The 72,089-nt window shown below is 37.1% G+C and overlaps 1 non-coding gene across 1 annotated transcript; it reads right to left on the bottom strand.

Annotated features, from left to right (window-relative positions):
* Window positions 1–33,127: 33,127 nt before the first annotated feature.
* Window positions 33,128–33,200, bottom strand: Trnav-cac (transfer RNA valine (anticodon CAC)). Its single transcript has one exon. It is a non-coding gene; the product is annotated as a tRNA-Val (tRNA).
* Between the last annotated feature and the right edge of the window lie 38,889 nt (window positions 33,201–72,089).

Here is a 72,089-nt window from a genome sequence, read left to right as displayed (position 1 = left end):
TAGGAACAGTAGAATACTGCATAACACTGGAATCTGAACATTTCCTCCAACTTATACAACAAACACTTTGCTGGCTGAGCCATCTCTGTAGACACTGCATTTATGTTCATCAAGTGCTCTGAATGATCCCTGTCATCACTAGGGAATGGCTTGAATGTCTTTTCATGTGTGCTTTGGATAAAAATCTAAATACTTTTATGTGTAGTGAAATACTAAGTCCTTATTAATTACTTTAGCTTATTAATTATTACTTATTAATTACTTATTAATTACTTTAGCATTCAGATACTTCATTTATGTGGTGTTAGTATTTTTTCTAGGTGTTTATGAAAAGTAAGCAAGGAAGTGGAGATATGAGAGGAAAGACTGAGAGTCTGAGATTAAACATTACTGCTGGGGGTTGGCAGCAGAGAACTGTTTATGGAGAAGAGCATTGGGTGTGAAGGAACCAGGTGTCTGCTCTGTGGGCTAGGTTGCCACTATAAAGTCATCAATTTAGAAGTTAGAATCTAGAGTTAGAAAATATACTGAAAAGGAATGATGCTTTTCTGAAATAATTATGTGTGAACTGAATTAAGAAACTATTTTGAACTATTCTACCCACACTGACTATTTCTATATATACGATTTTACATAATTCAATGTAGTAAGAACATAATTCAGGAATTGTCTGAATACAACTGGAGTTTTGATGAACACAGCATTTGCTGGTCACTAGTACAGTTAGTCATGTATGTATGACATCCCCACTGTCTTACAGGACTAGGCTTGCATTTTCTTGTTTGAATGGTATATCAGCCTAGATTCTTGGGGGAAAGGCATATACATTCAGAAGTTATTGTTTAATAAAAAAATCAAAGCTAAGTTGTGAAAGAGCTTATGGAATCCAATAAGGCTGGTGCCATAGCAACCAGCTCTGTAGGCATGAAGGGCCTAGAGAGGGAGTGATATGGATTATAGACTTCAGGGAGAGTAGCTGGATAGAAATGCATTAGAAATACATGTGGGATATTGCTGGTGTTTGAGATAGAAAAAGTGATACAAAGGCAGAGTCTTTAAAAGTAAGCAACTAAGTTGTAAGTAGGGATTAATACTTTGTAATTCTAGTCATAGTGCTTTGTAAGATGTTTCTCTTCCATAATATTGGTATACTGTAATAAAAGTCACAGTATGCTTTGATATGGTATGCTTTGATAAAAGTCAATTAGAATATAGTCCTATGGCATGGTTCAAATGTGGGAATCACTACACAGCCACTGTGATATCTCATGAAAAGATAACGTATTTCAGAGGACCAGCATAGGTAAGGATATGCCCTCAAGGAAACTGTTCACCTAAACAAAATAGCTGAGAAGAAGGAAACCAAACAGAAGATTCCCTAGTTGACATTTACATTTGAAAGGTCAATCATGTGCAACTAAATCAAGGTAGCAAATGTATCAATGAGCTATGAGACAAAAAAGGAAAATAATAAATCTAAACAAGTATATCTAGAGAATAGCTATAGGCATGTTGATTTGAATAGGCAGCATAAAGAAAGATGAATACAACATTTTCAGTATTTTACTACCAAACCAGCCACAAGTTAACACTCCTGTCATAACTGAGAATGTGGCGGTGGTTATACAGTCCTTTCATCACGGAATATTAGGATAGGATATTTCAAGGCAACTTGTTTACTTGTCTTGTCCACTGGTCACAACAAGTTCACTTGTCTTCAGACTGACTTAGTATGGTGGTTTGAATAAGCTTGGCCCACGGGGGCTGGCACTATTATGTGGTAGGTCCTTGTTGGAGTACTTGTGGCCTTTTTGAAGGAAGTGTGTCACTATGGGGATTGGCTTGGACATCTCTTTCTATGCTCAGGCTCTGTGCACTGTGGAAAAGAACCTCCTTCTGTCTGCTCGTAAGAGACAGAGTCGTTTTCTGGCTGCCTTCAGATCAAGATACAGAACTCTCAGCTCCTTCTCCAGCATCATGCCTGCCATGTTTCCTACCATGATGAAAATGGACTGAAACTCTAAAACTATAAGCCAACCCCAGTTAAATGTTGTCCCTTATAAGAGTTGTCTTGGTCATGGTGGCTCTTCATGGCAATAAACTCTAAGACACTCAGTGTGTACTGTACTATGTCTAACACATTGAACAGAAATAGGAATAAATAGCATCAGAAGTACCATGATGATTTTTTACCAAAGATTCCCTATTTCCTTGAATTTGCTTCCCAGAGTCAAATAGAGACTCTATCCTTTTCCCAGAAAGATGGAGAGGGATTTGGTAGACAGAAAACAATTTGTGGAATCCTTCAGTGATACTTAGGTAAAACATGTCCTGCTCCCTTTCTTCTGATCACTCAGTATCTGGAATTGATTCCATATCTCCAGTTAAAGGACACTGTGTGACAAGTTCTGGCCAATGAATAGTAAGAAAAAATGATACATGAGGTGTTGATCTAAGATTCTTTAGAGCTCTTTAATTTTGCTGCTGGAGTCTATTGTGTCTTAGAACTTTTCATTCAGGAATTAGAGTAAGGACAACCCAGAATAAAAAACCTCTTTGATATACCCAAGGTATAGATAAGAATATGTGTCATTGTGATTTAACTGCCTAAAGCTTTTTAGATGATATGTTTATAGTATAATTTGTATCCTGACTAGTAAAAATATATATTGAATTTTGTGGGCAGGCAGGCTTGAAGTAGAATATCCTTTGCAGAAAAAGGGTTCTTCTTTCTGTTACTGTTATGGTTTGGATGAGAATAGCTCCCATAGGCTAATATGTTTAAATACTTGATCCCTTGTTAGTGAAACTGTTTGGGAAGTATTTGAGAAAACTTCAATTGGGATGCATTTATGAGAGATAAATAAATAAAAATAAACAAAATAAAATATTATGACCCAATGAAGTCCTAAATTGAAGCTGTTATTCCTGTTCATTGAGAACAGAGTAAAGGGGATGCATGAATCTGTAAAAAATTCACATGTGAACCCCACAGCTGTCAGTCATGTTGCTCTTTTTAATAATTTTGTCATTTGTTGAAGCAGTTGATTGGGCTTTGGCTGGCCCTCTTCCATGAGCAATTCTTGTCATTTAAAGGACTAAAGCAATTGGCATTTTTTCTGGGCATCCACACTGAAGGGTATTACTTAAGTTCTTTCTTCTTTTTTTATTTCCAGTGGCTCACTCCAAGAGATGTTTTCCTACAGAGTCAGAATGAAAGCATTTCTCAAAGCTAAAGTATTTATTATCCTCAGCTAGAGTACAGATAAAAGTGGATCTCTGTCCTACACCACTGCTCTCTGAAGCTGTGCAGTTGCTTCATCTCTATTCATGAGAATTTAAGAGACAAATTCTGGAAAGAATCTGTTTCTCTTAATGCTGTCTTCTTTAAAGCTTCAAGGACGCATTGGAATTCAAGGCACAACAAATAGCATTTCAAATACTGCATCTGAGAGTAGGACACAGAAGTGTTTAATTTAAGCCTGAATTGTCAAAGGAGGAAATGAAGCTTGCTGCAAACATATCTTCTGCAAAACCATGACAAAGGCAAAATAAGAAACCATTTTTTCAGGCTTTATCATTGTAATTCTTCAAGAAATGCTATTACCAAGATCTGCATAGAAATGACATAATTAGCCCATATGCTTGAAGAGGGAGTGAAATAATTTTGAGGAGATTGTCATGGGTAGTGCTGTGAAATAATTAGTTGTTATTTTTCTTTTTCTTTCTTTTCTTCAGTGTGTCTCACTCAGTTCATGACAAATATTTGAAATCCTATAAAACCAAAAAGAGTTAATATAATGTGATTTTAAGTCTAGACATGGAAATTTGAAAGCAACAGATATTAATTAATCTGTGCAATTATATTCCTGTTGGTTTTTTGTGAGGAAAAGGCAAAATTATTTTTAAGACATTTTTACCAGTGTTTAAAAACTAAGATGTTGAATATTGTATGTAGTGATTGAAAGATATTAAATATTCACAAATGATTGTTGTATTTGATTTCTAGTTGAAAACACTGAGTCATTTAACAATTATATCTTTCAGCATTACAGGTCTATAATTGTATAGTCTTACACATAAAATTATACCAAATTAAAACATATCCAAAAAATGAAAGACATTTAGTTTTACTAAAGTGGAAAAGATCTAGCATATGTTCTCAAATTAAAGTGCAAATTTAAGGTTACTAGATATAGTATAATGAAATTTTCTTTAAAATTCTGTATATAAGTACATAGGATTATGTAGAAGTACAGATGATGTTTTCATCTACAGGGACAAGGGACAGCTACCATGGCAGTAGCTATCAGGTATATGTGTATAGATTGACTCCTAAAAAAACTTATTTTGTTATTATTTGTATGTGTTTTTGCCATGTCTGTATGTTTAATATGAGCAGAAGGGCATCAGATTTCTCAGAATTGTTACAAATGGCTGTAACTGTCATGTGGGTTCTGGGAATTGAATCGAGTTCCTTTGGAAGCAGCCAGTGCTCTGAATAACTAATCCATTGCTCCAGACCCCAGACTGACTTTTAAAATGCTTCTTGGAGTGGTACATATTACCATGGCATATCATATCTTTGTAATTTAAATAAGTAACAACTATAAATAACTGTTAATGATATCAGCAATATAAAGTATCAATGGAAAAATCCCATATGCCTTACTAAGTTTGTGTTTGGTAAGGAATGTCCATTTCTTTTTATTTTTTCTAAATAGGCATCATTAAATGCAGGAATGTAGCTTGCGCGTGGGCATGGGTTCTGTTGGGCTATGTTGTGGTTCCCGCATGTCTGCCACGGCTCAGAGAGGCAGAAGCATGGGAATTTTACAGAGTTCCGTCTACCCGACACTGGGTGGACGCTGGGCTGTGAGACGCTGCGGAGTTCAACCTGGACGTGGAGAGATTTCAGCCTGAAGTCCCGCGGGGGCAAAGCTCCTGAGTGGGGGTCTCCAGGCTGAAGTGGCTAACCAGCAGACCGGTGGTCTCTGTCTTTGGGCTCCCAGATGCTGCTGGGAGGAGCGGAAGAACTGAGACACGAAGGCATATGGGCTGGACCGGTCAGCAGCTGAGAGGAACTAGAGGGAGAAGCTCTGCCCTGTGTGGTGAGAGACTCTTGGTCACCGGCACTTTCTTGGCTGGGTCAGCCAGCTTGCTTGAGTTGGCGGGCCTCCATGGCAGGAACATAGAGAAGTCTTCTTGTGGGAGATTAAGCAGTGGCTTGGTAGTCAAAGGCCTTCTCCATGGTTCCCCACAGCAGAGCCCCAAAGATACGAGGAAGTCCATGGTTTTAAAAGGTTTACTGTCATGGCAGAAAGTGGATGAGCTGTGGCCCCCTCAACCCCCCAACCTCAGGGCAGACCTGAGTTAAATAGGGAGGGAGGTGGGAGGAAGGTGAGAAGGAATGCTTAATTGGCTATGCCCTCTGGCCCTTAGGTATTTTAATATGTAACTCTCTTGAGGCCCCGAGGCCTATAGTCATGCCCTCTACCTGTGGAGGGGCTGGTAGGAGAGTTGCCCTAGTTGAAAGGCGCTGATCAATGGAAATCTTTGGCCGTGTGTTAGGAGCCTGGAGTCTGGGAGTATAGTGAAATGTGTGCCATCCCTTGCAGGGTCTCCAGCCATCTCTAGCCAGTGCTCCACTAGAAACCAAGCTACCCTTGCATGGTTCCAAATTAAAGTCATTATTAATATTATCACCTTAAAGTTAATTCCATAAAACATAGTGTCTAAACTCTTTTTTCCTATTCAAAATGAACACACTAACTTTCCATACGGAATAAGAATTCATGTTTGAAATCACTTAAAGTTTAGTATGTTTAACAATGTTTAATTATACAGAGAATGTATTTTCTTTGATCGCTTAACCTTAACTAAAATTTTTATTCATCTTAGACTCTCTAAACTGTGAATGATCTTCACTTTTGCCCTTTATAACAGTTTGTGTTATGAATTTTTAGAACATGATTCAGCTATTGAAATAGAAATAATGGATTCTCTTAAACAGCGTTGCTTCTCTGAGCCCAGAGGCACATTTAACTTGTGGATTAGGACTTTGAACAGCACAACCACCAGCATAATTATAGACTGCTGTGGGAATTATGTGCAAGACAAAGAGCAAGGTGAGTACAAACTCTCTGACGGCATCAGAGAAGGCGTGGAGGATACACATTCCCTATTTGTGACAGTTTACAGTTGCTCATAAGTTTTGTATGCACTTATTTGCATTGTATTTTTTTTTTAAATTAAGCCTACTGTGTTCTAAATAGTGGCTGTTCTCTTTGTCTTCTATGTCAAAACCAATGCAGATTGTTACTGGCTGGTGGAGATATTAAGGATGAAGTAAATGTTAGAATTCTTTCAACTCACAACTGTTTAACTAATTTTCTGATGCTATTAACCTACAAAAACTGCTTTCTCCGCATCCAGTCTGCACAGAATGCAGGACAAGAGTTTTCACTTGTGTGCTCACTTCCCTTCATCTCCATCCACTTCGATTGACTTGTTAATCCCATCTATGCAAATTTTACTTATGTCTGTAATAGTGCAGGTAATTACTATTATACTTACCTAATAGAATTAACAAGAGCTTCAAAAGCAAAAGTAGTATAAATATATAACAAATTAATTCTTCATAGTAATTGGTCTATAAGAAAGAATACTTCACAAAATTTTGTTTATTTAAAACTTTTTTTTTGCCTGTGTATAAAATTATAAATTGGGGTAAAATGAAGTATCCTTGGTGTATATGCCCAGAAGTGGTATAGCTGGGTGTTGAGGTAGATTGATTTCCAGTTCTCTAAGAAACTGCCATATTGAATTCATAAAATTCATAATATTCATAATAATGAGAAATGTCCATTCTTTGCAAAAATGAATAAAAATAATGTACACAATGGAGTACAGCTGTTAAGAACAATGGCATCATGCAATTTGCAAGCAAATACATTGAACTAGGAAAAATATCATCTGGGGGAGGTAACCGAGACCAAGAAATACAAACATGGTATGTACTCATTCATAAGTGGACTGGAGTCAGGGCAGGTTGGGAACAGAAGGAATCAGATGGGGGGGTGGTATTGAGAGATACTGGGAGAAAATACTAGAATTAGAGGGCAATTCAGGGACAGGTGGAAACCTAATGCAATGGAATCTGTAAGAGTAACGCTAGCAAAGACTCTTAGTAATGGGGAACATAGGACTTAACCAGCCCTCTTCTCTAACCAAGCAAGGCCTTAAATGGAGGGACTGGAACACCAACTCAGCCATCTCAGCCATAAAACCTTACACCTACAGTTTGTCCTGACTGTAGAATGTGCTGAGTCTAGCAGAATCATAATCAAAGAGACCAGAGAGAATTACTTCATCCAGAAAATGATGGGAACAGATGCAAAGTACCATAGCCAACTATTAGGCAGAGCTTGGGTATTCCTGCTGAGAAGCTGTGTAGGGAAAGATTGGAGGAACCAGAGGGATCAGAGACACACCATGAGAATGTGGCCAGCAGAACCAACTGACCGAGACTCATGAGAATTTATGTGATCAGGGACCCTGGAGGGGTCTGACCCAGGTCCTCTACATTTATGTTACTGCGGAGTACCTTGTTGTTCTTGTGGAAATTCTAGCAGTGGAAAAGGTGGATGTCCTTAACTCTTTTGCCAACTTGTGGGACCCTTTTTTCCCCTATTGGAATGCCCTGTCCATCCTTGATGTAATGGTTTGTCCCAGGACTTACTGTAACTTATTATGGTGTTTCCTTGATGTTTCTGGGAGACTTGCTCTTCCCTGAAGGGAGGAATATTGGGGAGGAGATCTGGAGGAAAGGGATTTTTCCTGATTCTTTCAGCATTCAATACTCTAAGTAAGAAATTAGGCTACTGACATTTTCATACACCTTTACCTAAAGATGTTGTTATTGATTGTGGACTACTTTTAAGGATTAATTTTATCTTTCCAATCTTATGTTAGTCTCTGCACTAGAACCCAGGCTTGTATCCTAAGCAGCTTTATGTACTGAGCCATCTTGCTGACACCTGCAATATTTTATGAAAGAAGGTTCATTTTATGTGTCACACTGACTGAATTAAAGATGTCCAGAGGCTGGTAGAACATTTTTCTAGGTATAGTTTTGATCATTTTTCTGAAAGGGTTAAGCCTTTGATTCCATAGACCAAGAAAAGAAGATCCACCATTACTTCCATGAGTGAACTTTACACGGAGGGCAGAGAGAACAATAAGCTGAATGCTTGATGAATTCTGCCTATCTGGGCTTGAACTACACCTTTCCTCAGACTTCATCACCAGAGCTCCTCGTCTTTGCGGCTTCAGGTCTTCAACCTAACACCAGGGGCCACCCTAGTCTGAAGGAATCAGACATTGATAGATTTCAGCAATGGTCCTTCTACTTCTCCACTTTGTAGAATATACATTGTAAAATTTCTCAACCTCCAAACTACAGTGAGCTAACTCCTTCTGAGGCTTGTCTTCTAGCTTTTTCTATACTGTTGCTTGTATTCCTTTAAGTAATCTTAACTAATCTACTTGTATTCTCTTGGTAAGCATTTTAAAATAATTTTCCTTCGTGCAGACACTTATTCTAAATATGTCATTATAAATATTCCTTATTCTAAATATGTCATGAGCCACAATCCTGAAAATTTTGTCTTTGAGTTCTCAAACCATTATCTCTTTTATACATTTCTTTCCCTTTCCTTTTTGGATTAGAATTTATCACAAAAGTTGAGTCATTTTATTTGATCCAATTCTCTCCCCTCAACCCCATGATAATTATTTTCCATTATTACATTATCTTTTATATATTTTAAAAATCCGGAAGCCTTGCCTTATTACTTAACTATGTTTTAAATATGGAGTACATACATTCTTTGTGTTCTAAGAAGGATCATATGCATATTTTGTCTGTAAGAAGGTTAATTAAATTCTACTTCCTTCCTTGTCTCTTTTCCATCTCATTTTTGTCCTCTACTCAGTACACCAACATAATTTAGGCTCATGCATTGTTCCTGCTGTTAATTAAAGGCTTTTATAGCTGTATGGTGATTCCTGTTAATGGCCTTATTTATTATTAATATGAGCGTCTATAAGTTAGATTTTCTTTCTTTGGTGATCCTTGGCCCTGTGGACTGTTGCTCTGTACTACAGACCCCAAATTCTCCATTGAGTGAATGCAAGTCTTCACTGTCTGTCTTCATGAGTGTAGTTTATTTCCTTAGGTTGGCATTTTTCTTCCGGCAACTTCAGTAGGGCTTGATTTGTAAACTGATATTGTTTACATTTGACTTTATCATAGACTAACTTATTTTCTCCATCTATGGTAATTGAATGTTTTGCTGAGTATAGTAATTTAGGTTGGCATCTGTGGCCCTTTAGAGTCTGTAACACATATTGCCAGTTCCTTCTGGCTTTTAGAGTCTTCATTAAGACATCAGGTATAATTCTCATAGGGCTGCCCTTATGTGCTTCTTGGCGTTTTTCCCTTGCAGTTTCTAATATTTGTGGTGGTTTGAGTAGGATTAGCCCCCATCAGCTCAGAGATTTGAATGCTTGATCACGAGGGAGTGGAACTATTAAGAGGTGTGGCCTTGTTAGAGTAGTTGTGACCTTTGTGAAGGAAGTGTTTCACTGGAGGTGGAATTTCAGGTTTTCCTCAAAACCAGACCCACTGTCTCTATTTCTTAGAGCTGCCTGAGGATCTGGAAGCAGAACTCAGTCATCTCTTGAGCATCATGTCATTATATGTTCTGCAGTTCTTCACATCATGATGATAATGGACTAAACCTCTGAAATGCAAGCCAGCCCAAACTAAATGGTTTTTTAATAAAAGCTGCTGTGGTTATCATGTAACTTCACAGCAGGAGAAACTCTTAACAAAGACTATATTAGGTTCTGTATGTATGGTGTTATGATTATTACATGCCAAGGGGACTTTCTTTTCTGGCCCAATCTATTTGCTATTCTGTAACTCTATAGGCATAGCCTTGTTTAGGTTAGGAAATGTTTCTTCTATGATTTTGTTGAAAACTATTTTACAGCGGGGATTTCTCAGATCTTACATGTTTTTGATTGTTGTATCAATTTCTTCTACAGTATCTTCAATGCCTGAGATTCCCTTTTCCATTTCTTGCATTCTGTTTTGAAAAGCTTGCCTCTATAGTTTCTCTTCAAATTCCTATAAATTTCATTTCTAGAATTCTCCCAGTTTATGGTTGTTGTGGCTTTATATTGATTCTATTTCAATTTTCAGTTTTGAACAGTTTTATTTATTTTCTTCCATTTTTTGTGTTTCCATAAATTTCTTTAAGGGATTTGTTCACTTCTTTTAGGACCTCTATCATCTTCATATAGTTGGTTTTCTGTCTTTTTCTTTTATTTCAGCCATGTTAAGATATTTTGGAAGGGCTGTGGTAGAATAGCTGGGCTCTATTGGAAACATACTGCCCTGGATGTTACTGATTGTGTCATTACACTGGCTTCTAGGCATTTATTTCAGTTATACGTCTAGGTGCTGATTTCTGTACTTGTCTTTGTTGGGTCAGAGTTTTGTTTCTTGGTTTCTAATTCCTTTCTAGATTTTCAGAATGTGTAATGAACGTATGTTTCCTAGTAGGAAAGTTTCTTTGGACCTAGCAATTGTGGCTACTGAGTGTTACAGGTTAAATGTGTTTCTGTGTGTTGGGCATGGGGACAGGCTAAGAATATGAGGGGGTCCACAGGAGGAAGAAGAGCATTGCTCAACAAAGGTACACTTATTTCATTTCTTTGGAATGGGTTATGTAGTGAAGAGATCATCCCAGAGAATCCACTATAGCACTGGAGATGAGACGGGGGGATAGTATCTAGAGAAGTCTAAGGAGAGGTGAACATGTACAGTCAACCTGTTTCCCTGGCAGAAGTGGTTTGTGGGTTAGCAGGGAATACCTGCTTTAGTTGAGGGCTGGGATAAAACAATAAGTAGGGAGAGGAAGGTTAGGAGCGGAAGGTGTATAGGATCTCCAGCAGATATGGGCAGAACACGAAGAAAGGCTACAACAATTGTTCTGTTGCAGAGACAGGGATGGAACTAGAGGATTTGTAGAAGAGGAGGGGATGGTAAAATTCATGCTTAGCTTGCCCTGGCCTGCTCAGCTGGTGTATTCACAGGGAATGGCTAATAATAATCTATTGATATTAGAGGCTAAGACAATTGCATGAGCTAGGAAGGGATGCTTGGAGGAGATTTTTGTGATCTCTTGGGGGTAATGGGGTCAGAGAGGAAAAGGAGACTCCAGCAGGTTTTCTGCTATAGAGTCTGGGGAACTGTATCTGGAGGAGCAGTATGGATCTGCCTTCTCTTTGTATTCTGTCAATTTTCACAATTCTCTCCTGTTAGGTAGGGACTGGAGGTTCTGTTATAATCCTGTCTTTGACAAGTAGAGGAATTAATGAGCCAGGGTGTATAGCAAGCAGATTTTTCATGTATTCTATCCTTTATGAACATAATGAGTTTATGTCTCTGAAACTGATGGTTCTGAATGATGGGCTCTCTACATCTCTGCAGCAATCAAAGAATTTGTTCTGTTTTACTAGAGTGATTACTGTTTGATACTACTAGAGGGGCATTTGGACCATTGTGAGTACTAAGCATGTTTGAATTTCTGTACTTTTTTCATTAAATGTAATGTACTTTAAGATTGTGTTTTTAGAAGGGCCAATACGGCCTAAGATGATGATGATGATGATGATGATTACTATTATTATCTGACTTGAAATAATTTCAAACATTTTCAAGCAGCCTGAAAATTATCACAGTCCTTCATCCCTGTGTTCACTCTACCTAATGCATTCTTGGCTTAAGTCACCTACCTTCTATAGATGAGGAAGAAAATTTGGGCTCTAGTTGTTTGTTGTCAAAGTCGCTAACAAATACTTTTTTTCTCCCAGTCCTGCTTCCTTTGCCGTTTTCTTCTCAGTAGCTTGGTGCCATCATATCAATCAAAACTTCTAGAAATGCACTGCTGTTCCTCCTATTGGATTAACCGTGAACCTGAGTATTCTTAAATCTCAGCTCTTATAAAAATTGACTTCTTTCCGTCGCCTTTCATATATCCAGCATTTGTTAATGTTATGTCAACTGATGTCATCATCTCTTTTAGCATGTGTACTTAATTTGTTTGCATGCTTTGATTATAGACATGGGGTGCAGCAATGAATGCTATTGCAAACCTCACCACTTTCCCTGAAGAACAGCTGCAAGAAAACAACAGCACATTCTGAGCTTTTCCCGACAGCTGTACATAAGAATTTTCAAGAAAGGAGATCTGCTCTAGATAGAAGAGACAAGAGCATGCTATGGTAACATGCTCAGTTTATTTTGCTCTATCATGCCACTTATTATTTCCACTTTCTACCGATAACAGAACTTCTGGTGGGTTTTGAAGGATGAGTCATTTCCAACTGTGTCATGAACAGCATCAGTTGCCACTCTTCTAGAAATCTGGGGGACATGCCACTAAAAAGACTAGTTTCTTATGCTTTTAAAAATGTATGCCTTATGAAAATTTTATGTATAGTTTTTGGTTATTTATTGGAAAGAAGATAAGATACTAATCATGTGTTCATTAAGAAAGTTTGAAATGTAACCCCTTGTAAGAAATTTTAAGATAAAAAAAAAATTAAGACAAAAAATTAATGTGACATCAATTTTCAATTATTTGCAGAAAAGTTGGTACTTGGATTTTTGTGTGCATGTGATCAGTATATAAAGAGGCATTAATTTATCTCAGGATTTAGAAATGAATTGAACCTAAGAGAATTATAACATGAGAATAATCATGATTGCTATTTCCTCTGTGGAAGTGTCATACTTCCTCTGATGAGAAATGAATAGATAAAATATGTAGAGGTACATGACAAATGCAAGACATACTAAAAGCATATTAAATCATAAACATCTCTTACTTATATCAGACACTAGGAAAAGTTTTCTGAATAGTTTCCATGGGGAGAAATTCAAAAGAATCAGAAGATCAGTGCTTTTCTTTCATCGCAAGAAGAAAACCAAAACACCAAAACTAAAACCGAAAACAACAAAAGGGGGTGTTGTACCTTTAGAATATGCTTTTTAGCATTAAGTATAATGAAAATTTTTCTTAAAACTTGCCGGTATAATGACAAATTAAAAATAAATGTTATTTCTTGTATAATTATATTTCTTTAACCACCAAAAGGACTTTCTGATACTAAAGGCTGAGTTCAAAGAGATTCATGAATACTTACCACAATGTTTTCTTTTTACCATTGGGCTTTTATATACTATGTGTTTTCCCTTACAGAAATTAAATATAGCATCAAGAGGTATATCGCTAGAAGAATAACATTATGGAAATTAACATATAGAATGCCTAAGAATACACAGCATAACAAGACAACAAAAAACAGATAAAATAGAAACAATTCCTCACTTAGTAAATATGAGCTGAATACCTCAATAATCACTTCAAGTATGGCTTTAGTATACCAATTTATATACATTTTCTAGAGTGGAAACAAAAATAAGACCCAAAAGTGTATTATCTGTTAGAAATGCATGCTAAATATAAGAAAGCCTTGGGTAAAATAAAATGGATAATAAAATATTTATTATATTGCCATCATTCTGTAGAGAACTGAAATATGTTAATTCTACACAAAGCACAATTTAGAATAACAAAGTTATTAATGATAAAAAGATTTTAAGTAAAACTACAACAGATGCTTTAAAATACAAAATGTATCCCTAACACTAGTATTAAAATTCATAATAAAATGAATGGAAATGAAATAAAGATATGCAAGTTCATTATTATGACAGAAGTTTCAGCACCTTCTCTTGATACTTGAAACATAATGTGGAAATGGATTCTTATAGATACAAGGCTAGAGACCTGATTCCATCTGTATAGACTAGTCACAGAATACTATAGCAAAATATGAATTTGCTTCAACATTATAACACTCAACAGAATATACTATTCATAATAAATAATTCAATAAATTTAAAAGAATATAATTCATATGAATAAACATAAGAAATACATTCTGTAAAAATTGCCACGTATTAGGCAGTTCAGCCTGTAAATTAGGAAAATTTCAGCGATAAATACTTGTTTCTTCCCATTCTGGGGTTGGTAAATAAAAAATTATGGCTCTTTTGTATCTAGTATCTGCTGAGGACCCACTTCTTAGTTTGCATGTGCTCATATGTCCTTTGAGTCTTCCCATTGTAGAACAAAGCCTAGCTTATTCTCCAGTAGTTTTTTTTCAAATTCACAAATTTCATTCTGAGGCCTCCATTTTTGTGATGCAAGTAACTACCAAAAACCCTGCTTTGAAATGCCCTTGTGTCAGGCTCACAGGGGCCTTATATGCATTTTGGGGGCCCAACAGTTTTCAAGTTGTATCATTACTCCCCAAAATGCAGAAAAATTGCATCTTTATGGTGATCAGTAGATACAGATGGGTTCGATTACCCCCAAATTTAGCAATGGAAAAAAATTCAAAATTAATGTAACTGGAAAAAAACTCAAATGGTTAAAGAAGAGACTCCCAAATAACCTTTTGGTAAAGGAGAGTTCTAAGAATAAATACAAATCTATTTTAATAAAAATGTGATTTGTTAAATCCACAAGATATGTAAAAAAACAGTGTCCCAAATGAATTTATAACACTAGTTATGTGTATTAAAAAGGTACAAGGCTTATAGGATTATAATTTAAGCACTTACTCTAAAGTACCAGGGACAACTAGAGAAAACCAACTCAGAAGCAAGAAGAATGAAAATGAGATAAATTTCAATTAAATTCAAGTCAATTAAAATGAAATCATAAAAACTATAGAGGGTATCAATGCAAACAGAAGGCTATTGTTCAAGAATACCAGTCAAATTGGGCCACTTTCACTTAGATTATAGAACAATAGAAAAATAGCTAGCTAGACTTAGGAATAAAGGTGGTTATTTGCTATTCATTTCATGAGTATTAAATGACCAAAGTTCATTTAATAATGAATATGATCCCAAAAACAAACTTCTGAGACAAAATGGGCCATTCTATTGAAAGAAAGTCACATAGGAAGGAATATATTTTATTAGCCTTACACCTACAAAAGTCATAAAATTCAGAGTTTCACTAGCATATTTTAGAAGCAATCAAGAATAAAATGATGTTCACTATTTATACTATTATCCAAAAAGTAAAGCAGAGAGAACATTTCACAATATTTAAGACATATTACAACATTACAATATCAATACATATTACAATAGCAAAATCAGAAAAACACATTACAAGAAAACTTAAATCAGTATTTATCACAGACATAAAAACAAGAATCTGGAACAAAATCTTAGCAGACTATTCTGTGACAAATCACACAATAGGCGTTGGGGAGATGTGTTACTGTTTAAGAGGGATCTCTACTCTTACAAAGGACCAGAGTTGCCTCCAAATCCCCAGGTCTCTAATACTCACTTGTATCTATAGCTCTTGGGCACCTGCATACACATAGCATACAATCATATGGATATATATGTATGTGTATATATATGTATATATATATATACATATATATACACATATATATATTGGGTATATATATATACATATATATACCCAATGAATTACTATTCATTTCAAATATGTAATTTTTCAGCAAACGTGGAAAATTGGAAATATAGAGAAATATCTTTAATTTAAGAAAAATTATTCATGTGAAACTTATGGCTAAGTTGTGTCCTGCGATATTTTTCTGGAAACTGTCTTATGAAAGGATGTTTTTGCTTAAACAAACATGTGAGGGAATGTTTTTGCTGAGAACAGACACATAGTGTTTTTATGGAAGCTGCCTGGATAAAGGGTATGTGTGACATTTTGCTGGAGCAGAAGCTTAAGAGAACATGTGATGATAGAAAAGGATAGAAATGTAACCCAACAGACAGCGGACAATGCTGTGTGGTATTGATCCTCCCTGCTCCTCTTTGCTGATCATCATTTGTCATGACTTCATACAAGGAAACACACCAAAGGATGATGGTGTTCCTGCAGCTTCTGCTGCTTCTGCCTACTCTGGAAGAGGCTAGCAGCTCCTTCTAGATCGAACTGCTGTTGTTGACTTATGAATGGTGTTTGCAAGTGGATAAAGCTCCTGCTGCTGATTCATGTGAACTGAACTGCTGATATCCTAACAACACAGATTGGATTTACCTCAAACAACTATTTTTAAATAGGTCCACATCTTCCTTTGTCCTATTAACCTTTCCTTCCCACTACCTGTGGTAGGTGGTGGGCTAGAATGAAGGTTAAACCCTTTAAGTACACCCAGTAACATAAAATTTTAAAAATATAAGCTTACGGGAACCAATTCAGAAATCAACAGTTAAAGTATTTCAATTAAAAAGGTTAAAAAGTAATCCATCATTGGTAGATACATATTAAGAAAGCTGTTTCAAGGAGCTAATATGCAATTGTGGGTGCTTGGGAGAGGCTAGCAAAAGATAATTAGAGATAACACCAAGTGTATTCTTTTCTGTGCTTGTATTTGCTTAAGAGAATTGTTAACATCACTTCATGATTTTCTTGCTTTAATAATAAAAATAAGAAGTGCTTTGTTTTCCACTACTGAGTTCAAAAGCTTGAAGTACCCCATACTCTATGCAGGTCTTTTGAATATTTTGATACTTGAAGACTTAGCTTCACTGGCCACAGGGCAGGTTGATAGTAGCTGGTGAAACAAGTCAAATTCTATAAAGCTGCCCATTAGGGAGAACCATCTGTATGCTAAGACAGGACCAGAATCTTCTAGCCATAGGCAGAATTACTGCTTTGTTGGAGAATTCTGAACTGTTTTCCTAAGCCTTTCATTTTAGCTCATTGATTCAGGCACATTCAGGCTGTCTAGTAAAAGCATCCTTTTAAAAATACACAAGGATGGCTGTTTATATCTATAAAATACCTTCAAAACACCCTTATTAGGTTTACGTAAAACTAAAAAATATTAACTAATTTGATATATTAAAATATTGTTATAATTCACAGCCAACTTGGTAGAATCTAAACACACGTTTTTAATTTTTATTTATTCATATTCAAATAAAGACAACAACAAAGGCATACTTCTGCCCAGTATAATACATAGCAAGAATATTCCAACCCTACGTTTGTGAAGTTATTAGGCAATGTTCCTTCTGACAATTTTTTCTCTATCATGAAAATTTAACTGCTATAAAACATGTTATGTTAAATGATAAGAAGATAAAAGGTAGAAATAAAAAAATTAGTTGATTGGTATATATGCAAACATTGTCATTATGTTATTCTCTACTCCTTAAAGCTCCTCCCCTGTCCCACCTCTTACTCCCAAATTCATGTTCATTAATATACATATTAATACTGTGTTGAGTGTGTGTGTGTGTGTATGTCTTTTGAATAATGACCACTTAGTAGTGGTATACTCAATTACAGTGTTTATCCCAAGAGAAGACTGATTCTTTCTCTGTCAACAGTTATTATTTGTCTTTAGTCCATCTAGGTTTGGAATCTGTGAGATTTATCCAATCCACATTGGCATTGCATTAACACATGGTTCCCTAATAGTGTTTTTTTTTAAGTAAATAAGTTTACCTTTGTCCATATCGACTACTCTAGTCAATGAATCAAGATTTTTTTGTTGTGTTTTGCTTGTTTGTTTGTTTGTTTGTTTGTCTGATTTTTTTTACTTGCTTACTTGGTGATGCAGAGTCATTGGGAACACAAAGTGGGCAGATAGAAATTTCAATTTTCATACTTGGAACCATTATTTCCACTAGACAACACTTAGCCCCATTGTGAACAAAGACTTTAAGACAACCATAGACTAAAGGTGTAGAGAAGAAAAACATATGTCTTACTGGTAGACCATTGTGGAGACAGCAAATGCTCATTGAAATTGGAGAGGACACAGATTTAAGGGCTAGGAGCTAGAGCTGGGGGGGGGGGGGGGTTTTTGCGGTACTTCAAGATTCCTGAATAAACTATGTTGGGAAGATTCCCTGCCCATTGTCTTCTGTCTGCTGGTAGGTTCAGGAGGCGACAACCTAGGTCCTCTGCTTGGTATTCTTGTGGGATTCCTAACCATGGGAATGGGAGGTGTCTCTGACTCTTTGGTTGCTTTTGGGACCCTTTTCCTTCTACTGGGTTTCCTTGTTTGGCTTTGAAAGGGCGTCAGCTTACTCGTAACTAATATTCCATGTTTAATTGATATCCATGGGAGGCCTTTTTTTCTAAAGAGAAAAGGAGGGACAGTTGGGCTTGAAGAGTGACTGAAAGTGGAGGAGGGAGGGGAAAGTGTGTTTATAGGTATAATATAGGAAAGAATAATTAATAAAAAATAAATAACTGAAATCTTTAAAATTTAAGGGAATTGTTAAGATAGAGAGACTTACCTTGTAAGAGTAGATATAAGACACTGACTTTAACCAAAACTGATTTCTTTATGACTGAAAGGATGAACTTAATGAATGTAAATTAAATAATAATTTAGGAGCTTAGGATACCAGCATGGGATATAGAATGTGGTAAAGCTGTATAACTTGATTATTATATTCTGGAAGGAATCTCACAGAAAATGGTGGAGGACACATGCTAAACAAAGTAGCTTTGAGAATGAATGGAACCTAAAACTCAAGCAAAATCATTATTGTATAAATACTATTGATGATAATAGTATTTCCACAGGTACTGAAACCACTATTCATGAAATTTAACAAGTGAACAAATAGCAGATGCTAGAACTCTGATTTTGATTGTTGGAGTTTAGGATGAATAGAATAGCAAATCTCTGTGTGTGTATATACACATGAATTAAAACATGCACACATATTTACTCTCTTGGCTGAGATATCTTAAAAGAAATGTCACCACAGATAGAAACAAGTGTTAGGAAACATGGCTACTGTTTGTTTTATTGGAGGGATTAATTAAAGAGGAATTTTTTTTATTGAAAACAGACTCTTCTCTCATACAATACATCCAGATCAAAGTTTCCCCTCCTTACCAGCTTGCCCAGACACAGATTCACTCCCCTTCTGTTTCTGTTTAGAGGGAAGCAGTCCTCCAAGCACAGCTGTGTGTCCTCCAAACACAGCAAAAGAAGATAAAAACAAGACAAGGTGAAAGCCCTTATTTAGAGGCTGGACTAGGCAAGCCAGTAGGAGAAAAGAGTCTTAAGAGCAGGCAAAAGAGCCAGAGGCACACCTCCTCCCACAGTTAGGTGTCCCACTAAACACCAAGCTAACAGCTGTAACATTCATATAGAGGACCCGATACAGACCTATTTCAGGGCCCAACCTTACCATTTCAGTCTCTGTGAGTTCCCATGAGCCCTGCTTTTTGACTAGATGGTCAATGTTCTCCTGGTGGTGTCCATCCCCTCTAACTCTTACAGTCTTTCCTTACCCTCTTCCAAGATTTCCCCTGAGCTCCAAATTGACTGACCCAATGGAGACCTCTAATTTAGACTCTCTTTCTCTGCATAATGTTTTTCTGTGGGTCTCTGAACCCACTTTACCTGTTGCTGGAGGAAGCCTTTCTGATGACTACTGAACAAGGCACAGATCTATGAGTATAGTAAAATATCATTAGGAATCACTGTATGTATGTATTTATGTATGTATGTATGTATGTATGTATGTATGTATGTATGTATTTAGCTAGTCATGTTCCATTTTGCCCAAGGTCTCTGGGATGTCCAGTTTTTCATTCCTGGCTATCAGGCAGTGCTGAGCATGAACTCCCTCTTATGGCATAGGTCACAAGTCAAACCACACATTGATTGGCTACTCCCACAAGTCCTGGGCCACCATTGCCCCAGCATACATTGAAGGTAGAACAGTAGGTTGAAGGTTTTGTGCTCAGGGTTGGGATGGGTCAGTGCCTAGGTTTCTCTTTCTGTAACCTGCAGAGTAGCTTTCTATTCCAAAGAGATTATAGAATAGGAGTGAAGGGTCCATGCAGGTACCAGTTTGAATTCTCCATATTCAATGAGCTTCTTAGTACTTCATTGGTATTATACCACAAATTATACCAATTATTTACATTAAGAACTTCAAAGACAGCAAGGTTGAAAATATAGGAGGGTTTGAAAGGAGGAAATGCAAGGGAAAATGATGTGGTTATAATCTCAAAAAATAAAAGAAATAATAAAAATGTGATTATATTGATTGATGCTGCCTAGACTCCTTGTCCACATTTAGTGCACATGATTAGTTCTGAAATCTTAGTTGCTGTTACATTGTTATTTTTTTATAATTTTATCTGGGATATATTTTAATAAGTAAATTATGACAACTGTTACTCAGTATTACACTAAACTGTTATTTCTATTGGCTGAAACCATTTTTCCTTCTTCTTGCAGCTCTACAGAGTGAGCCAAAAAATTAAATGCAGCTATATGATCTGTCAAGAGTATGTCACTTTGTCTGATTTTACTTTCCTTGTTTGTAAAATAACTATCAAAATTATTATTACTGGTTTAAATGAGACAGTATAACATGCACCGGTCCTATTTTTTAAAAATAAATTTTACTCCCATATGAGATAGTTGGTTTAACATAAGGTACATTTTAACCAATCCTGAACAGGTACATATTTAGGGCAACATATTTCTTTATGATAGCCTTAGACTAGTGGAAATGATTGGTGGAAGAATGAGTGAAAGGTATTCTGGAAGCCAGTGCTGAGAAAAGTGAGTGGGCTTTTATTATTTATTATTATTATTTTTTTTTATTTTATTATTTTTATATTGGAACTTGGGAGAAGAAATCCTTAAAGATAGCTTAAGATGCCTTAAAAGATGTTATGTCAGGAGGCTCTTGGTCCTGTGGAGGTTTGATGCCCCAGCTCAGGGGGATGCTGGATCAGTGGGGCAGGAGAGGGTGGGTAGGTTGGGGAGCACCCTCATAGAGGCAAAGGGGAGGGGGAGAGGGCAGATGTGAAATGGGTGATTTGTAGAGGTGTAACCAGGTAGTGGGATATCATTTGAGATGTAAGCAAATGGAATGATTAATAAAAAACAAAAGTACTGGCGAGAAATAAAAACAAAAGCAGACTTGTGACTACCAACAGACAAGCCCATATGCAAGATGAGTGTGTCTGGAATTTGTGGATGGCATTATACATTTGAAGATATATAAAATCATTAAATTATATACACCTACCCTACATATGAGCTTTTGTTGTTGTATAGACATGAAAGCTTTAATTTTTTAAAATGGTGCCATCAGGCAGCTCTCCATTTCAATTCTAGTACAAATATGTCATCACCATGGGGCAGATAAGGCAGCCAGACTACATTTATTTTTATTTTCTTTCATTCATTGCTTGCTTGGTGCTAGAAATATCTGAAACATAGCTTTGGATGATCAAGGCACTAAGTGACACTTAAAATATCATAATTTTGGCCTCTTGAATCTCTTAATAATGTTCCTATGACCGAAAAAAGTGATAGATAGGTAGATGTAATTTAAGATTACTAAAAGAAGTTTCAGCTGAAAATAGTTTCCTTTTTGTAGCTATTTTGCTTAACACACGCAAATAAAAATAAAAAAGTAATCATTACATAATGCGTAAATAGTCATTGTTCATAGTTTAGTGTTTTCTATGCGTAACGCCAGCCTTTAAACAGGCAATTCAACTTAACACATGGAAAAACAGTCTACTTTCTTTAAATTTTCCATAGAAATATTTTAAAAAGTGAATATAAGTAGATTAATTAGTTTTACAGATTGAACATAGCTATCATCTGTAACCACATTAACCATAACAGAATATTAATAGAAGCCCCAGCCTACTTCATTCCCAATGTGCATTTCTCTTCTCCAAGGAAAACACGCTGTGATGTCTCATAGCCTAGATTGGGTTTGCCGGGTTTTACTATTTACATTTATGAACTAGCACACTGTGATCTTTGTGTTTTTTCTATTCAGCATTAGGCTTATGGCATTTATATTGTCAAAACCAATGGTAGTATAGTGTCATCTCCACAGTCACTTGAGTGAGTATAAACTAATCATTTTATCAGTTTTATCATTAGCAGGGTTTAGAAAATTGGTCGGCTTACTTGAAATGATGTTTCAGAAAAATTATATTTTTTACTGAATACATTCACACATTTCCAATTGGCTTCACACCCAGAGGTATCTTATATGATGACCATATAAGCATAGGTAGACCAAGCCAGATGTCTAATGTGCTGTACTGGTGTAGAGATCCCCCAGCAGGGTGTGACTTTCAGGTTTCACAGTCTGTCAGCACTTGGATTTCTATTTTATTTTATTTCATTTTATTGTTGCTTCCTTTTACCCTGTCTGTTAGGCATATGTTGGTATGGCAGTGTGGCTTTGATTTGTCCTTTGATGACTAGCACATTTGATTTTAATGTTCATTTCATGGATATTCCATTTTGTGAAGGGGCTATTCATTTCCTTCACTATGTGGGTTGTACACAAGTTTTAGCATATGCCCAGATTTACCAACAACTTTTGGCCCATTTAAGAAGGGTTCTTTTCCACGTATACATTTTAATACTTCTAGACTACTTCTCCCACAACCTTAAAGGATAAATCTGTGCTTGGTGTCTATACCTATGGATGTGTCTACTTATAGATCTAAAGTTATAATAATCTCCACATTTATATTTATTCACTTTTTGTGTGTTGTGGAAACAAACTTAGGCCTGTACACATTGGAAACAAATCCTCTACACTGAACTAAATCCTCAGCCACTAGCTTTTGGATTTGGGTTTGTTTGTTTGTTTGTTTCTTGTTTTGGTCTTTTATGACATGGTAGCTGTACTCAAAAGAGAAAATTCATATTTCCATCTAGCCAATAGCATTGTATCTATAATTTCTATAATCCCTCATCAACCAAATGTGGAATTTTATTGACTCATGCTTGCTCTTAGAGAATAGACACTTTTTACCATGATCTAGTTAGCTGTGGCTTTTTTCACTTCACATTATACCTCAGGAGATGTAACAATGCTTAGCTGTTAATAGGAAGCTCTGATTACACAAACTGTGGATTTCTTCTGTCCACTTAGCAGTTGTTTGTATTTTGTAACATGTGAGACTGTATTTAATATGTAGCTATGAAGATTGCTTCCAGCTTTCTTCCCCCTTCAAACCTTTTCCTTACTTGCTTTGACATACCATGGAGGTCTTTAGAACTTCCTTGTTTCCCAGAGATATTCTAGTTGAAAAGTGATGTTTTTGTACAAAATAGGTTTCCTCCATGCATATTCAGAGGAGAACCAAATATAGCTCAAGAGAAAACCTTGGATCTGTCCACTTGCTAATGAAGAAAATGTTTTCTTTTTTCTAAGGGGCCATCTGATTTTGGCCCTTCTCATTTGGAAATGTTACAAAACATTTCAATTTCGTTTGATCTAGAGAGTGGCCTGGAGAGCAACCATCTGTGTGTGCTTGGCTGGCAACTACTATTCTGAAGTACACTGCATGCTTTGACTCTTTTCTCAGAGGATTATCTGTGATCTGAGACATGCTCTGCAAATTAAGCTCAAAAGAATTTCATGAGTGATAGAGGAGCATTCTGAGGGCCAGCAAATTTCTACTTAAAGAAAGAAAGATGGGACACATTGCTAGAACTCAAGACCTGTTTGGGCAGAACATCTTACTGGCTAGTTTATTCAAATGAAAGTAAGGCATATATAGTATAGAATCTGCTAATTACCAGGGAAGATTGGGCTGGAGGAAAGTCCTCAAAGGCAAAATGCATGCTTATGCTTCTGCTATGCTACTCATAGTGACTTTTGTGGAAAATACAGAAACAAAACTCACAAAAATATTTCTCAATCAGAGCTTTCTTTTCAACTTGAGTGTTTGTCCAATGGGGAGAAAATGTTTTGTTTTGTTTTGTTTTGTTTTTAGTTTTGCAGAAATTACATATTTGTCTCTCCGAGAAGGCAAATGTCAAGAGACATAAGATGCAACCCTTTTGTTCCAAGCATCCAAGAGAACCAGAGGTTAAAATAGCACCAATAACTCAGCTTTCAATTCCTAGGAACTGGATCATGATACCTCCTAGCAATTACAAACATTCCTCATTGGGAGATAAGGCAAATAGCAATTGAAAGATAAATGTGGAATCAGAACTAGGTTTCATTCTGACCTTACCAGCTTGCCAGACATGCCTTGTTTCTCTACTGACTTTTACTATGATAAAGTGACATTGTGCCTGAGTTGCAATAAATCATGTATATTCAGCTCCATTAAATTTGAGATATGTATCCTAAGGTTCAAGTAATACCAGAGAATAACAGAACCTCAAAACTTAGCTGCACTGTGCTTATAATCTAGGGCCGCCTTTTTCTTTTTTAAAAGTGTGCTTTTCAGTTACAAGTCAAAGATCTCTACTTTCACCTAGAAACTCATTAGAAACTAGGGTTTAATGTCATCATTTGAATTTTCTTAGAAGTCATTCAACAAATACTAGATTCCTATGAATGACAAGATGCTGTACTTGGACCTAAGTACACATGTAATTGTGAGATGCACATGTAATTAAGGGTTGCTGACCTCAAGTAACCCAGTGTCTCATTGAAAAGTAAATAGAGCTATTTACTGAAAATTAATAATGTACTTTTTATGCATTCTCACTAACCTTCGAAATGTTATGTGAGAGATTTATTATCACCTCCCAAGCAAGGAATTAATTAAAGCATCCAATGGTCCCTCATTAGCAGAGGTGTACTGCACATCAATTACATGCTGGGAGGTTTCCTGGCTAGAGAGAGCAAAGGTCAACAGAAATGCAATGACTTGTTCTAGCTATGTATATAGTTCTTTCCAAAGCCCTTTATGACACCAAGGTTTGGCATCTTTTATGATGCCAAAATGATTAAGAATGTTCATCTACAATAAATTAATATAGCTTATGTGGAAATATGAGAGCAAATGTTAGAGCCTTGGTCTGAGCCCTGATTTGTTTTCCCCACTATACTTAGCACTACACTCTGGGTCCTATTGTCAGAGATGACTCTTTGGAAGAGCTCCCATAAGTGCCATTCCCAGGTGCATGACTGATCATGCTGTCCCCTATGTGTCCATTTGGAACATACTGTTCAGTCAATGAACACAACCATGAAAGGTGCCTATTTTAATTACTGAACCTTGTTTTTTAATTAAGCATCAACTCATAGTAGTAGCCATTATTATAATATATGATTACTCTCCTCATCACAATATGTCTTTAAGATTAAATAACCCAAGGTCATTTTGTGTGTGTATCCATGAACATACATGTGCATGTTTGCCTGTTTATTTGTGTGTGTCGGAAGAGGGTTGTTATACACATGTGTGCATTTATAAGTAGAAGCCATAAAATAACCCTTGGTGTTATTCTTTAGTCACCATTCTCCTTTTCTGTTTGGGAAAGAGTCTTTTACTAGCTTGGACCCACCCAGCAAGTTCTGGGAAGCTGCCTATTCCTACCTCCCAGTGCTGGAATAACAAATGTTAGCAACTGTGCATGGATAATTTTCACATGGTTTCTAGAGGTCAGACTTAAGTCCTTGTAATTAACTCTGTAGCCAGCCACTCCCAGCCCCTACCCCCAGGTCATCTTGATAATCAGGCAAAAATTCAATTCTCTAAGGTTTCACATTCATGTATGTGACAGTTCTCCTGAGCTCCTCATTTGAACCTTGAGATCTCGATGTTCAAAAGTGCAATGACAGTGTCAGCCTTAAAAGGCTCACTAAGGAAGTTTACTGTTATTTTATAATAAAAGATATAGTCAGATCAAAAACATAATTAAAAGATCACAAAGAGACCCCAAACTCTGTGCTTCATTTTCCATCCCTACTATGGTTCCTGCTTTACTGGAGGCCAGCCAACACCTGTGGCACCAAGTAAGCCCCTTTTCCCCAAAACCCTTCTCCACTAACTTCTGTTGAAAGTGCACCCAACAGCAGTAAACTGCACTCCGTACCCTGAACTTCATTTCTATTCCTACTATTCCTTCCCTACTATTCTACCTGCTTTTCTGAAGGTCTGCTAGAAACACTGACTCCAGGTAACCTGCCCCCCAAGGCCCTTTGTACCAATTGTTGAATGTGAAAGCACATCCAACAGAGGTAAACTGCACCATAAACAGGGGGCTGCATTCCTTGCTCCACAACTCTGTCTGCTTTCTTGGAGGCCTGCTCCAGAGACAAACAGGTAAGACCCTGCCACAAGGCCTTGCCAGCCATATCCCCTTTAAACATGTCTAAGGATCTTTTTTTTTATTTATTTATCATAGTATTTATTTATTATTTTATTTAATTATATTGTTTTCTGTATAGCACATGTATTTTTCATTATTTTTCATTGTTGTACATAATTCTTTTTTTTCTTTTTTTTTATTAGATACTTTATTTACACTTCAGATGGCATCCCCTATCCCCATTCCCCCCCACCCCCCCTTAGGAAACCCCTATCCCATGCCCCCTTTCCCTTTTTGCATTTATACATTTTTTAAAAATAATGTTAATCATGTCTAAGGATCTTAAATTGCACTCTATCACCTAGACTCCATTTTCCAGCCCACAATGCCTCCTGCTTTCCTGGAGGCTCATAGTTACCAGGGACACCAGGCTATGCTAGTACTAGGGACCCCAGAACAAAGGTTAGCATCCAGAACACGAGAGATTATGAAGGCCTCAAAAAAACTCTAGAAAAATATGCTACTAGACATAAAAACTAACAAGTCATCAGAAACCCAGGACATTCAGGCCAGAAGTCAAAGAGGAAAAAACAAACAAACAAACAAACAAGGGAAAACAACAACAAAAACAAATAAAAGACAGAAAACTCCCATTCATCTAACAAAGATAAACTCAGAAATAAGCATCTAAACCTGTAATAATCATAGAACCCAGATGGCTAAAGGCCAGCTTAAGAACACATTCAGCAGCAGCCAGGGCAATATGTACCACCAAAGCTCAACTATCCTACTACAGCAAACTCTGGGTATCTGAACACAGCAGAAGCACAAGAAAATGACCTTAAATCCAACTTTACGAAGATGGGAGAGACACTTAAAGAAAAAATTAATAAATTGGTTAAAGAAATACAGGAAAATACAATCAAACATGAGAAGGAAATGAATAAAACTGCTCAAGACCTGAAAATAAAAATAGAAGCAAAATTTTAAAACAAAACAAAAAACCACAAACTGAAGAAATCCTGGAGATGGAAAACATAAGAAAGATAACAGAAAATCCAGATACAAGTATTATCAATAGAATAAAAGAGATGGAAGGAAGAATCTCAGCTATAAAGATACAATAGAAGAAACTGGTCCATCAGTCAAAACAAATGCTAAATCTAAAACATTGTGACACAAATCATCCAAGAAATCTAGGACAATATGAAAAGATCAAACCTAAGAATAATAAGAATAGAAGGAGAAGGTTCCCACCTCAAAGGTCCAGAAAACTTTGCAAAACCTCATAAAAGAAAAATTTTCGGACAAAAAAAAAAAAAGAGAGGCATATGAACAAACAAGAAGTTTACAGAACCTCAAATAAATCCAAAAAGAAAATCCTCCAACTACATAATAATCAAACCACTAAATGTACATGAAAAAGAAAGAATATCAAAAGCTGCAAGGGAAAAGTGCCAATTAAGATAAAAGGGCGGTCCTGTCAGAACTACACCTGACGTATGAACAGATACTCTAAAAGCCAGAAGAGCCTAGGCTGATCTCTTGCAGACTCTAAGAGACCACAGATGTCAGCCCAGACTTCTATAATTAGCAAAACATTCAGTCACTATACAGGGAGAAAACAAGATTTTTCCATGACAAAACCAAATTTGAATAAGATCTATCCAGAAATCCAACCCTACAGAAGGTATGAAAAAAAAAAAAAATCTCAAAAGAGAGAAATTAACTGCATCTAAGAAAACATAAAATAAGTCCACACCAGCATACCAAAAAAGAAGGGAAGTTCTCTCTCTCTCTCTCTCTCTCTCTCTCTGTCCTCTCCTCTCCTGTCCTCTCCTCTTCCTCCCCCCAATATCAAAATAACAGGAAATACCAATCATTGGTCTTTAATATCTCAATATCACTGGACTCAATTCCCCAATAAAAAGACACAGGTTAACATAATGGTTGTGAACGCAGGATCATCATTCCACTACACACAAGAAACTTGTCCCAGTATCAAAAACAATCAAAACAAAGGGCTTCAAAAAGATTTTCAAAGTAAACAGACCCAAGTAGCAAACTGGAGTAGCCATTCCAATATCTAATAAAAAGACTTTCAACCAAAATTAATCAAAAGAGATGGGGCAAAACATTTCATACTCATCAAAGGAAAAAATCCACCAAGATGATGTCTCAATTATGAATATCTATGCAGAAATGGAAGGGTATCACATTCATAAAAGAAACATTGCTAAATGCCAAGTCCTGCTGGCTATATGTAAAGGATGGTGTGACATGGTTTCTGCCCCTGGAACAGAACCAACAGGGCATGGGCCTCCATGAGTGTTGGTAGTTTTTGAGAGTATAAAGCTTGTTTGTATAATTATGTACATATTTTCATGTTTCTACATTGAGTAATGTCCTCTCTACCAAGGTCAAGGACTCCATGATAATTAGTGACAGCATGAGTCTCTGTGTGGCTAATGTCTCAGCAAAATGGTAAATGCTGAGACTTGCAGGACAGTCCTTAAGGCTGTGAGAACAACTCTGAAAACATAAGTTCAAAAATACATTATTTTCACCTGTGAAAAATATAAGGATGCAATATGAATTGTGTAAGGAGCTTCACAGACCTAAAAGAACAAAGGCACCTGCACTTTGGGGCAGCTCGTCAGAAAAATACAAAGGCAGACAGATTCCTGAGTTCGATGTCAATAAGGACAGGACTAGGTTATGCCCAGGTGTAATAGGGATGGTGATTTTAGATAGAATAACCCACTTAGGTTATTGTCTGTGCTTAGAATGGCAGGCAGCTCTCCCAACTCATTTGCGATGATAACACATGCTTGCTATATTTTTCTAAGAATCAGGGGGCTGGGGACTTGGGATGCTGATTCTGGAGATAATCAAAAGGGAACGTGGAATAATGACTGAATTTATATTAAATAAAAGATTGGGCTTTTGATCTGCAAGAGATGAGTTATCCAGAGAGTTTTTGAAATTGCAAGTAAAAGCTTTCTCTAAAGAGAGCCATCTAGTAAGCTGCCTGGAGCAGAACATAGGCCATCCGCTTTTAACCCACTATCTGACTATCTGACTTTAAGTCTTTCTTTTCACACTCCCAGAAAACCTTCCTCAGAACTCCTCTCCTAGATGAGACTGGTCCTTGGCAACTAAAGCTTAAATCACACAATGAACTCAGCTTGTTAATAGTAAGAGACTTCAACCCCACTTTCATCAACGGACAGACCACTCTTACCAATCATTCAGGCAGAAAATAAACAGAGAAATAATGAAACAGATGTTATGAATCAGTAGACCTAACAGATCCTAATAGATACCTATAGAACATTTCACCAAAATACAAAAGTATTTTGTGTATCTTGTCATTCCAATATGGACCAAAGCTGGACTTCAAACAGCAACAGAAATAACAGAAAGCTTGTAAATTCATGGAAATTAATAACACACTACTGGGTGATTACTAGGTCAACAAAGAAATAAAGAAAAATTAAAGAAAATTCTTTCTAGAATTTATTTAAAATGAAGGCACAATATGGCAAACTTATGGGACACAATGAAAGCAGTGCTAAGAGGAAAGTTCATAGTACTAAGTACTTCCATAAAGAAATTGGTTAGATCTCATATTAGGGCCTTAACTTTCCACCTAAAAGCTCTAAAGCAAAAAAGAAGCAAACATACCCAAAAGAAATAGACAGTAGGAAATTATCAAACCCAGGGCTAAAATCAATCAATTAGAAAGAAAGAGAATAATACAAAAAATAAAAATCACCAAAACCAAGAGCTGGCTCTTTAGGAAAATCAATAAGATAGATGAACCCTAAACTTAGCTAACTAAAAGGCACTGAGAGAACATCTAAATCAATACAATCAGAAATTAAATTGATAGGGGAGTAACAACAGACTCTGAAGAAAACTTGTGCTCCACAAGCTTGAAAAATCTAAATGAAGTATATAATTGTCTTGATAGATACCATTTACCAAAGTTAAATAAAATCAGATAAACAACATAAATGGGCCTATAACACCCGAGGAAATAAAAGCACTCATTAAAATCTCCCAACCAAAAAAGCCAAGGGACATATAGTTTTAGCATTGAATTCTACCACACTGTCAAAGAAGAGTTCCTCATCAATGCTCCTCAAATTATTTTGCAAAATAGAAACAGAAGGAATACTGCTAAGTTCATTTTATGAGGCCATGTCACCCTGATAACTGAACCACACAAAGATTCAAACAAGACAGAAAATTTCAGACCAATTTCCCTTATCAACATTGATGCAAAAACTATTCAATGAAATACTTGCCAAAAGAATCTAAGAACACATCAAAAACATCATCTACCATGATCAAATAGGCTTCATACCAGAGATGCAGGGATGACTCTAAATAGGAAAGTAAACCAATGAAATCTACCATATAAAGGAACTGGAAGAAAAAAAAAAACACTTTATGATTATCTCATTAGATGCTGAAAAAAAACTTGAAAAAAAAAAATCCAGTACCCCTTCAAAATAAAAGTCTTAAGAGTGGTCATGGAAACAAAGAATATACCTAAACACAATAAAACCAATATACAGCAAGCCAATAGCTAACATCAAATTTAATGGAGAGAAAATTAAAACAACTATATTAAAATCAGGGATAGGCTGGATACTCTCTCCATATCTATTCAATATATATGTGAATTTCTAGCTAGAGCAGTAAGACAACGAAAGGATATCAAGGTAATACAAATTGGAAAGGAAAATGTCAAAATATAGTTATTTACAGATGATATGATGGTATACATAAGTGATTCCAAAAAGCCTGCCAGAGAACTACCGGTGATAAACACCTTCACAAAGTGGCTGGATACAAATTAACTCAAAGAAAATTAGTGACTCTTCTATATATAATTGATAAATGGGCTGAAAAAGAAATTGGGACAACACACTTCCCAATAGCCACAAATGATAAAAAATTATCCTGCTGTAACTATAACCAAACAAAACAAAAATACCTAGGATAGCCAAAACAAAACTATATGATATGAAAACTTCTGGAGGTATTATTATCCCTGATTTCAAGCTGTACTACCAAGCAATAGTAATGAAAACTGCATGGTAATAGTATAAAAGCCGACAGGTGGATTAATGGAATCAAGTCAAAGACAGAAGTAAATTTACATGCCTATGAACACTTACTTTTCTTTGACAAAGCTAAAAGTATACAATGGAAAATATCATCTTTAACAAATGTCCTTGGTCTAATTGGATGTCTGAATGTAGACGAATGCAAATTCACTCAGATCTATCACCCTGCACAAAACTCAAGTTCAAGTGGATCAAAGAACTCGACATAAGGCTAGGCACAGTAAATCTAAGAAAAGAGAAAGTGGGGGATAGCCTTGAATGCATTGGCACAGCAGACAACTTCCTAAAGACAACAGCAACGTCTCAGACACTATGATCAATTAACAAATGGAACCTCATGTAACTGAAAAACTCTGTAAAGCAAAGGACACAATCAAAATGCCAAGGTAGCAGCCTACAAAATGGGAAAAGCTCTTCTTCACCCTACATTTTGACAGAGAGCTGATATACAAAATATATAAATAACTCAAGAAATTAAATATCAACAAACCAAATAAACCAATTAAAAATAGGGGCACAGATGTAAACAGAGAATTCTCAACAGAGGAATCTCTAATGGCCAAGAAACACTGAAAGAAATGTTCAGCATCCTTACTCTTCAAAGAAATGCAAATGAAAATAACACTGAGATTCTGTCTTATGCCCCTTAGAACAACTAAGCTCAAGGGACAGCACATTCTTTCAGGGATGTGGAGCAATGGAACACTCCTTCATTGCTGGTGGGAATGCAAACTTGTACAACCACTTTGGAAATCAGTTTCATGGTTTCTCTAAAAATTGGGAATAGTTCAACCTCAAGATCCAGTTATACCACTCCTGGGCATATACCCAAAGGATGCTCCACCATACCACAAAGACGCTTGGTCACCTATCTTCTTCACAGATTTATTGGTAATAGCTAGAAATTGGAAACAACCTATATGTCCTTTGATCAAAGAATGGATAAAGAAAATGGTACACTTACAATGGAATATTACTCAGCTATTAAAAACAATGACATGAAATTTGAAAGCAAACAGATGGAACTAGAAAAGATTATCCTGAGTGAGGTAACCCAGACAAAAACAAACATGGTATGTATTCACTAATAAGCGCATAGTAGCCATAAAGTAGGGGATAACCATGCTACAATCCACAGACCCAAAGAAACTAAGTAGCAAGGAGGGATCAAGGTGAGGACACTTGACTGTCTCTGAGCAGGAGATGTAGAATAGATATCTAGACATGAGGGTAGATGGAGGGAGGGATCTGCATGGTAGAGGGTTGGAGATGGGAGCAGGAGAAATCTAGTGAGAGTGGATGGAGAGAGACAGAGACCTGGAATTGGTGAGGGGCATTTCTGGGAATCTATGAGGATGACCTTAGCTATGACACCTAGGAAAGGGGGGGTGTGGAACCTGAAGGGACCATTTGTAACTAAAAGACTTCCAACAAAGGGATGTGGGAACCGACCAAGCCACAAAACCTTTGACCTACAATTTTCCTGCCTACAAGAGGATCAAGAGTAAAGATAGAGCAGAAATTGAAGGAAACGATAACCTATCACTAGTCCTATTTGAGACCTATCTCATGAGAGGGGGCACAATTAATGATATTCTGCTATACTTGCAGACAGTTGTCTAGCATATCTGTCATCTGAGAAGCTTTGCCCACCAACTGATAGAAAGAGATACAGATTCTTCCAAGCAGCCCTTTTCCTTGTCCTTGGCCCATGTCAGATTAGCCCCAAAGGAACAAAGAGCAACAGTTTCTGCCTGGTTTCGAACCAGGGACCTTTTGCATGTGAGATGAACATGATAACCACTACACTACAGAAACAATGACATAGGTCAAGGACAAGAAAGTAGGCTTCAGGTAGGAATCTGACTTTAGGCTAGAACAAAGAAGTAATTTCTGTTAGGAATCTAAATCTTAGGCTAGAACAAGAAAGTAGGCCTCAGACATGAAAATGACTTTGGGCTAGGATAGGGAAGTAGGCTCAGATATTTTGGTCATCCTGATAAGCCCTTAGAAACAGAGATCATGGGAATGTTTATGTATTGGGTTTAATGTCTTGCTTTTTCCTTGACTATTTGTGTTTATTGTCTTGCTTGTTTCTTGACTATTGGCATCTATTGTATTGCTAGACCCTCAACTTAGAACTGACCTTAATACATGCAAGTAATTAAAATGGTCTAAAAGCTTAAAGGAGGAGGAGGAATGGCATGGGGTTTCTAGGGAGGGGAAAAGGGGAAAGGGGATGATATCTGTATTGTAAATAAATAAAATATACAGTAAAAAAGAAAAAAAGAGAAAAGAAAAAAGAAAAAAAGAAAAGAGATGCAGACAGCCACAGCCAAACATTAGGTGGAGCTTGGGGAATCTTGTGGAAGAGGATCTGAAGAGGTCAAGTTCAAGGATACTACAAGAAAACCTACAGAATCAAATAGCCTGAGCCCATAGGGCAGACATCACAGAGCCTGAACCACCAAACATACACAGGATGACCTAGGACCTCTGTACATATGTAACACTGGTGCATCTTGGTCTTCATGTGGTACTCCTAAAAGCAGGAGCAGGAGCTGTTTCTGACTTGTTGCCCACCTTTGGGTTCCTTTTGCCTAATCGGGGAATCATGTCTAGCCACAATAGAAGATACACCTAGTCCCACTACAATTTGATATGCCACTGCAGGCTGCTATCCACAGAAAGCCTCCCCTTTTCTGAGGAGAAAGGAAGGACTAATGGATGGGGTAAGGTGAAAAGGAGGGGACTCAGAGGAGAGAAAAGAGAGGAGGTGCAATCATGACATAAAATAAATAAATAAATAAATAAATAAATAAATAAATAAATACATTCATAAATAAAATTTAAAAATCACAAAGAAAAATTTGACACCTGCCTTTATCATCATACACAACCTGAAATAAAGATAAAGAAGTAAGATAGCTACCACCTTCAAATAAAACTCCCCTAAGACTTGAGTGTAACAAAAAGACACCTTTACAGAGAGTGTGGGTATACAAAGTCCACACATGTTGTACACATCTGTCCAGTTGTGTCTGATAACAACTTCAAGGGCTTGGGCTATCTGAATCACTCTCTGGAACAAAGGTGAATATAAATAAAAGAATCAGGAATGGCACAAAGTTTAAGTAAGACCCCTGGAGGGTTTAACGGACATTATTGTACCCTTTTCTTCCTCCCCCCATTTAAAAGTAGAGCTGAACTGCACATGTTAATATGCTTCCTATGTGATTATATTTGCATGAAGGTTTACCATCCCTTCTGAAAACAAAACTCCTGGAACTGCTGTTTCCATGACAACTGCATTTCGAGAAGGTGAAGCTCCCAGTTTGATAAAACTAAAAGGCTCTATTAACGTCAGGTTTCAATGATACTGAAAACCTTGGTGTCAGAGGTGTCAATGCAACATTCAAGGTTCAGGTTAATCCCATCAATGTTTAGTTTTTATTTCAGTAGGATTTCAATGCCAATAAAATAAATTATTGAAATAGTAATTATTATTCTATAATTCAATATTATGTTTTGGCACTAAAATTATGTAGACTAAGATTCTCAACTAATATTGAACTATAAGAAATATTCAAATTGGTACCAAAATTCTTTGTGCAATGATACAGTCATTATTTTGTACTATAAAAATAACATGTAGACTCCAATGGGATGTGTCTTATGGTTATATAAAGATTTTATGTGTCTATGTGGATGTATTCTCAAGGAAACAAAGAAAGGAGGTATATACTGAATCAGAGGCTTCCATTATTCTAGTAAGACAGACTCTTAATTAGCTATGTCTAATATATAAATACATAATACATAAATAAGCAATACATAAATAAGGCCAGTTCTGAGATAGTCCAAGACAAGTATCAGTATCTGATTTCAATATATAATATAAATAATGTTTTATACCTGAGCTAAGCATACCATGCTTTTTATTAATTTTAATATTTGTAATTAGTATAGTTGCCAGAAGTGTAAAGGGTATAAACGAACCCTATTTAAAATTGACCACATAAAACATAAACCATTCTTAGTCCATATTTTTTCCTTTAAAAAGAAAAAGTCAATAAATCAAAAGGAGGATTACAGTTTAATAACTTCTGAGTGAATAATTTAAACACATATAGCTACTAATGTAACTATAAATTACTTTGCTCTCTTACAAGAATAGAATATTTTTTTTCATAATAAAATATGTAATGGCTCTAAGACCAAGGCACAAGAAGACGGCTTAACAGGAAAAATTATTCGGTGTGCAGGCTAAGCAACCCAAATTCAATCCTCAGAAACCACTTGAAAACAAGTCAGATGTGCCAGCACACATCTGTAACCCCAGCATTCCTGTGGCAAAATGGGAAGCAGAAACAAAAGAATATGCCAGAAGCTTGGAAGCTCCTGGGCCAGTTAGCCTGAAGTCTGTAGCACACCAGCACAAGCAACACAATTGAGTCTGTACCTCAGTGTGAAGGTGAGAACTGACTCTACACACACACACACACACACACACACACACACACACACACACACACGCACACACATTGTATCAACAACTTGTTTTTAAAAATGTCTATGAGATTGAACTGTAAATTATAGTTTGAAAGCCGACCTCCAAATAAGAAACCATATATTGTAGGTAACGGCTGTGTTGCTCGTCAACTCTATAGGGGACATTTGTGCAATATATTTGACTTAAGAATCTGTAAAAGTGAAAATCCTGTTTTCTGTGTCATTGGGTGTTGGTCAAATAGGGCTAAAACAGCTTTGAAGTAATATTGAAAGGTTAGCATCACAGAAGTCAAACGTTCTGAAAATTATTTCCTTGGAGTCAGTACATAAAAGCTGTCATATAAGGGGCCACGGTCAAGGCTACACATCAAGCAGACAACTTTTATATGTGCAGGCATCTCCAACACAGTAGTGACCTTGAAGGCATGAATGGATCATAGAGAACACCTGAGGCTTTGTACCTTGTGGCAGGGTTGGAATACCCGAGCAAAGGTTGAGAAAGGCCACTAGTGAAGGTACAGCCTCAGTTGCAGTAGAGACTGCAGTGTCCAGCAAATTGAAGATGCCAGAGCAGCAGCAGATTTGAAGTGGAGTGAGCCTGTTTCTGTCAGACCAGCTTCGTAGACCCAGAGTAGAGCTGCTGACCTCCTTCAGAGGTGTTTATGAGAACTTGGACTTTTAAATCATTAGGATATTTTAAAGATTGTAGGATTTTTTTAAAAGTTGCACTATGTTTTATATTGTGATATTAATGTGAATTATGGGACTTGGAAAGGTTGCAGTTTGGTAAGGGATATACATACTTGTGATGGCTCATGTCAACTGTCAACTTGACATACATGGAAAAAGGGAATATCAGATTCCATCATATTGTTTTGTCTGTTGAGTATTTTTGCTAACTGACATAGGGGACCCGGCAGGCAGATGGGCCTGGGTTGTATAAGAAAAGTCCCTGAATGCCAATCTGGGTTCAAGTTAATCAGCAGAACCCCTCCATGGTCTCTGCTTCAGTTCCTGCCTTAAGGTTGCTACCTAAAGCTCCTTCCCTAACTTCCCTCAGTGATGGACTGTTCAGACTGTGCCATAAGAGGTTCTACCTTCCCTTAGTTCCCTCAGTGACGGACTGTGACCTGGGAGTTCTAAGATTACCCTTTCCTTCTCAAGTTGATTTTGTCAATGTGTTATAGACATTTCCGGGACACGAAAGGTATCTGGAGCTAAGATTCAATTAAATTGGTTGCTTGGAAATTCACTGGTATTGGATCATGCAAATAGCTTCACAAAAGCAAACAAAAAAAGAGAAACAAACAAACAAAAAAGTACTATAAGATGGTGTGATGTCCAATCTTTAAAACAAAAACAGAAAATTGAGCATAAATATTAGTTGATATATTTTATTACTATCATTTCATATCAAGAAAAGAGCATAGCCTCTAAACAGGTCAACATGAAGATGAAAATGTTATTCTTTCCTCATAGCTCCAGAAAAAAAGAGAGAGGAGAGAGAGAGAGAAAAAGAGAAAGAGAGAGAGAGAGAGAGAATGTATAGCCAGAATGAAGAGCTTTCTTCAAAGCTAACTGTCTAGGAGAAGTGGAGTATACTACCTGTCTACCCTGTCTCTGTTGGGACATTTTATTGTCTGCCCCTAAACGGCTGCAATCTCCAGCCATGCTTCAATAGACTCAGTAAGTTTCATTCAAAATACTACAAGTGGAACCTCTTTTGCTGAAAGCAGTAAGTCACCAAATGAACAAAAATAATAAAAGGTCAATTTTCAAAGGCATTCCAATGCTTCAGAAATAGCACTTTTATGAAAGCAAATATAAAAACCTGCAATACTGAAGACTTTGGTAATTACTGTTTATTTTTTTTTACACTTGTGCTACACATAGATTTATACAACCAGTCTTGCAAATGAAATTGTATGGCTGTGTGCAGTAGAAATCTATTCTTTCATTCTGCTGGGTGTGAGCATTTGCACAACATATACCTTAATATACACCCTGCCCTGCTACATACATCCAGTATCTCTCTGGAGATTACATGTAGGGCTCCTCTAGTAGAAGGCAAAGAGGTGGCATTGTTTCAAGTACCTTGCCTCCAGGTATATAAAGAAATGAATTATGAAATCAAGAAAAGATAATCAATAATTACAAATGCGTAGTACTGTAGTAAAGAATATGTTGATGGCCTTCTAGAATCCACAAGACTACAGATGAATACTACTTACTGTTTGTAAATCAAATCAAAAGGTGCCTGTAAGAAATGCATGTTGCTGAGACTCTCCACCTGTGGCTCAATGACGTCTCTCTTTGGAGATCCCTTTTAGACTTTTCTCCAATGTTGGCATTATGTTGTGTGGAACTTGGGAAACATGAGTTGATTGGGGGAGTCAAAAATGGAGGTACTTCCATGAGCTGCATTACTCAAATTCACTTGAATAAGATGTGAAGATGATTCTACTGTTACATTACACTTGACTCGCTCAAAAAGAGTACACTGACTTCTATGTGATCTTGAGAAAACTGAGTATATGAAGATACTCCAAAGAGGTAGAATTAAAAATTCCTAACATTTATTCAGACCCACCTATTACATTGAAAACAATACACTGATTTGCTATAGAAGACACGCATTATTTAAATTGTCTTTCATTGGGTTTTTTTAGTATTTTTTTCTTTTTTTATTGGATATTTTATTTAAACTTCAGATGTGATTTCCTTTCCCCATTTCCCTCCGACCCAGGAACCCTCATTCTATACCCCTCCTCCTGCTTCTATGAGAATGTAAACCCACCCATCCACCCATTCCCACCTTCCCACCCACGAATTCCTCAACACTGGGGCATCCAGCCTTCACTGCAGCAAGGTCTTCCTCTCCCACCTATGTCCAACAATGCATCCTCCCCTACATATACAGCTGGAGCCATGGGTGCCTCCTTATGTGCTCCCAGGCTGGTGGTTTAAACTCTGGGAGCTCTGGTTGGTTGGTATTGTTGCTCTCCCCATGGGGCTGCAAACCCTTTCAGCTCCTTCAGTCTTCTCTCTAACTCCTCCATTGGGAACCCCATGATCAGTTCAATGGTTAGCTGTGAATATCCACCTCTGTATATTTCAGGCCCTGGCAGACCTCTATGGAGACAGCTATATCAGGCTCCTGTCAGCATGCACTTCCTGACATCCACATCAACTTCTATCTTTGGTGACTGCACTTGGGATAAATATCCTGGTGGAACAGTCTCTGGACGGCCCCTCCTTCAGTTTCTGTCCCTCACTTTATCTCCATATTTGCTACCATGAGTATTTTGTTACTCCTTCTAAGAAGGACCAAAGCACCCACACTTTGACTTCCTTTTTCATGAGTTTCATGTAGTCTGTGAGTTGCATCTTGGGTATTAAGAGCTTTTAGATAATATCCAATTATCAACAAATGTATACCATGTGTGTTCTTTTGTGATTGGGTTACCTCACTCAGGATGATATTTTCTAGTTCCATCCATTTGCCTAAGAATTTCATGAAGTCATTGTTTTTAAAAGCTGAGTAATACTCCATTGTGTAAATGTACCACATTATCTGTACCCATTCCTCTATTGAAGGACATCTGGGTCCTTTCTAGCTTCTGGCTATTATAAATAAGGCTGCTATAAATATAGTGGAATTTCAGGGGTGTTTTGATTTGCATTTCCCTGATGACTAAAGATATTGAACATTTCTTCAGGTGCTTCTTGGCCATTCGACTTTCCTTAGTTGAGAATTCTTTGTTTAGCTCTGTACCCTATTTTTTAATAAAGTTATTTGGTTGTCTGAAGTCTAATTTCTTGAGTTCTTTATATATTGGATATTAGCTCTCTATTGGATGTAGGATTGGTAAAGATCTTTTCCTAATCTGTTGGTTGCTATTTTGTCTTATTGACAAGTATCTTTTGCCTTACAGAAACTTTGCGATTTTATGAGGTCCCACTTGTCAATTCTTAATCTTAGAGCATAAGCCATTGGTGTTCTGTTCAGCAACTTTCCCCCTTGTGCCCAGGTATTCCAGGGTCTTCCCCACCTTCTCTTCTATGAGTTTCAGTGTGTCTGGTTTTATGTGAAGGTCCTTTATCCACTTGGATTTGAGCTTTGTACAAAGAGATAAGAATGGATCGATTTGCATTCTTCTACATGCTGACCTCTACATGCTGAACCAGCACCATTTGTTGAAAATACTGTCCTTTTTCCACTGGACAGTTTTAGGTCCTTTGTCAAAGATCAAGTGACCTTAGGTGTGTGGGTTCATTTCTGGATCTTCAATTCTATCCCATTGATCTTCCTTCCTGTCTCCATACCATGGAGTTTTTATTACTACATTATTACCAATACCATGCAGTTTTTATTACTATTGCCCTGTAGTATACTTTGAGGTCAGGGATGGTGATTCCCCCAGAAGTTCTTTTATTGTTGAGAATAGTTCTGGCTATCCTGGTTTTTTTTGTTATTCCAAATGAATTTGCAAATTGCTCTTTCTATCTCTATGAAGAATTGATTTGGAATTCTGATGGGGATTGCATTGAATCTGTTGATTGCTTTTGGCAAGATGGCCATTTTTTGCTATGTTAATCCTGCCAATCCATGAGCATGGGAGATCTTTCTATCTCCTGAGATCTTTAATTTCAAGTGACTTGAAGTTCTTGTTATACAGATCTTTCACTTGCTTGGTTACAGTCACATCAAGGTATTTTATATTATTTATGAGTATTGTGAAGTGGGTCATTTCTCTAATTTCTTTCTCAGCCTGTTTATCCTTCTAATAGAGGAAGGCTACTGATTTGTTTGAGTTGATTTTATATCCAGCCACTTTGCTGAGGTTGTTTGTCAGGTTTAGGAGTTCTCTGGTAGACATTTTAGCGTCACTTAAATATACTATGATATCATCTTCAAATAGTGAAATTTTGACTTCTTTTTTTTTCCAGTTTTTATCCTGTTGATCTCCTTTTGTTGTCTAATTGTTCTGGCTAGGACTTCCAGTACTATGTTGAATAGGTAGCGAGAGAGTGGGCCTTGTCTAGTCCCTGATTTTAGTTGGATTGTTTCAAGTTTCTCTCCATTTAGTTTGATGTTGGCTACTGTCTTGCTGTATATTGCTTTTACTATGTTTAGGTGTGGGCCTTGAATCTCCGATCTTTCCAAGACTTTTAACATGAAGGGATGTTGAATTTTGTCAAATGCTTTCTCAGCATCTAGTGATATGATCATGTGTTTTATTTCTTTGAGTTTGTTTATGTAGTGGATTATGTTGGTGGATTTCTGAATATTGAACCATCCCTGCATTTCTGGAATAAAGCCTACTTGATCATGATAAATGATTGTTTGATGTGTTCTACGGTTTGGTTTGGAAGAGTTTTATTGAGTGTTTTTGCATCGATATTCATAAGGGAGATTGGTCTGAAGTTTTCTTTCTTTGTTCTGTCTTTCTGTGGTTTATGTATGAATGTAATTGTGGCTTCATAGAACAAATTGGGTAGTGTTCCTTCTGTTGCTATTTTGTGGAATAGTTTATAGAGAGTTGGTATTAGACCTTCTTGGACAGTCTTATAAAATTCTGCACTAAAACCATCTGGTCCTGGTCTTTTTTTGGTAGAGAGACTTTTAATGACTGCTGCTATTTCTTTAGGGGTTATGGGACTGTTTAGATGGTTTATCTGCTCCTGATTTAACTTTGGAACCTGGTATCTGTCTAGGAAATTGTCCATTTCATCCAGATTTTCCAGTTTTGTTGATTATAGGCTTTTGTAGTAGGATCTGATGATTTTTTGAATTTCCTCAGTTTTGTTATGACTCCCTTTTCAGTTCTGATTTTATTAATTTGGATACTGTCTCTCTGCCCTCTAGTTAGTCTGGCTAATGGTTTGTCTATTGTGTTGATTTTCTCAAAGAACCAGCTCCTAGATTTGTTGACCTTTTGTACAGTTCTTTTTGTTTCTACTTGCTTGATTTCAGCCCTGAATTTGATTATTTCCTGCCATCTCTTAGGAGTATTTGCTTCTTTTTGTTCTAAAGCTTTCAGGTCTATTGTCAAGTTATTAGTGTATGCTCTCTCCAGTTTCTTTTTGTAGGCACTTAGAGCTATAAGTTTTCCTCTTAGCACTGCTTTCATAGAGTTCCACAAGTTTTGGTGTGATGTGTATTTATTTTCATTAAATTCTAAAAACTGGTTAATTTCTTTCTTTACTTCTTCTGTGACCAAGTCATCATTGAGTGGTGTTGTTCAGTTTCCGTGTGCATGTGGGCTTTCCATTGTTTTTGTTATTATTGAAAAGCAGCCTTAGTCCATGTTGATCTGATAGGCTGCAAGGGATTATTTCAATCTTTTTGTATCTGTTGAGGCCTGTTTTGTGACCAATTATATGGTCAGTTTTGGAGAGGATACCATGAGGTGCTAAGAAAAAGGTATATTCCTTTCTTTTAGGATGAAATGTTCTATAAATATGTTAAATCTATTTGGTTCATAACTTCTGTTAATTTCACTGTGTCTCTGTTTAGTTTCTGTTTCCATGATCTGTCCATTGCTGAGAGTGGGGTGTTGAAATCCCCCACTATTATTGTATGAGGGGCTGTGTGTGATTTGAGCTTTAGTAAAGTTTCTTTTATATATGTGGGTGCCCTTGCATTTGGAGCATAGATGTTCAGAATTGAGAGTTCATCTTGGTAGATGTTTCCCTTGATAAGTATGAAGTGTCCTTCCTTATCTTTTTTTATTACTTTTGGTTGAAAGTCAATTTTATTTGATATTAGAGTGGCTACTCCAGCTTGTTTTTTGGGACCAATTGCTTGGAAAATTGTTTTCCATTCTTTTACTCTGAGGCAGTGTCTGTCTTTATCAGTGAGGTGTGTTTCCTGTATGCAGCAAAATTCTGGGTCCCGTTTATGTAACCAATCTGTTAGTCTATGTCTTTTTATTGGGGAATTGAGTCCATTGTTGTAAAATATACTAAGGAAAAATGATTGTTGCTTCCAGTTATTTTTGTTATTAGAGGTAGAAATATGTTTGTGTAGCTATCTTCTTTTGGGTTTGTTGGAGGATTACTTTCTTGCTTTTTCTAGGTTCTAGTTTCCCTCCTTGTATTGGAGTTTTCCATCAATTATCCTTTGAAGTGCTGGATTTATGGGAAGATATTGTGTAAATTTGTTTTTGTCTTGGAATGTCTTGGTTTTTTTCATCTATAGTGATTGAGAGTTTTGTTGGGTATAGTAGTCTGGGTTGACATTTGTGTTCTCTCAGGATCTGTATGATATCAGTCCAGGATCTTCTGGCTTTTATAGTCTCTGGTGAGAAGTCTGGTGTAATTCTGATAGGTCTGCCTTTATATGTTACTTGACCTTTTTCCCTTACTGCTTTTAGTAGTTGTTCTTTGTTTTGTGCATTTGATGTTTTGATTATTATGTGATGGGAGGAATTTCTTTTCTGGTTTGGCCTATTTGTAATTCTGTAGGCTTCTTGTATGTTTATGGGCATCTCTTTCTTTAGGTTAGGGAAGTTTTCTTCAATAATTGTGTTGGAGATATTTACTGGCCCTTTAAGTTGGGAGTCTTCACTCTCATCTATACCTATTATCCTTAGGTTTGGTCTTTTCATTGTGTCCTGGATGTTTTGGGTTAGGAGCTTTTTGCATTTTGAATTTCTTTGACAGTTGTGTCAATGTTTTCCATGGTATCTTCTGCATATGACAGTCTCTTTTCTATATCTTGTATTCTGTTGTTGATGCTTGTGTCCATGACTCCTGATCTCTTTCCTAGGTTTTCTGTCTCAAGGGTAGTCTTCTTTTGAGATTTCTTTGTTGATTCTACTTTCATTTTTTAGATCCTGGATGGTTTTGTTTAATTCCTTCACCTGTTCATTTGCATTGCATCTGTTGTTGTTTCTTGTATTTCTTTAAGTGATTTTTGTGTTTCCTCTTTAAGGGCTTCGACATGTTTACCTATGTTCTCATGTATTTCTTTAAGGGAGTTGTTTATGTCCTTCTTAAAGTCCTCTATCATCATCATGTGAAGTGATTTTAATTCTGAATCCAGCTTTTCTGGTATGATGAAGTGTCCAGGTCTTGCTATGGTGGGAGAACTGGGTTCTGATGATGCCAAGTAACTTTGGTTTCTGTTGCTTATGTTCTTGCACTTGCCTTTTACCATCTGGCTAACTCTAGTGATACCTGCACTTACTTTCTCTAACTGGAGCTTGTCTTTCCAGTTATCTTGCTTGTGTCAGAACTCCTCAGAGTCCAGATGTCTCTATGATCCTGTGGTACTGGGCTCCTGGGTGGAAGAACTCCTGGGACTCAGGCTGCCTCTGGAATCCTGAAATCCTGTTGCTCTGAGTGCAGTGTTTTTTTCCCTGCTTTGAGAGCAGTGGTTCCTCTAGGATTGCTCAGGATAAGGTGTCTTCAAGGGAGCAGACCAGCTAGGTGTTTGCCCAAGCCAAAGGGACCAAGTGAGGGGCACAAGGGGCATGGTATTCTGAGGGGTGGGGGAGGTTTGGGTGACTGATGGGTCCTGAGTGCCCCAGGCACCCAGTTGTAGCTCTCGGGTGTAGGTTAATGGGAGAGGGTTCTTACCCCTTGTTCTGAGTGCAGTGCCTCTTCTAGAATGGCTCTAGATATGGCGTGTTCAAGGGAGCAGACCAGCTAGGTGTCTGCCTTAGCCAAAGGGACCAAGCGTGGGGCTCTTTCATCTTACATTACACAAATCAGGCAATTTATGGACCAAAAGTCAAAAATATAACTTTATGCTATATACTCAATGATCATAGCTAAAATTATATTTTTTATTGCCTAGCAAAGCTCCAGACATTTTTTGCATAATTAATGTTTTCATACACTGACTTTGTAATTTCTTCTATTTAACAAATTGTTTTAATTCATTTATACTCTTATCACTAAGTACATATTCTATACTAAATGTGTTTGAGCTTGGAAAACAATGTTGTACTGCCTTCAGTTTTTCCTATTATTCTACTATGATTAGGCTCCTAGCTGGAGCTTAGATGCTCTAAAGTCAATGAATTAGTAAGGCCACTTTGAGTCTTCCCAGGGCCTTCTATTGGCTATTAATTGAGGTGGTGGGCAAGAGGTATCTAAGCTCTGCCAAATTTCTTTGGCTGTGAATGACATTGGAGAATAACAGAACCTCAGGGGTATTAGGCCAAGGCTGTAATAACCAACCAGTTCCATCAACATTGCTGTCCCATATTCTATTAATTTTCTTTAATTGGCTGAAATTAAAGGTAGAACCATATTTTTCTTTCCCATCATCACACTTCACAGTTTTATAAATAGTGAGTAGTTAGTTACATGAAGCCAAAGCCATATCTGTGGAAAGAACTAGACTTAAAAAGATAAAAATATGCATTCAAAAAGATCTTCAAAACTATACTTCACACCTGGAACTTCTTTGACTTTGGCATATATTTTACCTAGAGATAAGTTTATGCATTTCCCAATTGCTTTAATTATCAGAAGCTTCTAGGAAAAAGATGCATAATTGATTTTGCATATTCAGGATAAATATTACCACAGTAACTATTTTTACTAAGAATCGTGAATCACTTTAGAGATTCTCAATTGAGCTTTTCTAAGATAGCAAATCCCCAGATGCTGTATCCTGCAGAAGACTGCCTGACTGGCAGGGGCTGATGGTGTTTCCAAGGTACCTAGTCCAGGTGAGCTGCAGACCCCAACCCTTCTTGGAGGTCAGTTGTGGACCACTTCATTTTGTCAAGCTGCCTCTGGAGATAGTATTCCCACTATGACTCATCTGATAAAGTTGTAGAAGGAGCCAGCAAATGTAGACAGCCATGCTGGGAATGACAGGAAGGCTCAATGAGAGTGACACTGAAAGACATTAGGATTAATCGCTTAGGTCTTTGATAATTGTTGTGGCTTCTATGCCCTTTTAGGGATTGTTTTGGTTAACTGCTGAGACTGTTGTAAAGCAGACATGCAAACACGTTGTGTAATTCATGGTTTATTTTTGTTTTAAAACAATGTAAACAGGCCAAATTGATTGGAAATTTATTTATAGGCTCACTGAAAATTGAATTTCACTTGTCATTCTTTAAAAAGAATACCAAATTATTTTAGCCATATCAAATTTTTAAGAATTATAAAAGAACTTTTGTTCATATGAATGTGAAATATTTTGTCTTGATGATGACTATCAAGTACCTTAAAAGTTATCACTAAAAATATTCATAAAGAATTATGTGTAAATGAGAGTTACTTTTATTAAAATTTATTAAAATAATTTTAAAACAATTGACATTTAATATTTAGATTTTTTAGTATTCTCATCTTAAAGACATGAAGAACTTGCAGTCACTATTTTACAGAACTTCATTCTTTTCCATGTTCCCTCATTGTCTCTGTATGTGTTATGTGTATCCAGGCCAACAACTGAGAAGGGTTTTAAAATGCTTCTGTTATATCTAAGTGAATAGAAATCCAACAGTAAGCCACATATCCCAAGGCTATTCAGAAGTACAAAAGTTAGCATTTTACAATTTACCTTATCTGAGGCTCTAATGGTTTGGGAGGAACCCGAGACCTACATTCTGTATGAGTGTTTCCCATCTTATGCCCTCCCTTCTATATTCCTCAGACTTTTCTGTGACTTTGCCTCAAGGGCATTCCAAGAACCTCTTTCTGTATTAGATTTTGTTTCTCTATTTTGATCATATAAGATTTTAAGATAATATATTACATTAGTTTCTATATCTATTCTATAGTCAAATAATAAAACATAAATTTGAATTTTTTTCTAAATTACTAGTAAAAGTTAAAATGCATTTAATGCATGCATGAAATTCTCAAACAAAAAGACTGAGGCACCCACATTCATGCACCACTATGTTACATTATTTAAACAAATAGCAATTGTAATCAGATTGATTTTACAACTGTGTACTATAGTTTGAATGCTGAACATCATTTAAAAAGAAGGAAGTCCTAGACAAGACATATAGTCTGACTGAACCCCTCTGTAGAATATGCTAATTCAATATGCTAATTTACTCAGTTTCTAATTTATATATTAAACATATCTAAGGTTTCAAGTCTCATTGTTTTGATTTTGTATATCTCTAGAATTATAGAGTTTAGAGTATGATTATATGTTCTCTGAATTCTCTATTTTAGATTTAATATTCTAAATTTATTTTGATTGCATCCATACTGTATTATGTAATAAAGAAACCTAAGATGCTAATAGCACACACAAAAAAAATCCCCTTTTGAGTTTGCTTGGAGGTTCTGGGATCAGGGATTATGCATGAATCTGTAATTCAATGGGAGGGCAACTACACACTATAGCAAACATTACCTCCAGAATTTTAAGGGTAAATTACTATGTATAACATTGATGTAAAATCAATTAAAAACTTAAATATGGAATGAGAAGTTATAAAACTAGGATAAAAAAAAAACTAGTAAAGTTGGCAGACAATAGCCATGGCAATAACTGCCTGAATTAACTACAGAAGCATAGGAAACAAAAGGAAAAGGGACCAATAGAACTGCATAGAAAGGAAGAACTGATTAAGAGAACCAGAAACAGGACACTGGGGGACAGGATTATATAGAAGACTATATTGACTTATAGAAGGAAATCAAAATGCCAGATGTGAAAAAACAAATAATCCTATTGAAGTACACCAGGACATAAATAGACATTTCTTATTCCATAAAGAAGATGTACACTTGGTCAATAGATGTCTGAAAATATCTTGATACCACTAACTGTCATCAAATATGAGTTAAAAATTGAAATGAGCTTTCATCTCATGACAGTTAAAGCAGAATTATCAATGAAAAAAAAAAAAGACAAGTATTATTTACAAGAGTGAGGGAAAAGAAACACTTCCCCATCATTGGTGGCTTATATGTTAAATCAGATATTTTGAGAATTGTTATGGAGATCCCTCATATAAACACTAGAGTTTAATTACCATAATGTCTGACTAGCCCACTTTGGGTACATACCCAGATCAGCTCACCCTTGCTCTCCGAAGGTCATTTCAGAGCTGTCCACAACAGTCAAGAATTGGAAGCAACTAACACTCATCACATATGAGTAAATTATGAAATTGTAAAATATATGTATTTTTTACTTTATGGTGGTTGGTTTTTGTAGGAGTATAGAAAGCTAGCTGAGCTAAAGCAGAAAGAAAGCAGTCAGCATAGGAACATCAGCAGGTAACATAGGTACACCCATTTCTCTCTGGTCTTGGCAGAGAGCCTGTCTGACAGAATGGTTGACTTGTACCTTGACCTATAGTCCAAATGACACTTTTATTCCTCATCTATGTTGATTTTTATCAGAAATAAAAGTCTGTTGGGGCGGTATAAGAGACTAAGATGTATAATGTGTGTGTGATTGTGTGCATGAAGGTATATACCTTTTGTATGAGTCATAATAAATATGTTTATAAACACATCAGAATACTATGCAGCCACAAAAAAGGAAACTTTCATGTGTAATAACATGAAGAAATTGGCAGACATTATGCTAGTTGAAGTGAGCTAGTAACACAAAAATTCTAACATATTTTTAAATGTTTATAGAATCTACAAAATCAATCTCAAAAGCATGTAAGAGAATGCTGGTTACCAGGCAGGAGAGAGACAAACATAAGAGAAAGGGAACAAAACTATTAAATAAGAGCAGTGGGCTCTGCTACTCATATTGCAAAGTGACTGTAATATGACTATGTGGTACACTGAAAAATTCCTTGAGGAATATTGATAGATTTTAAATGTACTCACAACAACAACAACAAGTACTCATGTGAAATAATGGATATGATATTTAACTGAAATTCTTTAATCCGCATGTTCCACATGTCTCAAATATTCATATTATATCCCATAATGTATACCATAATGTATACAATGATCATTAATCAATTAAGTGTAAAAATATGTAAAAGACTGGTTATTAATAAAGAACTGGACTTGTATGAGTGAGCATTTTGTGGGTATCCCCTGAGTATTGTCTTTCCTCAATTCATTTACAAACACTACAAGGAACAGCATAGAAGAAGTGTTTAGTCTTTTTAAAGGAATTTATTTTTCACATTTTAAGCAGATAATAACATTGATGTTTTTGTAGTTATATCAATAATTCTTGACACAGATGGAATGTACTCTGAAGATAGTAAACAGGGAAATAAAAATGTAATAGTTGCCTTTTATGATAAAAAGCTTCAATGTTTTTATACTACAGCAAATATATAAGCAATGCAGTTACTTTTATTAAATAATCAATCAATCTTAAAATATCTGTTGAGATAAACTCTTGTCTAATCCTACCTCAGGAGAATAAGTAACAAATTTAAACAGCTATAATTTTTGTTTATCTCATTATAAACATTTTATATTAAGATTTAGAATAAAAACCTCATATACTTATCATTTATAGCACAGAAGGTTTTCATGAAATATATGAGCAAGCTTTGAAAATGGAAATGTAATACAACAAAGACTATAAAACAGAATTGCTCATTTTTTTACTGTGTATAAAGCCAAAACCTTTTCCTATGTCCAGGTAAAAGCAAGGAGTAGAAGCAGTACATAGTTCTAAGTGGGTTTGTGGAGTAAACAGGTTCTCTAGTAACCTCTGAACTTCTTAGTCCCAAGATGTTCTCTCATGATGAAAACTGAAGTAGCAATAGCTATTTGTGCTTTCAAAAGTTCTCTAAATCTTGTAATACACCACACAGATAATAGAAAGCAAAATCATTTCTATGAAGCAGATTGTGAAAATATCTGAACATAGATGTGATGGAGGTACTGACCACATTTATGGATAGAATTTCTCCTTGCCTGGACATTTGTTGTGATCATTTATGTGCCAGCACAAAGGTGGCAGTGTGGAAAGGTAGAGTTTAATTTGTAACAGAGCAACTCTTCGAAACAAAATTAAATGAGACTCTGACAGGAAGAGACATATAAAACATTAGATAAAGCAACTCACTCCCTGGATTGTGCCCTATACACTTGCTCACCGTTGAACCAGGGCATTAACGCATCATCTTTGACTTGTTGGAGGATGATAACAACTGATTTCCTTAAATTTAGAAGGAGGAATTAAAAAGCAGAACGTCAGAGATGGACAGGAGGGATGGGTGACAAGAAGGATGGTGCAGACTCAGGGCACTAAGACAAAAGTCTGTTACCACTTCAATGGGAATGTTGGAAACTACTATTACGGACCCCATGAAGCCTCACAGAATGAATCCACCTGACCACAATTTGATGCTTAACTATGATCTCTACCAAAATTGGAAATCTCTCATCCTCACAAAGCCAATGCTGAGATGACCATGTACCACAATGATGACTACATTAAATTCTTATATTCTATTTGCCCAGATAACATGCCTGAATATAGCAAGAACATGCAAAGATACAGTACCAATCTATAAATGTATCAAATTATACCATGATCAAATGCACACATGGCATTTTTAAAATTACATATATATTCAAAAATAAACTAGGCCCAAGAACTTATGTACTATACCTGACTAAGGAAGGGCACATCACTCTGATCCAGCATCCAGGCTCCACTGATAAGAGGATACATACAGTTCTGATGGTGAAGTCCTACATCTCTAGGATCCTTAAAGTAAGTCCCATGCAGCTTGGCTCTATGCAGCTTACCTAGCAATTGCTCTCCTGCAAGGTTGAGACACAAGAATTCTCTTTGATTCCTCATTAATCTTCTGTCCCTGCCTCCGGCAACTTCTCACACTCCTTGGTGAATTCTGCTGTCAGCTGTTAGTCATTCTGCAGATGTTTTGTAACCTGCATATACACATATAATACATTTAGTGTGTGATATGTAATGTATGTTAATATACATAGTTAAGACTAGAATAAAATAAATGTTTGCCAATTGTCATATATCATAGAAAATATGACCTACTTGGCAAATTGCAGCCAATGAAACCAACACAGCTCATAAATTTATTACTCTTTATTAAATTCTGACCTTATAGGAAGACATGAACATGTCTGTGAATGGTTCGAGCACAGCATGCTCAAGACAATATCTTAACAGATCAAGAAGACTAAAGTATGAACTTAAAAAAACAACAACAACAGGGAAGAGACTGAAATTGTTCCTTTAGCTGTGTTACAGGAAGAATATGCATAAATAAATGATGAAACAGTCAGTTGCTAGTGGGAGATGGAAGCAATATTACAGGAATATCTCTTACACATCCAACAGCCAGATGGGAAACCTTATGCAATCTTGATCAGGAGGAATGCTACGAAGGTGTTATTATTAATCACATTTTCACTGGGTGGGTCAGGGGCTCAGGTTAAGAGAGGTCAGGCAATTTGCTGAGGTTATTTGAAAAGGAAATCAAGTTGTTGAATTTACATGGTCTTGGCTTCAGGCATGACAGGGCAACTGGAAATAATAGCACTTGATTTACTTTCCTCTTTTCTATCAGGGAAGGAGATCTTCAAACTGAGAAGGGGAAGAATGTTGGCAGAATGTTTTAAGTGTTTGAGAATATAATAAAAATAATAGTTTGTAATACTTCGAATTATTAGTGCTTAGGCAAATATAAAACCTTAGTGTTATGCAGATAAAACCTTTTACAATATTTGTCACAGTAAGATCCAAGGGCAGAGACTTTTGTGAGGAAAGTCTCTCTCTCTCTCTCTCTCTCTCTCTCTCTCTCTCTCTCTCTCTCTCTCTTAGGAAAATATATTTATTAAGGTTTTTAAATTTTATATTTATTTATTTATTTATTTATTTATTTATTTATTTATTTATTTATTACTTATTCCCTGTCCTGTTCCGGATCACCCCCTCCCACAATCCTTCACTCTCCCCCCTCCCCTTCTCCTCCGATCAGCTGGGACCCCTGGGAATACTCCACCCTGGCATGTCAAGTCTCTGTGAGGCTAGGCTCTTCCTCTTCCACTGAGGTCAGACATATTTCACATACAAGCAACAGTTTGGGGGATATAATCTCTCTCCACTTGTTTGGGACCCACATGAAGACCAACCTGCTCATCCAATACATATGTGCAATGAGACCTAGGTCCAGCCTCTGTATGTTCTTTGGTTGGTAGTTCAGTCTCTGAGAGCCCCTGTCGGCTCTTTGCAGCCAGCAGGTCCAGCCAGGTCTCCCTCCAGGGCTGTGCGGATGGTAAGTGTCGATGGCCCAAAGAAACACACCCGGTCTGGAGTCTTACTGAGCAAGAACTCAAGTTTAATGCAACAACCTCTTGTTTATATAAACTTGGAGCATAGGGAGGAGGGGTTTTGGTGGGGTGAGATGATGTAGGGAGTAGAAAAGGGTGACAGAGGATGGGGGTGGGGGGACTGACAGGGCCAATGGCAAAGCTCTACATCAGCATCAGCAGAGCAGAGGCGGGGCTAAACAGGTCCTGTTGAGTCACTCTAGGACAGAAGTGATTAAGGCAGGTCTCAAAACTCGAGCCAGGCTCGGGGTTGTCCTCAAGGCCTAAATCAGGGCCGAAATGGGGCCCAACAAGCCCCAAGGGTCCAAGTTAGTTGACGCTGTTGGTCTTCCTGTAGAGTTCCTATTAACTTCAGATCTGAAATCCTTCTTATTCTTCCATAAGAATCTCCAAGCTCCATCCACTGCTTATAGATGTCTGCATCTGTCTAAGTCAGCTACTGAGTGGAGTGTCTTTCTTCTCATTTAAATGACAGTTAAGATTTCATTAAAAAAAAAATAGTGTGCTTTGCATTTATTTATTTATTTATTTATTTATTTATTTATTTACAAATAAGATTGTGGTAGATTGAAAATACGTGGCCCATGGAAAGTGGCACTGCTAGGAGGAGTGGCCTCTTTCAAAAAGAAGTGGCCTTATTGGAGATAGGCTTTGTGGTCTCCTAGTGCTTAAACTCTATCCAGTTCGGAAAAAGGACTCCGTGTTGACTTCACATCAGGATGTAGAACACTCAGCTCCTTCTCCAGCACCATGTGTGCCTGCATGCATCCATACTTCCCACATATAACAAGGGACTAAACCTCAAAAACTGTAAGCCAGTCCCAATTAAATGTTTTCCTTTATAAGAGTTGCCATGGTCATGTTGTCCCTTCACAGAAATGAAACCCTAAGACAAAGGCCTTCCAGAGAAATATCTCAAAACTCACAAACCAGTCAAAATTGTAGTTATTGAAGAATTCTAAGTGACACAGGGATATATATATATATATATATATATATATATATATATATATATATATATATAGACTCATTATAATGTCCAATTCTACATCCAGGACACATCCCAGTCTGCCATTTTTATTGTTTCAATAAAAAGGCATGTTCTATGACTGGGCATGCTCAGAGAGTATGCTTTAATTTATAGTGGTAATCTTCTTATATTAATATGTGGATTTTCATCAAAAGCCTTGATTTATATACTGGGGAGACATTGATTTGAATTTTGTCTCCAGTGTTTTTCTTTCTTGCAATAAACTGAACTTCATGGTCTTTGCTAAATGTAGCATCAGCTCTGTATTCAGCAAGGGACAAGCCACTATTCTTAGCTTCTTAGCAGCAATTGTTTGAAGAAGAATCCTGGTCATCTCCACTGTGTTGTGAGTTCAATGTATAGCCAAAAGGCAATTGCATAGCTGGTCCATTTATATGGCTTATATCACATAAAACACTTATCTAGAAATCAAGCGCTAGAGATAGGTAAGAAGTTCTAAGACTCTATAGGGAACCATCAGATAGTAGTTTCCTAGGGTTTTTATCAGAATACCACCTCCTGTGTGACCAAGGAAAGATTAAAGTAAGATATGACCAGGTGTGGTGGCTCACATCTGTAGTCACAGGAGTGAGGAGCTTGTGGGGAAGATATTGGAGAATCGCCATGTACAATCACGGTTAGCCTGCTCTATTTCTGTGGGAATGTGGTATATCTGAGCAGATCCTGAGCTGTAGGAGGAGCTAAGATGGGAGGAGTAAAAGAAAAGAAAGAGGAGGAGTAAAGAGAGGAGAAAAAAGTAAGAGGAGGAGGTAAGGGAGAGACAGAGAATGAGAGAGGGGGACATGGAGGCTGATGTTCCCCTGTCTGTAGCAGTCATAGGTAGTTGGTATATTTAGGTTGGGTTTTGGGTTACACCTCTGATTGTAAGGGCATCTTGTTACTGATCATTACTAAATATATAAGCCTTTGGATAATCTAAGCATTAGAGTCTCATTTGCACCAAGCCTTCGTGGTTGGCGGGATGGTCTGGGCACTGCCCAGCCTTGCAGAGATAGTGTGGAAGATTGGCAGAGCCATGTCCCACACTGGTATCTCATGGGTGGCAGGTCTGGTGTTTCTGGCTGTCCATTTCTAGCTGTGGCGTGCACATGGCCTCTGGCCAGGCAACATGGTAGCTGAGCTAGGCAGAGCCAATGCAGCTTAGCCAGTCGGCTTGACCAGCAGCCAATTTTAAATAATTACTACAACACTGAGCTGTAACCTGGTATTATTTACTGCAATGAGTCATGACTTAGTGGGACTTTCTTGTCTCTCTTAATCTGCAAAGACCTCTCTGCTTTCAAAGATTAGATTTCAAAATGACATCAAAGCTTCACCAGGCAAAATTCTACTAAGAGTAGCCAGGCCTCAAGCCAAATGGCAAGAGCTTGGACAAATCATGGTCTCTGATGATTCCAAGAGATGACCGGGAAAAGATAATGGATTTTTGTCTTTCATCCCCATTAGGATTTTACTTTTCTTTTAAAAAAAATTTAAAAATTTAAAAATTTAAAAATGAAATCTGAAGAATTATTTTATTTTACCTAAAATTACATATATTTTAAAAAATATATTAAATTTTTAATATATATTTTATATATATTAAATATATAAAATTACATATATTTTACCTAAAAATACATATAATATTATATATATATGTATGTATTTTAATGAAATTATATTACTTTAGGTAATAATAGTTCCCACAGGAGCCATACTACATAAGGAAATTCCTAGTACTAGGCATGGAAAGCCATTTTTGAGTTGTTGGTAACAGAGGTCTAAGAGTCTCCCAGAACAACATAGGCTGCTGCTATTGCCCCTGATTGGCTCTCAGAGTTTGAAGATAAGTTCTTATTGCTGAATATACTGTGTGTTTTGGACATAGGAGTAGAAAGATTTGAGCTGGAAATGATTCAAAAGCCTGTTTCCCACAGAGCAGCTTTCTTAGTATCAGAGAGTGATAGAAAGATACCCAAAGGAAGAAAATAATCACTAGTTCTATGTTTGCACAGGAGACCATTACAGAAAGTTATAGCTGGTCAAATGCAGAGAACTCTGGTAGGCCCATCCCCAGTTATTACTTCTATAATACAGCTCCTGCATCCAAGTTTCTAGGAACACAGCAAAGAGATGGCAGAAAGAGCATAAGAGACAGGACCATCTAATATGCTGTGAGATTTTTGCCTTTTAGTTATAACAGGGAAGCTACACCCATGAATTTGAAACAATATTGTTAGCATTCTGTCTACGCTCCACCCCACAGTTACCTGGCAACAGCCAGGTCGGCCTGACTCACTATAAAAGTGGCTGCTTGCCCCCCCCCCCCCTTGCTCTCTTGATCCTCTCTTGCTCACTTGCTCTTTCTCTGCTTTCCTATCACCATCTCTCCCTGTCCCTTCCCCCTCTCTCCAATTGCTCATAGCTGGCCTCTACTCCTCTACTTCTCCTCTTCTCTACTTTCCGTCTCTCTCTATGACTTTCTCTGCCTCTGATATCCTCTTAACTACCCTTCCCTGAATAAACTCTATTCTATACTATATAGTTGTGTGGCTGATCCCTCAAGGGGAAGGGATGCCTCTGCATGGGCCCGATGAGACACGCCCTCCCCCCACACTTCACCACACTTCCATAAAACATACCTCCCTTTATATTTTTATAAACACATCAAATATGACTTCCTAAACAAGAGCTAACAACAGCTGACACTCCAGTGTAAATGAGAGAAATCTTACAGGGCTCTACCCTAGATAAAAAGCAACAGATAATTTAAAAATTAGTCTTCCCTAGGAGGGAAGATCACCTCCTAACTGATTATTCAATATTGACTGGTCATTCCTAGAAACAGATTTACCCAAGAAACTTAACAGAGCCAGCAGGTTCTATTTATATGCTGATTTATTTATGTGTATGTAACAGCAATGATTAAAGAAGAATAACTTAAATGTAACTTTTATTCTCCTGTTATAATTGTCTTCTCAGAGCTTACTGCTTCAGTCTGTTAATCTAGGCTTAGTCTTGGAAGTTTCTAGACTCCATACAATCTAATCTAGGCCCAAAACGATTCCACCTCTGAGACTGCTGAAAAAGCTGACCCTTTCTAGTTCGTTCTGAACTCCAGCCAGATGGTTAAATTCAGCTGTTCTAGGTCAAACTCCTCTCTAAGATGACTGATTCAATCTGACTTCTCTCAGCGTCTCACTGAATTGCTCTGCTTGGCCTCATACTAACTGGCAGTTTGTTTTAATCTTCTGGCTCTTTCTTATTCTCTGGCATCAGCTGTCTCTGTTGACCTGCACTGAATTGCATGACCTCATGAAAGAACTACACTGCACTGCACTGCACTCACAGCATTTACTAGCGACTGATAAAACTCTTCTCTTCCTCCCAGCACTGCTCTTAATTTGCCTCCCTTTCCTGTCCTCATGAGAGTTGGGCATATTTATCTCTGACTCATTCTGTCAAATCTTTCTCTAATTTTCCTCTTTATCTATCCCTCAGTTCAACTGCTTCCTTCTACAAACTAACCAATCCTACATTATTTGGGATTAAAGGTTTATGCTAAGGTCATGTCTATATTTCAGCCAGAGTAGCCATGTTGCTGAATTAAAATCTGCAGAGAAAGCCATAAGGTTGTTATTGGTGGGTGTCAAACTTAAGAGGGATAGAAAAAAGACAAGGAGAAGATATAATAATATAATTATAATTTAATTACATAAAAATAAAATTCTAAGAAAGATAAAAGTACACTGATAAAATAATGTTTTTCCTGGTGCTGAAATGATGTGGAATAACCACATGGTAGTAATTTAAGTCATATCTGCTTAGTGAGTCTGACAAACTTTGAATACACTGGCTTGTAAATGTTAGCAGCAATTTAAATCAATGAATTTTGATTTTTTGAGTTTTTAGAAGGTACTTGACAGCAAAATCTAAATCTTTTAAAAATTGTAAAGAACAAATTATATACCTCAAAATGCAATAACTTTCAATACTTTTATTTCTGTTGTGGATATAAATATGGCTCTGTATAAACTCCACTTGAATCAAGATATGAAATATTACTAAGAACCCAGATGCCCTTCCATTCTTTCTGATTAATACTGATATCACCCCCATGGAACACTCAGCCCTAAATAGAAGGTCTCCATCAACTCCCTCCCTTCAGTGGTCCAGAAACTCTGAGGAAAAGAAGGAGAAAAGATTGTTTGCTCATATATTGTAGTTTCTAGTTCAGTGTTTTAGGGGAATTCTGAGTGTGTGGATGAGTGGGTATGTTTCTTGTGCCTTCTCTTTGGCACTTTTCTTGCTTTGTTTTGTCTAATTTCAGTTCCAATGTGTTAGGTTTTGTCTTATTTAATTTATACAATTTTATTTTTTTTTTAATTTTTATCCCTTAGAAGTCTGTTTAGTTTTTTAATGAGAGATGGAATTGGGGTGTATTCAGATAGAAAGAAGATGGGAGGAATAGAGGGAGGAAAAACCATAATCAAGATATATTCTATGAGGAAAAAATTTACTGATAGTAAAACTAAAATACTGATATTTCCAAAGAGGGAATCCAAATCCCAATTTCTTCCGTGTGTTTATTCTTCACTTATATGGGGTCCTACGCTACATAATATTCTGTCTGCAGTTGCAGAGATATCATCACAATATTTTTTTACCTTTATTTTGCTGTTAAATGTCATACTAGTTGTTGGTATCAGGCTCTGAACCCAGTGACATCACATCTAGGCAATCCCCACATCGTGACCAAGGCAATCGCCATACGTTCCCAGAATCCACCTGGCTACCTCCCCCCCTTACCTGCAAGAGGCTATGTCACCGCGCATATACATAGGCAGAACTCCCTGACCTCTCTCTTTTCTTCCTCTTTTTCCCCCTGCCCACTTTTGCATTATCTCCTGAGTAAATGCCACTTGGAACCATTTGGTCTGGGGTGGTCTGTTTCAAGCCACGCACAGACGAATATCACTAGTTAAGTACTATTGTGTTTCTATTTATTAGTCCATACTATCACATTCTATGACTTTTGTCCAGTTTATAATCTGCTCTAAAGTTCATGGGTATTTGCATTGCTTCCCATATACAACAATTGAAAAAAAAAGCTGCTATAAATCTTCAAGGTAAGTCCTGTTGTTGTCATGTAACATTGTCTCTTGGGGAGATGCTCAGCAAAGAAATTTCTGGAGCATTAAAGAGTTTGAACAAATGATTGATGCAATAGCACGTTAGAAGGTTAATCAGGCTGTTAGATTGAAAATTGAATATATGGAAAACGGATGATTGTTTTGAGGCTACTATAAAACTACCACTGGAAACGATTTTGCAAGTCACTGAAAGTGGGAAAATGAGAGTTTGAAATCTATCGAAGGTAAATATTGAAATTAAAGAGAGTTTTTGAAGGCCTTGTAGTCTACGCTTAAGAAACTGGAAATATCAACTAGACTCGAAGACAGTGGAAAGAACAGGGCCATTTTATGGGAGAGTAGAAAGTAACATGGCAAGAAGAAAGAGATAGGGTAGGCGTTAGGAAAAATTCAACTCCTAACATTTATTATACATCAAAATAACTATGTTGAATAAGCAGACAGAGAGAGAAATCAAGATTTGAATTAAGCACTCTAAGCCAGAGATATAAACCTGATAATTAACAAGAAAATGATAGATCAAAATAGATCAAAGCCAAAGGCTGAGGACTCAGTGCACAGTAATATTAAGAGTAATCAAAAATGGAGGAAGCAGGACAGAAGCACCTGAAGAGGGGAAAGCAGGGAAGGAAAACCACTAAAGGAAAAGGGTCATGTAGACAAAGCAAGAAGCAGTGTCCGAGGCTAGTGACGATTAAATCAGGATGCACACTGGAGATTGTCCACCCTTCAAAGCCACATTGCAGAGTCATATATGCCCTTCACTAACCATAGAAATGGTAGAGTTGGAGGGCAGTCAGGACCTGATTTCTTTACCAACCACTGTTGCTGTGCTATACATCTGCTGAAAACAGCTCTGCATGTTTGGCATTCCTGGTTTCCATGCTGCTTATCTGAGAGCACAAGGACCCCATGCCTTCTACAAACTGGTTCCAGGGCTCGAGGTATAAAGGACCACCCTCTTCAGTCATGCTTCAGAGGCAGCACTTGCTCACTCATACTTGTCTTCTGAGATATGCTCAAGAGGGGGACCTAAAGGAGTCAGGTTTTAAGGGCAGATTTCTTTACAGGGAGCTTTGTTCAATTGTGAGCCTTAAAGTTGTGTGGAAGGAAGTACTACCGCTTCTCTGTGAGTGCAGCTTCAGTAGGACCACTTCAAAGGTTACTACCTGTTCCTTGTTTCCCTGGACCATCAGAGAGCCGGGTGCACACAGAGAAATCATAACCACCTGCAAGACAACTGGAATCTACCTGAGGAGGAGTTTCGTGCTGCCACAGGGGATGAACACCAACAGGACTGTAAGACTCCATTTGACTTAGAAATGATACTTCTTACAAGACGTCCCAGGCAGAGGCAGAGGAGGGCAGAAGTTAGATATTCTTGAGTGAGTTCAAATGCATAGCTTAGAAAGGTCCCAGGCTGTCTGCAAAGTCAACTACAAGTTGGGATCATGAGGCACAGAACCCTCCACAGAGGGAAGAAAAAAGTAGATGAAGAAATCTCACTGTGAAATTCCTTCTCCTGCTTCTAGCTTCCTGCTGTGAAGACCAGTGGCACCTGTCAGGAGGGTGCAAAGTGCATATGCACTGTGTTTCCTGAGAAGCATTGAGCACCAGGGAGCCTAAGCATGCCTTTCACAGTGTGCCTCACTCCCCCAAATCCCTTCTCAACCCCTTCTTTATCTACCAGCTAAAGGCTCAGCAGGGAGGCTTGGCTGCTCAGCCTTTTATCTAGGCAAGGAAAGCTCTGCCTGCCTCTCTTTGACCCTTGCAAAGACCCTTGCGAAAAGCACAGGTTCTAGCAGAGCAACAGGATGAAATCATCAAAAACTCTTTGTAACTCTACAGATGGGAACTCTTTCCACAGTGATTTACTAATTTGTTTTTAGATATGCTGTCTGTTTAGTTCAGGCTGGCCTCACGTTGTACAGTTCCTCTTGTTTCCGTTCTGAGTACTAGGACTTCACACGGATACCACCATGCCAAGCTGAAAGCCAACAATTTGACCTCCATTTGTTCATCCACTGTGATTCTCTTCTCAGTTCCCTTAGGCCCAGTCAGGAAAAGCACATGCAGTAGTTGATAAATTCAAACCTCAACAACATAGGAAACTTCTCTTGTTTGCTCTTAACTTTAAATGTCATGTAAAACTCTTATCTTATATAAAACTCATTCTATGCTATCAATGCCTCAGGTTGTATTTTTTATATATGTGCATAAATGTATAAGCTTATATGTATGCATGATAGATATGCATGATATATATGATACATTTTATCTGTAAGCCTTTTTAAAATCAATGGTCCTAATTTAAAATTACAAAGTTCCCCACAATGTTGCATAGGATATGATGACTTTAGTGTGTACCTACTAAACGAAATGAAACAGTTTCTAGTCTTTAGAAAAATCAAGTTAATTTTAATGCAGCAATGTCTAACAATAGCATTCTATCCAGGTAGTTATGAACACACACACACACACACACACACACACACACACACACACACACACACACACACACACGGGAGACAAAAAATTAAACGTGAAAACAACAGATGATAATCATTCCAACTCACTTAAAAAATAGCCCTGGCACTGAAAACTTTGAACACTGTATACAGATATGTGAAACTAAATAATCCGAAGCCTAAGTTAATGAAAAGGCAAAACTTTTTTAAAATAACTGCATTTCAGCATGGTTCCTGTCACTAAGTCTTATCTTTGCAAGCAATTGAAGTTAGTTTCCATTATAGCACAGAGGCCCCAGATTAAAGAGACATGAAATGACAATAGAGCTTACAACCCATGTTGTTACATTCTTTGTTCTTTGGCACCAAACTTGTGGGAAAGGAATTTTACAAATCACTGTACATGTTATTGGAACATAGGAATATCGGGCAGATCGCTGGAAGCAAACTTTCCAATGTGCATGTGTTCTTGTTTTGCACTAAGAGAAGAAATAATGTTTTGCTACTTAGTAGCAAAACTTACTGAACAGTCGGTGTATCAAAGAATAAAACAGAGAAAAATGTAATAGTATGCTGTTTGGTTTGCTCAACATTAAGTCAGGTAATTATTTTAACAAACTTTTCTCACTTTTCAAACCATAAGTACTTGACCAGCATAGTCATAAACTTGAACAAATGCACAAATATGCACACATACACACACACATAGACACATGCACACACACACACACACACACGCACACATGTTGAAAAACTGAACATCAACACAATCTTGAAGGAAAGGCCTGTATTTAAGAAATGATTAAGTAGGGACGATGAAACCCCGGGGATGTATTAATTTAGTCCATCTTTTTTGTACAAAAGGATGACACTTTTATTTAAAGCATCCATGTGTACACACAGAATACCAGAAAAACCTTGTCTCAAAAGTGTTTCAACCTGTTTAACCCCTTATAGGTGCATATTAGTTATTTTCAATGATCCTTTAAAAATTCAATATTTTCTATATTTTATAATATAGGCACAGCATCTTTAAAATTAGAAAAGTGTGAATTATAAAGAAAGTATATACTGTCTATATATAATTATATTCTTTATTCCAGGTAAAATGTATATTGGCATTGTTGTGAGCAAGTCTTTATTTCACAAAAGTAATTCATCCCAGGAATGTTTCTAAACATGCCTGTCAGACATTCTATTAATAGTTCCTGATCTGCTTGCTGTCTGTGTCGATCTTTTCCTTCATCTCAATGGAGCAGGCTCTCCACTAGAGGCAGCCCTATTCTCTCCTTTAGGAATGTGTTTACCACTGAGGGAGCAAATTTGTCTTAAACCAGATGTGACAATGTCTAAAGGGTTTCAGGGGCATGCTGCCATGCCATATTGCTAAGGATGTCTGTGGCAGAGGGTTGATTTCACTGTGCTCCTTTCTAAAATATGGACTGCCATGACTGTTAGTATTCTGTCTAAACTCCACCTCCCCAGTTACCTGGCAACAGCCAGGTATGCTCCTCCCCACAGTTACCTGGCAACCGCCAGGTAGGGATCCACTATAAAAGGGGCTGCTTGCCCCCTCCTCTCTCTCTTATTCTCTTACTCTCTTACTCTCTCTCTTACCCTCTTGCCTCTCTGTCCCCTCCCCCACCTTCCTCCCTCTCCACGTGGTCATGGCCGGCCTCTACTTCTCTTTTCTCTTATCTCTTCCACCTTCCTCTCCCCACCTTTGCCCTATCCCCTGAATAAACCTCCTCCTCTACTTCTCTTTTCTCTTATCTCTTCCACCTTCCTCTCCCCACCTTTGCCCTATCCCCTGAATAAACCTCCTCCCCCCCTTGGAACCGTGTGGTCTGGAGTGGTCTGTTCGGAGCTGCAGTCGGACTTTTTCTTAAAAGAACAATAATGACAATTTGAGTTTTTCTCCAGGGCAAACTGCTGCTCTACTCATAATTCACTTCAGAATTTTATTTTCTTGTTTTACTTTTATGTGTAAAAATTGTTATATATAAAGAATTTGTTCAACCAAAAAAGAAAAAAGAAATTATACATGCAGTTTTATTTTGCAGGAATTATATTTTTTCATTTTTGTCCATTTCTGTATAATAATCATTTTTAAAATGTAATGTATTTCTATGATATTGTCTTTTAAAAAAATTTACAGACATGGTAGGTTTGAGTTTGTTTTAGTTTTCTGAGACACACCCGTATTTTATAATTGCTGCACGATATCACACAGCTTTACCACATTTATTCTTCCTTCCTCTTACTGGCAGATCCTTCCATTTCCTTCTACATTTCCTTCTTAGGGAATGCACAAAGATGCCTCTGAACATGCGATAACAAAATGAGAGTCCCCAAACCATGTTCCTCCGGATGCCGACCCAGGAGTGGGATGGCTGGATTCCAGGACGTACATGTAGTCTTTGGACTAAATTCTGCAAATATCCTTTCTAGAATGACTGTCACTTAACTGGAGTTAATGTTTTTTAGAGTTGTTGCTGTTGCCTCATTCATGTATAACAGAAGAGCCTGTTTTTTTTTTTTTTTTTCAAAATATGTTTAGGTGATTTTAATATGTCCTTTACGATTCTTTAATGGGCATATAATAAGCACAGAAAGAAAAGTTGTAGAAATGGAGTGAAATTGCTTTTCCTGCTAAAGGCAAAGATTTTTATTTTCATTTGTGAGCAGCAAAGGCTTAGGGAAAAGAATTATGTCAGAGTACTATTTCTCTCCTGTCTCTCTGTCTCTCTATTGTTCTCTATCTGTCTTTGTCTGTCTCTCTATCTGTCTTTGTCTGTCTCTCTCTCTCTCTCTCTCTCTCTCTCTCTCTCTCTCTCTCTCTCTGTGTGTGTGTGTGTGTGTGTGTGTGTGTGTGTGTGTGTGCGTGTGTAGTATGCATGTGTATGAAACACAGAGACAGATGAAGGTAGAAAGGGGGATTATACTTTAAAAAAAGAAGTGGAGGCAAGAAAGCTATAGTTGACATGAGAAAGCATTTGCTTTTCTTCTGTTGTATGTGTGATGATTAGATTCAGTGTTTACTTGCTTGTATCACCTGAAAAGGGAGAGTCTATTGAGGAATCATTCTAATTGCATTAGTTGATATGGCAAGATCCCACTCCATATGGTCAGCACTTTGTGGTAGCAGCCCAGATAAAAAGGGTCATAGCAAAAGGAAGTTTATCTACCTCTTGTGCACTCTGTACCATGTTACTGCTGATGGTGACTGTGTGTCTAAAATCAGATTACTGTCTCCCAGCAACTCCTCAGGAATCCCTTAGGTTTTCAGCCCCAGATTGAGGATTCCAAATCACCCAGCCCCACAGATTGAACGGCTACGTGATTCTCAACCCCTTGGGTGAGATTCAGATGTTCTATTTTAAAGTAACCTGACTTAATAATAATTTTCTATTAATAACTAACAGTTATATCAGGTCACTCTATCATTCTGTTTCTCTGTAGAACTCTGGCAAATAAAACAAATCTACTCTTAGCTTTACATGAATACCACAATGCATTAGAGAGTTTCTATTGAACCTCTCAATCTCTGTAAGTTGAGTTGAGTTTGTAGCTCAGTGGTAGAGAACTAGCCTAGCATGGCCAATGGCCTGGATTTGATCCCCAGAGGAGAAGAAAGAGAGGGAGGGACTTAACCTACATTAATGCATAGCTGCATTGGCTGTACAAGTGAGCACATTGTAATATAACTTTCTGCCCAAAGCTGCCTTTGTCAGTGGCAGAATCACATGCTAAGAAGCCTCCATTTCAGCAAAAGCAATACAAGAAGGCATGGTATTTGGGATGTCAATGTTTTGAAATAACAAGGTTGTACGTAACAAAAATTGTTATTAGAATGGGCTTAAATAACGAATCATAATGAATATTAGTACACGCATCAGAAAAACCAAACTCAAAACTGGTGTATGCCTGATACCAAGCAGCACTGACAGTTTTCACGTTTATATTCCCTCAGGTTCAAAACATGTACAAACTCATTTCTCAGAGATTTCAGCAAATGTTTCATTTTATTTCATAATTCATAGGCTAGAATTTGATTGTCAATTTTATAGCTGATATCCTGTGGCTTTCTTGTTTACAAGGTTAATCTGCAGCCATGAAATGCATCTAAAAAATATATGAAATACTTTGGCTACAAATGGGAAAATAAATCGTAATCTGTGTTGAATATGAATGAATGCCTAGCAACACCATAAGAACATCCACAATTTCATTCTTCAAGAAAGATGTGCCCGTAATCCTCACTGGAACAGATAAAACTGATGCTCTAGAAAGCACCACAGAGGTATCCAAGGACAAAGGAATGTATCTTACACTCTGAACACACATCTAAGTTTATCTTGGACAACTAGTTCATGGAAGATTTTTTTGCAGGAGAACATTAATACCTCAATATTCTGCCTCTCTTCTTTTCTTCTTCTTCTTCTTCTCCTCCTCCTCCTTCTCCTCCTCCTTCTCTTTCTTCTTCATCAGTTTAGATAGTATCATGAAACTAAAAGATCTTCAGCATCAAAAACTGATTAATTACTAAAGGAAATCACAAATGTCTTCTAAAAGGAAGTATCATATTCTATACCAAGGAAATGGGAAAGATAATAAATTTCCTGGCTATCTTAGCATTTCCCATTTAATTTAGGAATCATACAAAAGAAAGTCATATATTGTCCATATAAGTACACAGCCAGGAAATACTAGATGCCATTAAAAAGCCTTTTGCATGCACTGGATTATGTTTTCTGCACTGAAAAGCACTTTGCCTAAAGTTAAATGCAGAATGCACATTCTCCTTCTGTTTCTCCACAGAGCTGGTTCATACGGATCACTGCTTTTATTGTCTTTACTACTATTAGAATTTAAACTGCAAAAGAAATACAATAAGGCAACATTTTCACTTTCTAACTTGAAAACATTTTTAGGTAATTAAAACTAGAATATTAAAATTGCTCTGCTTAGCAAGCAGGTGTTTTGTGATTTTTAAGTCTTATATGAATACTAAATTAAATTAAATCAGAATTTATACATATACTTTAAAATATTTCTTACTACAAAATAGTAGCTATAAAGCTCATGTTGATTAATCCCTGTTTGTTGTCTTTATAAACTGGTTTCTTATTGTGCCTGAGACTTAGCATGTAGGGTCATTCTTTTTTTTTTTTTTTTTTTTTTTTTTTTTTTTTTTTCTTTGCTTAATATTAAGTTTAAGGATATGTTTCAATTAAAAATGATTTACTTGTTGAAAGCATAAAAACTGCCAGACTCAGTGGAAAATACTTTTTCTGTACAATCTGGGGTAGAAGCAATTCATCTCTCTTTGCAAGCCCAAACCCCAGATTAAAACATTGGCAGAAAATCAGGACATGATCTTCACTGAATCTAAATTGATTGAATGTGTAGATTGATCAATACATACAAAAGTTAATTTAGTGATGGCTGATAGAAAGAGGCTAAAACTCAAGGTATGTAATATTGTGACAGATCTGGTGAGAAATAATTTGCATAAAATACTGTCAGATGTGGGAGTGGGTCAGAGATGAGACAGTATGAGCTGCACGTCAGCCACACATCTGGCAGAATAAACTCTCCAGTAGTATTCTCATGCTTTCTTATTTCTCTTTCTAGTTTGCAGATGAGGAAATATGGCCACGCAAGTTATATAACTTGCCCAAATTTGCCAAAAGTTACTCAATGGTAGAATTTATTTATTTGATTTGAAAGGCTACATTATTTCAACCAAACAGTGTAATGAACATGATAAATTTTAAACACTTGGATTTTAAGGTTTGAAAGAAGAATATTTTTCCAACAGTTATATCCAGTCATCATAGAAACTATCATATCCTTTAGAGTGCTTGAGCTCTTAAATTTTACTAAGGTCAAATCTATATAGAAGGGGACCAAGAACAAGGAAGAGGTGATAGGGCAGGGGACTCATGACAGAGTATCTGCCTCACTCTGCAGTACCTGATGCTAAAATGTATCATCTTCAGTTTAGGACTTCCAAGTGTCATTGTCTTACTTCTGTCTCCCGTGTTTGCTTGGATATCAATAAAAATACCTTAGTGCATAAATCATCTAGGAGTCACCTTAGCCACATGGTTTTGAAGATTTTGCTCATAAGCCAATATCAATGCTACAACTCATTGCCATGCATTTATCACATTTCAAAAACCCCTAGAAATTAAAATGTGTTACCTTTACTTAGAATCTGTTGATTTTGTTGGTTGGTGTCATCTTATTTGTTGACATGGGTCAACTGTCGTTTAATACACATTTGCTTACTATTAATTTCAGAGCAATTGCTGAGATGGGCCTAGACCATAGGTTTTATAGAACCGACTTTAGTAGAGAATTTTACTCAATGGCAAAGATAAAAATCACAAGAGAAGTATGATTACAACGATACAGAGTAGAACCTGTGACTACTTATATTTTCCTTGTTAGCTCAGGCAATCCTGTAGAATGCATAGTTTCTATGGTCTTTTGTGAATAAAAGCTAGTGTAGGACACTGTATTAAAAGTGTTAGTGAGCGAGGTCTGGTTGTAGAGCAGTTTTTGTTTCTACTGACTGGGCTTGGTGATCTTAACCCAGCCAAGTAACAGCTTAAGTGAATGAAGCATCAAAGCGATCAACTATAAGATCTTAATGCTGTTCTCTTAGAATTTTTGAAAATAAATGTAATACATAGTGGCAGGAAATAGGTTGATTATTTCAAAAGAATGGGCAGAGGAATGGATAGATTACAATGGAAGTCACAGATAACACGGGTGGGGTTGTGGAATTATTGGCCACCTTAGTACAAGGATGCTTTCAAAGTTCTAGACTTATGTCAAAACAGATCAAATGATACACTTGAATGATGAATTTCAGCATCAGGTTTTAACTGTAACCCAACAAAATTATAGAAAGCCCAAAAGGACAAAAGTAAAATTACTATCCAGAGTGAACTTGTCCTAAATCTATCCTATCACCTTCCAGAAATCTGTAAAGCCTCAGAGAGTTTTAAAACAACTGGACCACTGCACAGCTGCAGAGGCTGGCTATTAGAATAAGCTGTGCAATCCTAGACAGAACACACCAAGCTACAGGTTTCACATGGGAAGTTTTGTTGGTAGAGGCGACCTCTGAGGGGTTAAGAAAGTAGAAGAAGAGAAGAAGGGGATGTGAGTTGGGGTAGGAGTCTTTTATCTGGGCCATGACTCATGTGATGCATGAGCAAAGGGATGTGCAGTGGGTGCCATGGTAATAGTACTGTCATTTAGAGGTGAGATGTCTCGTGGCTGGGTCTGGGAGCTAGCAGTAAAGCGCTGTGGCTGTCCATGGATGTACCTGATGCAAACATTCCTCTCTTTTTCTTATCATAAAGAGAAGGAATGAAAAAAGGGGGCCCATGGTGAGGTGGGAATAGGGGTATCAGGTGTCCTAAACTTTTTCCTGCTGTCTAGGGGCATCATCAATTTGAGGAAGTAGCTGAGCCTCACCATCTGAGCTCATTCTATAGTCTTATAGCATCAGGCTCTTCTGTGGACAGTGGCTGATAATCCTGTGAGAGGAACGAATTGTTTGGCTAGAAATTTTTTGAATTTGTTGTTGGAGGAATGTGGAAGCAAGGTTAATGAGGAAAGGTGCAAATAGTAAAGCCAGAAAAATGACGAGAAGAGGCATTAAGAAGGGCAATATCCATTTTCATATAGGGTTTTACATATGGAATTAGAGGCCTCACTCCGTTCTTTACATTTTTGGATATCTGATTGTAGCTGCAAGATCTTGTTTCTCACTATCTCAGACTCATTGACATAAAAGCAGTATTCTTCTTGGAGAAAAAGGCAAAGACAACCTTCTTTCACTGTAAGAACATCTAGTCACTGTCGGTTCCGAAATGATTGCTGCCAGGAAATTAATCTGTCTTTGGAGGGAGAGCATAGTTTGGATCACCTCTTGAAGACTGTTGTCAAGCTGGGAAGAGAACTGATTGTGTAATGTTAGGGAGTTAGTCAGCCCTGACTTGCCAGTTCCAGCACCTATAGTTATTCCCGCAATGACCAGGAATGGTATGATTTGAACTGCCCTCCTGTTATGTTGAGCAGGTATTGTGTCTACAACTGAGACTGGTAGAGGAGCTTTTCTGTGGATTACTCCTACTTCATGGAAAAGCTAACCAGCTGGTAGCTAAACCATAATACATCTAAGTGTCACAGAGAATTGACATGTTCTGGACTGTTGGGCACTGTGGCAGAGATGAGGTATCAAGGCTTATGGTTCTGTTGCAGACTAGGGAGCTTAGCATTTCTACAGAACATGTCCTGGATTTCTTAAGAGTCTGCCATGACAAAAAGAGTGATAGAGGAAAGGTATGGGGTCATGGCAATGTAGGAGTTAAGGCAGCTGATAAAAGGTGAAGGGAAACTACTTGGCAGGGTCATTGGAGAAGCTGTAACTGGCAATTGTAAGTTAATTCCAAGGAGTATACATAGCTAGCAATCTTTAAGGCAAGCAGTTCAGGCGATGTTAAGGTGTTGATAGGCTGAAGCCAGGGTGTGAAGCAGAAGAAGAAATGATCTGTTTTGACATACGTCTAGAGCTTTGAAACCATCCCAGTACTTAAAATGACCCACATTCTACATGTGATGCATGCACGAAGGGGTGTGCAGTGGGTGCCATGGCAACAGATGGAGGAGTGGTGCTGTTGCCTAGAGATAACATGTCTAGTCACTGGGTCCAGGAGCTGACTATAAAGAGCTTCTGACTGTCCATGAATGTACCTGATACTAACACCAAAATTACCTTATTTTGTTGAGTGGGAGATTTCAAAGAGGCCAAGCATTTCCAGCCTTCACTTTGTCTGTCACTGCAGCATACAAGTCCATCTAGAAATCTACTGTGCTTTTCTTTGGTGCCTATAAAGTTGAAAGTTCTGTGCCGATATGAATACAATTTATTGCCATTGATGAAGAAACAAATTACCAATATGAATTCATCTTTCTCAAAAGACAGGAAATTTAAAACTTTGACTCCCATGTTAATAGATGTCATTCAATTATCCTTTTTCTGAGATTTTGACACTATTTACATAGAGCTTTTTCTTCTCTTTACTGCTTAGACTGATCCTGCAAAATCTGTGCTGCAGGTCAAAGGTATTACAAAGCTACAGAATGTCATTTTGCCTGAGGAGTCTCTTAATTAGTAGAGACTGCAGTTGTAGAGACATTTATCTTTAACTACTAATCGCAATGCTACAGAACCTAAAAGGATCATTTGTCTATAAGATTATCACTTTCAACAAGATATTCTTTTCTTAATTACTTGACTAATCGTTTGGTCTAAAAGCTAAAAATCACTTCTCCTTTTTCTGTACTTACTCTAGTATAAACAGCATGTCCTCTACTTACTGTTTATTCTCCATCTGTCAGAATTCCCGAGGACCACAACATGGCACTTAGAGTGCCAAAGGCTTCCTGGCAGCAGCAGTCAGAAATTTCCAGTAACTGTCTTATAAAAGTCATGTTTGGAGCAGCTGCACATCACTGGAGGTTGCTCCCATGATTTCAGAGCTGATGTGGGCGGCTCAGGGACCACCTTGTCTTAGTGCACCTCATCCCTGGGAGAGTTGTGTGCAGCCCAGCATGTTCAGACCAGCAACCTTAGTAACTTACACTCGTCTTCCCTTTATGCAGATCCTTATCTCTTTACTTCAGTACTTCATTTACTATTTAATTAAATTAATGAACTACATCATACCTCAGAAGGGCATAGCTATTTATACATAATATTCTAATAGTACTTTGATTACTCTAGGGAATAGGTTTTTACCATGGCACACATGAAATAATAATTAAAATATGTCCATATCTATTCCTTAATCCAATATTACAAATTACTGTTTTAAAAATATACTCAAGATATTTTCCCTATAGGTATCTAAGTAAGTGGTCAGACTCTATCTACATTTAACATTCCCTATATTTTTATTCCAGGGTCTAAGAAGCATTAATTGAAAGACAGTTTTTTGCTTAAATATGGGAAAATCCAGTTTAAGTTGAAAAGGCTAACTGGGCAGTGGTGGCGCACGCCTCTAATCCCAGCACTTGGGAGGCAGAGGCAGGTGGATTTCTGAGTTTAAGGCCAACCTGGTCTACAGAGTAAGTTCCAGGATATCCTGGGCTATACAGAGAAACCTTGTCTTGAGAAACAAACAAAATTTTTTTTTAAAATGAAAAGACATGTAGTGCCTTTTGTGCAGACATCAAATTATACATATGGCTGGAGTGCAAATAATAACATAGGTGTTGCCCAGCTTTGTGTGTTGTGAAGCCAAGTGGCTGGTGACAAAGAGGAAACAAAAGAATGGATTTCTATTTAGATGCTATCTTTAAGGCAAAGCTGACTGGTTTGTCAGGCATAGTGATGGAAAGGAAAAAAATATAAGTAGATAGTTTTGGGTTTTAATCATGAATGTCTAGATGATGGTGTGGTTTGGTTAGGTGAAAAGAGTAGGAGTAATTAGATTCTGGTGATGATACTAAAAAATTTAATTTGGAAATAATAATTAAATATTGATTCAAAATTTAAATTTCCTGAAAATTGAAGCAGGTCAAAAGATCAATGACGGAAACTAAAATTGAGCAACAATAAAAATATATATGGTATTTAAAGACAAGGACAAATCACCAAAAATGAGTATACAGACAAAATTTTTCAAGTTTGGGTGAAAGAGGATTTAAAATGGACACAAAAAGATGCAGTTTGCAAAATAGCAGAAGCTTTGGAGTACCTTTTTTCCATTTTTATGTGACTTCATTTTAGTGGCATTTCAGGTTCATAGAAAAATACATAATTCCCATGTACAATTTGCATCCACACAAGCATGATCTCCCCTGTTAAGACATCTACACTGACTGGCACACTTACTGCAAAAAAATGAGCCTGTATTGACATATCTGTATCACTCACAGTGTTTATACTAGGTCCTGTGCTTGCCTTTTATGTTGTGTGGACTTGGACAGAAGTAGTGACAAATATCCAACACTAAAGTGTTGGAATAATCTCTCTGCACAGATAGTATGAGCCACTCCCTTTTACCAACATTAGTGTTTTTATTTACTATATTTCTAAAGGTTCTACCATGGTTTTCAGTTACTCCAGGGCTGAGAATTGGTGCTCTGAACCTAGTGTACATTCAATGGGATCTTAGGCTAACAGACATGACACAGGCATGGTGGCTTATGAAACTGAAAGAAATTGTTAGAGTGGCTCACACCATTCTCTTGGACTGTC

The sequence above is a fragment of the Arvicanthis niloticus genome, chromosome 13 (assembly GCF_011762505.2).
Source record: "Arvicanthis niloticus isolate mArvNil1 chromosome 13, mArvNil1.pat.X, whole genome shotgun sequence".
Lineage (NCBI taxonomy): Eukaryota > Metazoa > Chordata > Mammalia > Rodentia > Muridae > Arvicanthis > Arvicanthis niloticus.
Note: the sequence above shows the minus strand (reverse complement) of the source record. Positions and strands in the feature narration are given on the sequence as shown.